This window comes from Desmodus rotundus, chromosome 13, assembly GCF_022682495.2.
Source record: "Desmodus rotundus isolate HL8 chromosome 13, HLdesRot8A.1, whole genome shotgun sequence".
NCBI lineage: Eukaryota > Metazoa > Chordata > Mammalia > Chiroptera > Phyllostomidae > Desmodus > Desmodus rotundus.
Window position 1 is genome coordinate 37,970,308 of NC_071399.1, and position 72,089 is coordinate 38,042,396.

The 72,089-nt window shown below is 38.3% G+C and overlaps 1 long non-coding RNA gene and 1 pseudogene across 1 annotated transcript; one reads left to right on the forward strand and one right to left on the reverse strand.

The window, feature by feature from the left end:
* Positions 1-17,037: 17,037 nt before the first annotated feature.
* On the forward strand, positions 17,038-19,507 carry LOC112321456 (AP-3 complex subunit sigma-1-like; annotated as a pseudogene).
* A 32,445-nt stretch (positions 19,508-51,952) lies between these two features.
* Positions 51,953-61,948, reverse strand: LOC128779831 (uncharacterized). The gene is made up of 3 exons (XR_008425906.2): positions 61,816-61,948; positions 56,368-56,500; positions 51,953-53,814 (listed from the first exon to the last, which is right to left on the reverse strand). It is a non-coding gene; the product is annotated as an uncharacterized lncRNA (long non-coding RNA).
* Positions 61,949-72,089: the final 10,141 nt, after the last annotated feature.

A 72,089-nucleotide genomic window follows, 5' to 3' on the forward strand; every position in this document is an offset into this window, starting at 1 on the left:
TGGCAGGAGAGTTCGTTGGAGAGACCCACAGGGTCCTAGAACGTACACAAACCCACCCACTTGGGAAGCAGCACCAGAAGGGCCCAATATGATTTTGGGTAGTGGAGGGAGTGACTGCAAACCGGTAGAGAGTGGAGCAAGCGCCATTGCTCCCTGTTGGCCCCTCCCCCACATATAGCGTCACAGTGGTCACAGTGCAGCTATGAGCATTAACCCACTCTGGTGAATAAATAAGGCTCTGCCCCTTTACATAACAGGCACACCAAGACAAAAAAATGGCCCAAATGAAAGAACAAATCAAAGCTCCAGAAAAAATACAACTAAGCAACAAAGAGATAGCCAACCTATCAGATACACAGTTCAAAACACTGATAATCAGGAAGCTCACAGAATTGGTTGCTTTTAGTCACAAATCAGATGAAAAAATGAAGGCTGTGCCAAGAGAAACAAAGCAAAATGTACACGGAACCAATAGTGATGGGAAGGAAACTGGGACTCAAATCAATGGTGTGGACGAGAAGGAAGAAAGAAACATCCAACCATAAAATAATGAAGAAACAAGAATTTGGAAAAATAAGGAGAGGCTTAGGAACCTCCAGGACATCTTGAAACATTCCAACATCAGAATTATAGGGGTACCAGAAGGAGAAGAGGAAGAACAAAAAAACTGAAAACTTATTTGAACAAATAATGAAGGAGAACTTCCCTCATCTGGCAAAGGCAATAGACTTCTAGGAAGTCCAGGAAGCTCAGAGGGTCCCAAAGAACCTGGACCCAAGGAGGAACACACCAAGGCACATCATAATTACATTGCTCAAGATTAAACAGAAAGAGAGAATCTTAGAAGCAGCAAGAGAAAGGGACACAGTTACCTACAAAGGAGTTCCCATAAGACTGTCAGCTGATTTCTCAAAAGAGACCTTACAGGCAAGAAGGGGCTGGAAAGAAGTATTCCAAGTCATGAAAGGCAAGGACCTACATCCAAGATTGCTTTATCCAGAAAAGCTATCATTTAGAATGGAAGGGCAAATAAAGTGCTTCTCAGATAAGGTCAAGTTAAGGAGTTCATTGTGGGGAACTGTTCCAAGCATGGGAAATGTGTCTCAGCCCCCACTTGGAAAACCAGTGGGGAGCGAGGTTGGCAGGCAGGACCCACTTCCATGGATAGGTTCTCCAGTGGGAAATCAGGCCTGCATTGTATCTTGACTGCTATGAGACTTGCTCTTGCTAAAACTCCCTCACCCTGAGGCAAGCAAATGTTTATTGAGTATCTTTATCTTCCTAAAATCTGGGCTAGACCTTCCAGGTATGGAGCATAGCCTATTTGACCACTTCTCCTTTTATATTGCAAATATCCTCCTTTGATGTATACAGCAATACATCCCCTTTGTCTGCAAAAGGTAACCACCCAAAACAAACCTTTGCATATAGTAAAGGAGGACCTTCTTTGATATAAGGGGCCTGGAAAAACAATAAAAGCCTGTCAAGGCAAGGGTCAGGTTGCTCTCCTCTTGAGGGAGTGGCCGCACCATCCCTTTTCCTCCACAGGATTTCTGTAGTCCGTGTGTATTTGAATATTGCAACCACAACGGATCCTGCTGGCCGGGACCCACGTCAGTTTATCATCACCAAGCCCTTATTATATGAAATGGTAAAGGGACTTATCTAAGAAAAAGAAGATAAAAATATGAACAGTAAAAATGACAGCAAACTCACAGTTATAAACAACCACACCTAAAACAAAAACAAAAGCAAACTAAGCAAACAACTAGAACAGGAACAGAACCACAGAAATGGAGATCACATGGAGGGTTATCAACAGGGCAGTGGGAGGGGGAGAGAGGGGGAAGGTACAGAGAATAAGTAGCATAAATGGTAGGTAGAAAATAGACAGGGGGAGGGTAAGAATAGTATAGGAAATGTAGAAGCCAAAGAACTTATATGTATGACCCATGGGCATGAACCATGGTGGGGGGGGGAATGTGGGAGGGAGGGGGTGTGCAGGATGGAGTGGAGTGAAGTGGGGAGAGAGGGACGACTGTAATAGCATAATCAATAAAATATTTTTTAAAAAAAGAAAATATTCTTGTTTAAGTAAACTAAGTGTTCTACAAGAAAACTGATGTTATGAAACACAATTTTTGAAATATCATATCCTTTAATTTACCTAAAACTTGAAGCTAATGTCAACCACTTGAGGACTCATCCTAGTCAGGTAGAAATCCTCTTGCTTTAGAATTATATATATAATACTTGTGAGCAGGTCTGGGACTTGGTATTACCCAGCAGTCTATCTTGACATTATATTAAACATATAAGCTTTCAAATTAAGGATATTTTTTAATTCCTATATCTGATTTGTACTTCTTTTCATACACATATTTTTTCTCTTCCTGATCAAAATGAATACTTGTAGTTATACTATGGCTGCCTTAAAACCCTACTTTTGTATTCAATGAACACTAGTATGATATCAATATTAAACTGAGTTTTGCACAAGGCTGACAAGTGGAGCAGATTAAAATTCTCAAAAAGTGAATGTTTATGTTTATGTTTGGTCTAAACAAAATAGCAACATAAGAGAACAGACCCTTCCATTGCTCAACAAGACTAGGTCCATTTCAAAGACTGTCTTGGTCAGGTTATATTATTATTATTATTATTATTAGTATTATTAAGAATAAGGAGACTTCTGCCTGGCTGATGTAGCTCAGTGGATTGAGCACAGGCCTGTGAACCAAACAGCCACCAGTTTGATTCCTAGTCAGGGCACATGCCTGGGTTACAGGCCAGATAAATTTCCCCCTACTTGGGAAAGTAGAGGTGCATGAGAAGCAACCACACATTGATATTTCTCTCCCTCTCCTTCTCCTTCCGTTCACCTCTCTCTAAAAATAAATAAATAAAATCTTTAAAAAAAGAAGAAGAAGGAGAAGGAGACTTCTGGCCAGGACGGAGGCATAGGTAGATATATTTTGCCTCCTCAGACAACTAAAAGAAGGGCAACAATAAATTTAAAAACAAAAATTAACCCAAACTGACAGAAAATTGAACTATATGTAAGTCTGACAACCAAGGAGTTAAAGAAGAAACATTTGTTTAGACTGGTGGGAGGGGCAGAGATGGGGAACCTGGGTGGAAAGGACATGCAGCAAGGCAGTGGCTATAGGACCAAGGGTCAAGATGGCAGCTGGCAGACCAGGTGGTCCCACATTTACATGTGGATAAACCAGGAGGAACAACTGGGGAGCAAGACAGACGATGCAACCCACGGTTCCAGTGCTGGGAATAAGCTTCAAAACCTCTGGTTGTAAACACCTGTGGGAATTGCAGTGGTGGGAGAAACTCCCAGCCTCACAGGAGAGTTCATTGGAGAGATCCACAGGGTCCTAGAATGTACTCAAGCCCACCCACCTGGGAATCAGCACCAGAAGGGCCCAATTTGCTTGTGGGTAGCAGACACATGACTGAAAGCTGACGAAGGGCTAGCAAATGGCCTTGTGCCCTCTCTGATCCCTAGCCCACATACAGCACCACAACTACAGCAACATGGGTTACCCCACCCTGGCGAATGCCTAAGGCTCCATCCCTTACAATGTAACAAGAGCACCAAGACAAAATATATATATAGCCCAAATGAAAGAACAGATCAAAACTCCAAAAATAGTACTATGTGATGAAGAGATAGCCAACCTATCAGTTCAAAACACTGGAATTCAGGATGCTCACAGAAGTGGTTGAGTATGGTCACAAAATAGAAATAAAAGTGAAGGCTATGCAAAATGAAATAAAGAAAAATATACATGGAACTAACAGTGAAGGGAAGGAAACCAGGACTCAAATCAACAACTTGGAGCAGAAGGAAGAAATAAGTATTCAACCAGAACAGAATGAAGAAACAAGAATTCAAAATCAAAAAAAAAATGAGAAGAGGCTTAGGAACTTCCGGGACAACTTTAAACATTCCAACATCAAAATCAGGGGTGCCAGAAGGAGAAGAGGAAGAGAAAGAAATTAAAAACTTATTTGAAAACATAGTGAAGGAGAACTTCCCTAATCTGGCTAATGAAAGAGACTTCCAGAAATCCAGGAAGCTCAGAGAATCCCAAAGAAGTTGGACCCAAGGAAGCATACACCAAGGCACATCATAATTCAATTACCCAAGATTAATGATAAGAAGAGAATCTTACAAGCAGCAAGAGAAAAGGAGTGCCCATAAGACTATCAGCTGATTTCTCAAAAGAAACCTTGAAGTCAAGAAGGGGCTGAAAAGAAGTATTCAAAGTCATGAAAGGCAAGCACCTCCATCCAAGATTAGTCTATCCAGCAAAGCTATCATTTAGAATGGAAGGACAGATAAAGTGTTTCCCAGATAAGGTCAAGTTCAGAGAGTTCATGATCAGCAAGGCCTTATTACATGAAATGTTAAAGGGACTTACCTAAGAGAAAGAAGATGATCAAAAATATGAACAGTAAAATGACAACAAACTCACAACTATCAACAACTGAACCTAAAAAAAAAAAAAAAACCCAAACAAAAACAAACTAAGCAAACAAGTACAACAGAAATAGAATCACAGAAATGAAGAACACATGGAGGGTTATCAATGGAGAGGAGTAGGGGGAGAATGGGGGAAAAGTTACAGGGAACAGGAAGCATAAATTATAGGTACAAAATAGACAGGGGAAGTTTAAGAATAGTGCAGGAAATGGAGAAGCCAAGGTACTTATATGTACAACCTATGGAGATGAACTAAGTTGGGGGAGATGCTGGTAGGAAGAGGGGTGCAGGTCAGAAGGGAATAAAGGGTAGGAAAAATGGGACAACTGTAATAGCATAATCAATACAGCGTATTTTTAAAAATTAAAAAAGAATAAGAATAGCTATGATCTTAGAGAACATTCTATTTTACAAATTACCACACACATATATTTAATGTTTATAAAGAATCTTATAAAATAAATGTTGCTGATCCTTTCATTTCACAGAAATAAAACTAGGAACAATAAGGATGATGTGACTTGTTCTAGAATATACAATCAGTAATTGACAAAAGTGAGATTTAAACCCAGATTTTTATCACTTCCTGTCTTAGGGTTTTTCTACCATACCCCTCTTTCTGTTTTTATGCAACTATGTGTAATTCTTCTGCAGGTAACAAAGTAATAGAATACACAAAGTCTTTTAAACTCTGAAACTTCAGTGAAGACTTCTAATTGCATCAAGTGTTTCCTGGCTGTAAAGCAGTTGCTGACCCTGTATTTCTCATCAGTCAGATCAGTTCTAGTTTAGCTACTTTCCACAGACAAAATCATCCTATCTCTTTCTTATCATCAAGATGCTCTGGGCAGGAGAGCAGCAGGAAGAAGAAGAGGTAAGTGTTTTGGTGTCTGGTCCATAAACTTTGATTCCATCATTTAAATTGCTTCCCACACATTTCATCTCTAAGCACTTAATATTACACATTCCTTCCTAGAAAAAAACACTAGTTAGTGATTTGCTTACATGATCATAAATATGAAACAGGAAGTCCAAACTGAACAATTAGTTGCCTACTTAACAAGTCATCATCTTTTCAACTAAAGAGCAATGGCCAACATGACATATAATAAGAATTTCTCTTTAGCCTATCATTTCATAAGGAAAAGGGAAGAAACCAGATATTTCCTGTCATTCTATGGGTGTATCTCTAAGACAGACAAGTAAGGACGTAAGAAGAGAGTGAGAACCCACTCCCAAATTCTTCATCTCGTCTGCTCCCTCAAGATTTTCTGCAAGTTGGGAATTTCCTAGCAGTCTTCAATCAGCATTAGCAGAGGAATAAAAGAATGATCCTTGCTGGATGGGATGCCTTTAAACCAAAGATCTTCTGAAACCAGCATACAGTGGGCAGAAAAGACCAAGAAAATGTCTCTCATATAATCTTGGGTTCTCCCATGGCCCATAAATGATTCATCCTCTTCATATCCCAGACCCGTCACTTTCTCATCTGTATAAGGAGACTTTCAGACAACTAAAGAATAGAAATGAACAAATCAACAAATGACTTCTTCAGCAATAGTTTAAGATAATCATCACACCTAGTTTAAAATAGACTGCCTGCATGTGGATAACCACAAATTATATGTCCATGATGCACTCATTACAGACAAAAATGCTCGTGAGCTTTTCATACACCTCAAAACAGATGTTTTAGAAAATGTCCCCCACAGTACTAAAGAGATGTTGGCCACTGGCTCCTTTGGAAAGTGTTGGGTATATTATTCCATGGTCAATTGTTTTGTCTCTATTTGAACTAATGTTATTTCTTTGTTGTATATTAGCACTTAAATTTATTCATATACTTCTCCTGAGAAATTTGTCAGGCTGTTGAACAAAGAGACCATTAGATACTTAATGACACTTTTATCTCAGATTCGGTAACTCAGTTACAAACATCTGCATTATTTTGACACTCACTTTATATCTTCCCAAAAATCACAATGAGAAAAAAAATATTGACTTGGAAATTATCAACTGCACTAATCCTGCAACACTGTAATTGGTCAATAAACAATTGTTGAGTAAAAATAAAATGGATTTATCAGGCAGAATTCAGATCCTAGGAATGATGAAGAAGAGACATAGACTAACCTATCACTAAATCCAAGAGGTATTGTGAACCTCTACTTCACAAAGGAAAGAAGAAATGCCAGCCACAGACTGAGATGAGAGAGGTGGTTCTGCAAGAACACTCAGCAGAGAAACAATGCTGTCCTTCCCCTCAAAATTTTGCATCTAATTTTCTCGCTCAGTGATGCAGGTCTTTTTTGGAAAGTATTTACAAAATATTGTCTCAATCAGAGGTCTCCTTCAGTTATTTTTTTCTTAACAGAAAGGTTACCCAATGGGGACACCTATATTTTCTTTTTTGTTGGAAGACTGGGAAAGTACGCACCATTTATTGAAAAGAAAAAAATCTCATTTGAGTGAAGGTTGAGGAGTCAGGCTCGGTGTTCTCACCACCTCACTATGAAGTATCCTTGTTATTCTTTCCCTTTTTTCTTTTGGGTTCACAATTCTGTGATATTATGAGAAACAACAAAAGACATTTATATAATTCAGCTAAGTGCTAAGATAACAGACGTACTGAGGAGAACAGAATTAATGTTTTTGGCTTTCAAGCTTCAACAGAAGAAAGCCTTTGTTAACTTTCAGTGAGGATTCTTCTGTAAGTCATTGTTCTACTCATAAGCATTCTTCTCCAAAAAAATAAATTGACTAGCACTATTTGGATTCTGGATTCTTACCAAAACCAGGGCTAAAATCATGCTTTAAGAGTACTTTCAAGTACAATTTATTGGGCCTGTAGAGCATTTCCTCTGGAACTGAAGGAAGAGCTGGGACTTTAGCCCAGGCTGGGGTCTCAGTACTATAACTGTCTTCACAAAGGGGAAGGGGAAAGGAAAATCTGAATAAGGTGGCCTCATAAAGTAAGAAATTGTTCAAATATATCTAATTCACAAGGAAGAGATTAATGCAACACTTATATTTTTCACTAATTCTTCCTCATGACCTGAAAAACTGCCTGGTGCATAACAGGTATCAGATCCAAAGTGTAGTGATTCAGACAATACCAGTGATTGCATGTGTGCAGAACACAAAATTTGTAAAAATCATCTTTGAGTTGCATTCCCTCAATGAAGACTGTAATAAGAGAAGTTGCTGTTGGGGACTATTGGTTCAAATATCACCACCACAACCCCATGATTCTGGGTTGCATGATTACATAACACAACATGGTTTGGGTTTCTGTAAACTACTGAAGGGTGAACCTTGAAGACTCCTAATCCCTTCAATTAGAAGCACTCTTGCTGGTGGACTGCCAATGCTACAGTACTTCATGTACCACTTGCTTGTTCTCTCTCATCAAGCCAATCATCAGAGTCAAAGTAAATGGCCAGAACTTGGTGCATCAGGGAAAGTAGGACAGAGTCAACAACAAGAAAGGCACTTGAAATCTACAGGCCAGAGAGATAACTTCCTTTCACCTTGAAGAGACCCAAAGAACATTCTAAATGACTGTTATAGGCAGCTGGAGTTGATTTACCAAGGAGAGAACCAGGCATGATTCTACGACTTTGCCCACTTTGTACATTGGGTCCTTCCTTTATGAACTTCAGTATCCTCCTAAGACACACAGATCCTGGCTGTCCCCCACGATGGTGATAGTGTTTTAATTAAAGAGAAGGACTGGGGTATAATGCCAAAACAGCATTCTATGTGGATGAGATGCAGCTAAAATGTTATTTCTTGCTAAACAGTTCAAGTAGTTAAAGAGTAGGACAAAAACAAAGATTTGTCAAGTACCCATTTTATGTACTTTTTTGGCTATCAGGTTGTGGGTAGTAGGTGGTGAACAATAATACAAATGTGGGAGGTCTCAAAGAATGCCCTCCAACTTCAAGAGACCAATGGGGTCTGCTGTTGGAAACTTGGTAATATAGTCTAGGGATGTGGAAGAGCTCACAGGAAAATAGATCTGCTATGACTAATGTACACTGCAAATGAAGTGTGCCTTCTTGGTATGTATTAACTTTTACTAGAAAAAATATCCCATTTGGGGGTATGAATTTCAATCCACAAACTCAAATGTGCAAGAAATGGCACATATCTACCTTCTATAAATAAATTTAATTACAAATGTGAGACTACCTTCTTCCACACTTTCAGGAAACATTCATTCCTAAGGTCCCCCCAGCCAATCCAGGGCTATGCATGATTTTGTGCCTTATACAGGGATCCAGCTGAGCTATTCCCTTTGTTTCTGCATGATTCTCCAACAGACTTCTGCAGCTCCTGTGTCTGACTAGGGCAGAGACATGTTTGAAGAAGCTGATTGAGGTCTCTCTGCCAGGATGCACTGGGCAGCCATTTCTTTTAGGGAATTAACCACATCCTCTAGGTGCTACTTTGGGAAATCATGAAAGTGCCTGCTGTTTTTCTCACTCTTCTCATCCACCAGCTTTGGAAACTTCTTTTTTTCTGGGGAAAACTCTTCTGTGTTTATATATCTCCCAAGACACTCTGCTAATTTCTGTAAGGCATTCCCTTATTCCCTCCCCTTGAGACTTCAGCTTCTGGAAACAAAAATCAGGAAGTCCTGCAGACAGCTTCCGCTTTTCACACTGCAACAAAATCTTCCTGGGGCTGTAAACACAAAGGTAGGCAAACTCTATGTTAGGGTGTGTGGAAGGGAAGGAAAACTTCAGAAGGGAAATAAGTAAACTAATGTTCTGCTGTACATATAAAAGGGATAGACCAGAGAAAAAGTCCAGATTAGCAATACTTCGGAGATGCTTAGGATGTCATATTTCCTGATGAGTGGCCTTTAACTTGGACACAGGTGTCACAAGAGGTATACAATGCAACATCCCCGATTTGTCCTAATATGAGGTCAACAGAATTCTACATGACTGAATATCCAATTATCTGAATAGGCCATAGGAACTGGCCATGTTTTAATCACAAACCTCACCTAGCAGGCCTTGCCAGCATTCTGCCTCCTTTAGGGGCTAACTGTGTGACCCTAAGCTAATATTTTCAACCATATGGATGGTTTTTACTAACTGTGGTTGAACTAAAACACCATATTTTTCCAGATGAGCATCTTCTGAAGGAAGCTATATTAATTTCCTAGGGCTGCTCTAACAAATTGCCTGAGTGGCTTTATAAGGCAGAAAGTTATTCTTCACAGTTTTGGAGGCTGAAAGTCTGAAATCAAGCTCTCAGTGTGACCATGCTCTGAAGTTTCCAGAAAAGAATCCTTCCCTGCCTTGTCCAGCTTCTGGTAGTTTCCAGAAATCTGTATTGTTCATTGGCTTGTAGCTGCAGCATTTCCAATCTCTGCCTTCAATGTACTTGGCATTCTCCTTGTGGGTCCATGTCTGTGTGTCCAAATTTCCCTCTTCTTATAAGGACAGCAGTCAAATTGGATTTACTGCTCATCCTAATCATATACAACCTCATATTAACTTGATTACATCTGCAAAGACTCTATTTCAGCATAGCATCACTTTCACAGGTTCCAGGTAGACATGAGTTTGGGGAAAACACTATTCAGCCAGTACAGAGGTCAGAAACTCAAAGTAACAGGAAAGTTTCCTCCTTTTGTTATGAACTATGTTGTCCCACTTGCTGTAGCTGCCTAGGACTGCAACAGTGTACATGCACTGTCACTGAATGTCAAATGTCCTTGTACTGTCTCTATATCTCAAAAGCAGTCTTGAGATTAAGTAATTCTCTACTGTTTATGGAGTTACATTTTGGGAGGCATTAATACAAGGTTTAGTATTTCCAGACTGGTATTGACAAATCAGTAATCCTCCTTCCCAGCCATGCCTAATAGATGGGAAAATTAAAAGCTCCCCAAGAAGTGTGTGTTGACAGCCACAACTCTGTCCTCCAATGGTTGGGAGATGGGATAAGGTTTGGATTCAGAAGTTCAAATTTTCAGTTATACAATGAATAAGTTCTGGAGATCTAAAGTACTACATGGTGATTATAGCTAATAAAACTGTGTTGTATATTTGAAATTTGCTAAGAGAGTAAATCTTGTATTCTTACCACCAAAAAAGAAATGGTAACTATGTGAGATGATGGATGTGTTAATTAACTTGATTGTGGTAATCCTTCCATAACATTATATGTATATCAAATCATCACATTATATATCTTAAAAACAATTATATTGCACAACCCAAATATATACAATTCTTATTCAACAATTATACCTCAATAAAGCTGAAAAAAATAAGTAAAATTTTTAAAATTTAAATAGAAGCTTACATCCATTTATTTCACAGAATGGCCTTTAGTAATTCCTGGAACTGAGACCACAAAGCCAGTCATCACAGGCCATCTCCAGCCACTCCCTAGCTGCCCACATCCCAGATCTCCTCTAAAGGTCCAATTCAAGAAAGGAACCCTAACCGCTGCTCATCACACTGCAAATCTGGTCCATTATACAAACTGACATGAACTCATTTTCAAGAGAATAGATGCAGGAGAATAGAGTCTCTGGGTCTGCAGCCTGTCAATGCAAATCCTGTTGGGTTCTGATTGATAGAAGCTCCTCCAACTGACAGTGGATGACATCCCCCATGGTCAGGCATTTGGAATGAATAAGCAAGGAAGGGGCCAAGATCAGGTCTACATTGGAAGCTACCCCTGTTTTGCAATTTGCAACTATAGGACACTAGTGTCAAGGGTAGGTGGATCATGCTCTGACAAAAAATCCAGAATGTTGTCAGAGAACCAAGATGGTGGCATAGGTAGACACACTGTGCCTCCTCAGACAACCAGAACTGACAGAAAATCAAACGTCAAGGAAGTCCGACACCAAGTAGATAAAAAAGAAACATACATCCACACAGGTAGGAGGGGCGGAGACGGGCACCAGGGTAGAGAGGACTCGCGTGGTCGTGGTGCGACGGAGACTGGCAGAGTGTGGGATGAACGGGGCAGGCAGTCTGACCACTAGCAGACCCTGCAGCCCCACATTCACACACAGATAAACCGGACAAACAGCGGGGAGCAAAGCGGACCTCATAACCCAGTGCTCCAGCGCGGGGAAATAAAGCCTCAAACTTCTGATTGAAAACGCCCGTGGGGGTTGGGGTGGCAGCAGGAGAGACTCCCAGCCTCACAGGAGAGGTCATTGGAGAGACCCACAGGGGCCTAGAGCATGCACAAGCCCGCCCACTCGGGAACCAGCACTAGAGGGGCCCAATTTGGTTCTGGGTGGCAGAGGGAGTGGCTAGAATCCTGTGGAGAGTGGAGCTGGTGCCATTGCTCCTTCTCGGCCCCTCCCCCACGTACAGCGTCACAGCACAGCGACCAGCGTCACTCCACCCTGGGGAACACCTAGGGCTCTGCCCCTTTAAGTAACAGAGGCCCAGGACAAAAAAAAAAAAAAAAATGGCCCAAACGACAGAACACTTCAAAGCTCCGGGAAAAATACAACTAAGTGAGGAAGAGATAGCCAACCTATTGGATGCACAGTTCAAAACACTGGGTATTAAGATGCTCACAGAATTGGTTGAATTTCTTCAAAAAGTAGATGAAAAAATGAAGGCTATGCCAAGAGAAACAAAGGAAAATGTACAGGGAACCAACAGTGAAGGAAAGGAAATCTGGACTCAAATCAATGGTTTGGGCCAGAAGGAAGAAAGAAACATCCAACCAGAAAAGAATGAAAAAACAAGAATTCGGAAAAATAAGAAGAAGCTTAGGAACCTCCAGGACATCTTGAAACGTTCCAACATCTGAATTATAGGGGTGCCAGAAGGAGAAGAGGAAAAACAAAAAATTGAAAACTTATTTGAACAAATAATGAAGGAGAACTTCCCTCATCTGGCAAAGGAAATAGACTTCCGGGAAGTCCAGGAAGCTCAGAGAGTCCCAAAGAAGCTGGACCCAAGGAGAAACACACCAAGGCACATCATCATTATATTACCCAAGATTAAAGAGAAGGATAGAATCTTAGAAGCAGCAAGAGAAAAGGACACTGTTACCTACAAAGGGGTTCCCATAAGACTGTCAGCTGATGTCTCAAAAGAGACCTTACAGGCAAGAAGGGGCTGGAAAGAAGTATTCCAAGTCATGAAAGGCAAGGGCCCACATCCAAGATTACTGTATCCTGCAAAGCTATCATTTAGCATGGAAGGGCAAATAAAGTGCTTCTCAGATAAGGTCAAGTTAAAGGAGTTCATCATCACCAAGCCCTTATTATATGAAATGTTAAAGGGACTTATCTAAGAAAAAAAAGATAAAAAATATGAACAGTAAAAATGACAGCAAACTCACAGTTATAAACAACCACACCTAAAACCAAAACAAAAGCAAACTAAGCAAACAACTAGAACAGAAACAGAACCACAGAAATGGAGATCACATGGAGGGTTATCAATAGGGGAGTGGGAGGGGGAGAGAGGGGGGAAAGGTACAGAGAATAAATAGCATAAATGATAGGTGGAAAATAGACAGGGGGAGGGTAAGAATAGTGTAGAAAATGTAGAAGCCAAAGAACTTATAAATATGACCCATGAACATGAACTATAGGGGGGGAATGTGGGAGGGATGGGGTGAGCAGGATGGAGTTGAGTGAAGGGGCAGAAATGGGACAACTGTAATAGCATAATCAATAAATATATCAAAAAAAATCCAGAATGTCTCCTTTGCCCTTGAACAATTTGCATCCAGCCCCCAATTAGGAATGAGAGTCAAAGTTACAAGACAGCAGAGGAGCAGAGGCTGCCTGATGGCACTGTCTCTGAGGACCCAGGACAACCATAAGGCATTGAGAAAACTCTGCCTCCCTTACCTGTCACTATGGACACTGAGACTCAAACAAGAGGTAAGGTATGAACTGGGAGTACACAGAAAGGCCTCAAGACTGCAAGGGAAAACTAAAGTCCTGATCCCTGTTAGGGTGGCCTTTGGAAGCACAAAGTTATTTAAAAAGCTAGGAAAAAGGTAAGGACCGAATTCATGATATAAAGTAATTATAGGAGTTAACATTATTGGGGACAACAAACTAAGCCAGAGAAGATGTCCTATCTCATTGTAGCATTGACCTAGAATGAGGAACTGGTAGGAGATACAGGATCATACATCTATGGAGAAACCAAGAGCAAGATTTAAAAACTTCTCTTAGTTTTATAGTAGTGTCATTTCTGAAACTTAGAGGTTATTATGATCAACTAATCAGTAGTAAGAGAAATGATGTATTGATTTTGCCATCTATACATATTTATCAAAATATGTATGTTGGCTTACTCTATCTACTATCATTATTAAGATGTGACAAGAAATAGTGACCCTGATTTCTGTGAAACAACCATTCTTCATATTTAATTAGTACACTGAAGTGAGGAAAAGGAACAATGATATGATTGTTTTTCATTGCAAAATACTTGTCTACTCTACTTCTGGATTCTTGGTGATGAGTTTCTTCCTGGCCTAGCACCACCCAGCAAATCATAATTCTGTTAAGACTTGATTCTTTTTTCTAGCTTTGGGATTTCTCTCTTCTCTGGAATTTAGTCTTCTGGGATCCCAAATGTAGCACTAGCTGGTTCGATAATATCACAGTTATGCATAAAAATTGATAGAAATCTATTCAGTAGGTATTAAATCATGTTACAACTTAACCTTTTCCTATATTCTGGGCAGGTACTTCTGTCATAAAGCTGAACTCAAGAACCTCAGCACAGGTGAGATGTGATTTTTGGTAAACCAGGAAAATGGAAAGATATAATAAAAAGTTCTCCCTCTATTCAACCAAAAATATTGACAAGGTGATAGTTTTCTACAAATGTTTCCCAAAAGCATGACTTTCTTTAATTTCTCTCTAAATGTCCAAAAGGAAAACATGATGTGTATGAATATTATATGTTTCTGTTAAAAATTTACAATCTAACATTGCAGGAAATGTAAACTACATAGATTCACCAAGTAATTTATCAATATATTGACAAATATTTATTGTGCATTTTGTGCCTTAAGTATACTAGGCCTGTCTATGGAACAAACATAATAAAAATTATATAGCACCATGTCTTAACCCTTGAGGAGTAAGTTTCTTTTTAATATGCATGAAAAGACAATATAAAATCAATGGAAGAAATCACAAAGGAAAAGACAGATTAATTTGGTGCATAAAAATACAAACTTTCTATTTATCTAAAAACAATCTTATCAGATGATAAACAACAAAGTAAAAAATATATATAGAATTATGTTTCACCTAGGATAAGCTCTGTGATATATGATGAGGTTATGTAATATGATAAGACACTTAGATCCCTATAGATAAATGGTCCACAGACATCATAGTCACAAATGAGGACATGCAATGGCTTGTAAATATTTGAGAGAAAAATTATCTCAGTAATTAATCAACAAAGTGAAAATTAAAACAAAAAACAGTTTAATTTACCAATTTAGTCAAGACATTTTTAATGATAAGTGAGAAAATATAATCTTTCTTATATAAGTCTTATAAGTGAGGAAAAGAAACAAATTGTACAGGAACAAAATGAGAGGAAAAATCTAGAGCATTAAGTAATGGAAAAGAGAATCTCTAAGGAAAGTAATTTTTAAGTTAATAGAATTAGAGGACTGGAGATATTTGGAAGAGGGCAGATGGTAGCCTGGAATCTGTGCCATCTCATGAGAAATTAGGAAAAAATTTTGGCAGTGGGGAGGTGGAAAGGTCATAGGGGACATGAAAAAGCTTTTATGCTATATTAAACAAGATATTCAACTACATTCTTACAGTTGATATGTTGTAAGTTTCAAATGGCTCTCTTTTATTTTGACCATCATTATAGGCTAAAATTATCATGCCAAAATTATAGTAAAGCAATTCTGCTGATGGCCAGTACTAGGAGGTCTGGGAGTCCAGCTCTCTTGTAATGTGACTTAACCTGGTAGATTTTAGACTATCAGAAGGAACAGATGGACTGCACAGTCTTCAAATATCTTCCCTATGGAATTTCTAAAAAATACTGTCTAACACCTGTATTAAGGTAGTCAGTCTGTGTTGAGCATTAGGCACAAACCAATCATGCCAGGGGTAAAACTGACAGCTCTTCTGAAAACTGTGGAACCTAGCCAGGATTCATGCTTGATGGGAAAACCACTACTTCTTCCTGGGAAGATGAGAAAGCTTATCTTCAGGCAGTCTCCCTAAAAGTATTATTATAAATCATAAAAATAATGAGCGTACCAGAACCGGAAGTTCTACTTTTCTCTTGTGCTCACAAAATTCAGCCTACAAAACTTTAAAAGTGGATGTAAATATAATTCACCATGCCCAAAGAAAAATGTCAACAAGGTAGCCATACAACACCTTCCTTAGAACAATGAGAAGCACCCTCCTAAATAAGCTATAAAGTGAACAGTCCAGTGTATGAGACTCTTGTTGGATTACTTTTTGTGAGCCAATTAAAAGTTGGAAAACAAGTATTTAGAATAGTAACTTTGGTTGTAAAATATGGATCTGTGGCCTTAGGGTCATTATTTATCTTTTTCTGGACACTCTCATTTCAAGATAATAAAGCCTAACGCCGTGAAAGGTTGTCTGTCTTTTAAAGGAGGAAAATGTTAAGCAACCCACTCAAAGAGTAGTATGTGCTCTTTAAGAAACTAATTTTAAAGACACCAGAAAGCATCGTTTTTTAAAACACACATTAAAAACATTTTATATCTCCATCTGGCAGGATTCCTTAGCCTGCTTGAAATAGCTATGGGTTTATATTCATGCAGTTCATGCAGTTTAGCCCAACGCCAAAACCTACAAAGTCAAAGCTTGAAGAAAAACCAATAAAAGCCACATATATCTATCATTGATTCCAGCTTATTGTTTGCCAAATGAATGAAGTGGGTCATAGTGAATTAAGATAGAATCAACATGTCTCAAGTCTACATATTCCTCATAAAAAGCTCTGACCCAAGAAAATCAGACTTGTAGTTTTTTAAATAATCAACTAGCATACTATTAAAGTGAAATGTCCAATAACAAATGAGTCTGTAATTTGACAATATAAAAAGTGTACTAACTTCTATACTAGGATAAACTACACTTTGGGTAAAAGTTTATTGAGAATGAAATACCAACATTGAGTAATACTCCAAAAGCTGTATATACAAAACATCGAGTCCCCCTGAGCACATTATTAATTCATCAGGAGATGACCAGGATCTCAGACTTTGCACATTCAAAACAGAGTTCCTTACCTCTTTATCTTTATTTGCAAGTATGCTCCTCCTCCATTTTTCATATCTCAGGAAATAGTGCCATCATCCCACAGTTGCTCAGGCCAAAACCTACTATCTTAATCTCACACCTTACATCCAAACCCACAGTGAATCCCATTGGCTCCCCTTTAAGACTTTTTCTTTTCACTTCTATTATCGTGGATCAAGATACCAACTCCTGTCAGCCTTTTAACTAGACTTCCTGTCCCCACTTTTGTTCACCTTCAGTCGAAATGATGCACAGTGCTGAGAGCAATTATTTAAAGCTCAGGTAAGATTATGTCACTCTTCAAATGTCTCTGGGCCCTCTGTATGTCTTCCTTGGAGAAGTGTCACTAGCCATCAGAGAGATGCAAATTAAAACCACAATGAGGTACCATCTCACACCAGTCAGAGTGGCCAACATAAACAAATCAACAAACAAATGTTGGAGAGGATGCAGAGAAAAGGGAACCCTAGTGCACTGTTGGTGGGAATGCAGACTGGTGCAGCCACTGTGGAAAACAGTATGAAATTTCCTCATAAAAATAAAAATGGAACTACCCTTTGACCCAGCATTCTGCTGCTGGGATTATACCCTAAGAACACTGAAACACCAGTCCAAAAGAACCTATGCACTCCAATGTTCATAGCAGCACAATTTACAATAGCAAAGTACTGGAAGCAACCTAAGTGCCCATCAGCAAATGAGTGGATCCAAAAACTATGGTATATTTACACAATGCAATTCTACACAGCAGAGAGAAAGAAGGAGCATGTACCCTTTGCAACAGCATGGATGGAACTGGAGAGCATTATGCTAAGTGAAAGAAGCTAGGCAGTGAGGGATAAATACCATATGATCTCACCTTTAACTGGAACATAATCAACAGAAGAAAAAAGCAAACAAAATATAACCAGAGACATTGAAGTTAAGAACAATCTAACAGAAGCCAGGGGGGAGTGGGGAGGGGACAGTGAGGAGAGGGGATTACAGGAACTACTTACTATAAAGGACACATGGACAAAATCAAGGGGGAGGGTAGAGAGGGAAGATGGAGATGGGTTTGGCTGGGGTGGGGTGGAGGGATGGGGAGAAAAGGCATACAACTGTAATTGAATAACAATAAAAATTTTTAAGAAAAGATTATGTCACTTTTTAGCTCACCAAATCCTCTGTAGCTTTCTATTACTCCACAATAAAATCCAAATTCTTGTCCGTAACCTAAAACAACATGCATGATACACCCACTACCAATCCGTGTAACCTCATATCCAACTATTTTCTTACTGTAGTCTAACTACAGTGTTCTTCTCTGAGATGTTCACCCAATTTATTCCTCACTTCATCTGTCTCCACTCAAATGTTCCTTAAAAAGGCCTTTTCCGGCAATCTTCTCTAAAATATTCGCCAGTAATCTTTACTCTCTCACTCTCTATGCCTTAACTCTGCTTTAGATATAATCACAGCCCTTATCACTATTATACATATATTTTATAGTTATCATTCTCTCCTTCTAAGATTTTCATAAGTCGATGATCTGGGCTGTATCCATAGCTGAATCTCCAACATTCTGAGTTGTACTCTAAATACAGTGTCTATGCAATGAATATTCATGCTTTCATGCAGACAGTTACAAAAAGTGGGTGAGATAACTGCAAGCCTTACTGTTATCAACTAAAATTCATTCCACATATAAGAATGTACCTTGATGTAAAACCATTTGAAAATAGGTATGAAAAGACTAAAATGTTTATTATATCAACTTCATTGATTTTGTGTGTACTGTAATTGATATGTACAATGTCAATTGCATTATACTTTACTTTTTAATATCCATAGCTATATTTTTACTCTTATAATACACTGTATATACTGGCTCATTTGAATCAGAAAAATAAATACTTATTTTCATACTGACATATTAATCATCCCTAGATTTGGTATTTCAAGTTCTTAGAATTTATATTAAGAGAATTATTCAAAGCTTAAACAAAAATATAGACACAATTAAAAGTGTTTGAACTGGCATGTGTGAGAAGGGCAGGTGGGGAAGGATCACTGGTGAGACCCTGAGGCCTGGCTCAGTTGCCTGTTCCTGCCCTGGCCTTCAGTGCCCACCTGGTCCACACAGCTCAGTCATGGAGCCTCATCAAGGAGATCCTCATCTTCAGTAACCATGGGAAACCATGGCTCTCCAAGTTCTACCTGTATAGTGAGGATACACTAGAGCAAATCATCATGATGACATTCCATTTGGTATCTGAGAGGTGAAAATGTTTGTAATTTCCTAGAAAGAGGATTATTAATTGGAGGACCTGACAACAAACTGATTTATAGACATTATGCAATGCTGTCTTTTGTTTTTTGTATGGATTCTTTAGAAAGTAACCTTGTCATTTTAGAAATAATTCAAGTATTTGTGGCAATATTGAACAAGTGTTTAGAAATTGTCTGAACTGGATTTTATTTTCTATATAGACAAGGACATAATATTCTTTCCAAAATGGTGATGGGGAGAATGGTACTGGAGATCAACAAAATGAGATTGTTACACAAACTGATGCACAAAATAAACTGGAGAATTCTGAGGCTTAGCAGGAGCTCCAGCCACTGCTGTATCAGCTGTACAGAGTATGACTCTTCCTGAGATCCCAAGAAATATTAACATTGGTGACATCACTGCCAAACTGGCCTCTCTTAAATTAAAAAAAAAAAATTAAAAGGCCACTCACAGGTTAAAACAGGCAGAAAAGTCATCTAGATTTACCATGCAGTTGTTTGCAGAAAGCCCAGGAACAAGGTCTTAACATTTGCTCTTGGATTTAAGTCAAGGTACTGTAGAGAAGTTGTGTAAAATCAGTGTAGGGAGTCAATGTCATTTTCCTTGCTCAGTGATTTTGATGAAATTGAATAATTCCAGTGTAATTTTTTTCTTTTTTTTCTAAACTGCATTCCTACACCTTCCTAAGGCATGGCTGTATACATTGGTTACAACAGTATTTCACAAAGCATTTGAAATATTTATTTAAATTATGTACAACCCAAAGTGCTGGTGTTGCATATGGATCAAAAGTATAGTATTCTTTAATTCTTTCTGTCACTTATCATAATTGTTATTTAAAAGAACTGATTATGAATTGTTTTACCTTTTAGTTTAAATGAACTCCAAAGTAAATGGACTTCTAAAGCAAAATAAGTAAGTAAATAAATAAATAAATAAAATAAAAAATAAAAATTTAAAAAGTGTATGAACAATTAAAAAATATATATTTAAAAATACTCTAAAGGTTTTTCATCTGAATCCTCAACCAGCTAAAATGTTCCAACAGGGTATCAGCTATTTCAGCTGGTCAAGGCAGTCCCCAAACTGCCAGATCAATCCCTAATTATTCAGCTCAACCCAAATCAGAATGCTTTTCAATGGAAAAATCTCTGTCTTTCTCATTTTATAATATACATATACATGTATTTAACAGGAAGTTGAGAAAATGTTAGAGAATGTGAGTGCATGAGAAAGTGAGGAAAGTTCTAAACGGCTTTTTTTTTTATATCAAGTAGGAAAAAAAATACAAAAGATGTTAGTGCCTATTCAAGATGAAATTTTAGAAACAGTTACTAATTGTAATAACCCAGTTCTGACTAAAGACTATAATAAAAATATATCTGGGTGGAAGATATATAGATAGTTTAATGGAACAGAAGTGAGAATCCAGAGTCAAAGGCAAACACAGGCAGAGATAACACAGATGGATAAGCAGATCAAGACACCCACTACATTTGAAAGCCTTTCATAATTTTTTATACAATCCCATGATACTTTTCAAGATAAAAATATATGTAAATGTTGCATATGTCAACATAAAATTTACTAGTTGTTGAACATTTCCCCAAAGTTCTCCCAATATTATATGTATTCTTCCAATCTCTGAAAGTTGATTTAGCTCTAGCTTTGCCCCAGAAATAAATATCCAGTTGAGAATAGGGCTTCACAACATGGCTCCCTCAAAAGTACTTCTAAGAGTTGTGACTTAAAACACCAGAGATATAATAAAGTGCTTCCTAGGGAAGCTGTTCTAGGATCCAATCAACATCGCATCAAATCATCATCTACCAGGCCAATTTAGGCCCAGAGGGACTAAAATACTGGCCTTCCCTAGTCCATAATTTGCCCTTCAATCAAAGGTAAACATTCACATTAGAAAATTAGAGGCTATTTCTCCTCCAAGTAAGTAAACCTTAGCCACCAGTTTCTATACTTCTTAAGTCCCTAAACCACTTTTTCAGCAATCAGCCAGCATAGGAGACACTTCCAAACTGCAGAAAGAATTCCAGTTCTACACCTGCCATGTAAGGTAGAAAAGGCCTCAAGCTGATTTCTGTTTGATTTATTTACCGTTACAAAAGCAGAGGAGAAATCCTTAACAAAATACTAGCAAACCAAATTCAACAGCACATTAAAAAGATATAAGGCTGGTTCAACCTATGCAAATCAATAAATATATATACATATATACATATATGTGTGTGTGTATATATACACATGCTAAAGATTCCACCAAAAAATAAAACCTGCTAGAACTAATAAACAAATTTGGTAAAGTAGCAAGACACAAAGTTAACATATTTTAAAAAGTCAGTCACATTTCTACACCCTAACAATGAATTATCTAAAAAGGAAATTAAGAAAATAATTTCATTTTTTAATAGCACCAAAAAGAATAAAACACTTAGGAATAAATTTAACCAAGGAAATAAAAGATCTACACACTGAAAACTATAGACCACTGAAGAAATTGAAGAAGACACAAATAAATAAAAAGATATTTCATGGTCATGGTTTCAAGGAAGTAATGTTGTTAAAATGTCATACTACTCAAATTTATCTATAGATTCAGTATAATACTCTGCAGCAGAAAGAAGGAGCTCCTGCTCTTTGCAACAGCATGGATGGAAGAGGAGAGCATTATGCTAAGTGAAATAAGCCAGGCAGTGAAAGACAAATACCACATGAACTCACCCATAAGTGGGACCTAATCAATAAAACAAGCAAGTAAGCAAAATATAACAGAGACATTGAAATTAAGGACAAACTAACAGTAACCGGAGGGGAGGGGGAGGGGATAATGGGGGTAAACAGGCAAAGGGTTGTCAGGAACATGTATAAAGGACACATGGACAAAAGCAAGTGAGGGTAGGATCAAGGGTGGGAAGTGGGGGGCAAGAGGGAGTGGTGGGGGAAAAATGGAGACAACTGTACCTGAACAACAATAAGAATATGTGGGGGGAAAATTTTTTTTAATTGTTTTCCAATAAAAACACTCTAACACAGAAAAGAAACAAATTCTAATTTTCTGACTCCCCCATAGGCATAATATTCTTTTGTTGAGTTGTTCTTTCAAGATAGTTATTCTTGAATGGATTAGCCAAAGAGCATATATGCATGACTCATGGACATGGACAATGTGTGAGGAGGGCCTGAGGGAGTAGGGGGAGGCTGGGTGGAAATGAGAAAAAGGGGGAAAACTGGGACAACTGTAACAGTATAAACAATAAAATATTTAAAAAATTAAAATAAAAAAGTAAAATTCAAATAGCAATTTTCAAAAAAAATTGAAAAAACAATATTAAAATTCATGTGGAAAAACAAAAAATCCCAAATAGCCAAAGCAACTATGAACAAAAAGAATATAGCTGGAATTCTCAGAATGGCAGTGAGATAGGTGGGAGCAGAGTCCCCTTCCCCCTGCACATGGGTGAAACACCTAGTCAATCTATTCAGGAACAAAGCGAACAGCTAACAGTACCCCAGTGTTTATGAAGATAGGAAACCAAAAAGTATAGAGGACACTGGAAAAAAAGATGGTAAGGGGATTGCTTCAAGACAAAAAGGTCTCTGGGACCAACCAGCATGGGGACCAGGGCAACTGCAGCCCCAGGCCCATGCTCACTAGGGCTGAAGAACTCTAGGGAGAGAACCAAGTTAATGGCTCCCTCCCCTGCCAAACAAGGCTTGAGCAGCACAGAGAGAGAGCTGGTTGCTTGAAGTGTCAGGGAGGAGAATAAGGACAAAGAGATAAACACACGGACACTGTGGATGCCAGCTGGGGAGAGATGAGAGTTGGGCCTTGTGGGGCCCTGACCTGGACAGTACCCAGTCTAGCTGGACAGTTGGGCTGTATGAGAGGACAGGCCTTTCCTTGTATGGAGTGGCAGGATTGAGCAGGAGGATTTTCTCAAAAAGAAAAAGACACTCAGGGTCAGTTTGGGGAATTCTCCTGCAGCAGCAGCTCTAGTCTCCTCTCTACCTGGCTGCCCAGTGCTCCATCAAGGGTTTGGGGGGGCATCCAGCCCATATCAGAAGCACTGGGGGAGAGTGCGCACCTCAGAGGGGTGGCCTGAGACCACAGGAACCAGGGAGAGTGCACACCATGGAAGCCCCTCCTCCTCCGCCAGGTGCACACATAACCCAGTGGAGGGTGAGTGCCTGAACTTGTGGGTACAGGGGCTCCTAGAGAGCTGGGCTAGAGGCTGCAGCAGTGTTGATCAGGAATGCAGAAGAACTGGGATAGATAGGCCCTCTGAGTTGGCTGCAGCCAAAAAGACCAGCAAAACTAGCTTGGCCAGTTTGAAGCCAGGGGGCTTCATTTTTTCTTTCTTTTTTTTTTTAAGTAATTCTTTATTTTTGTATTATTTTTCCTTTCTTTTAATACCTTCTTCCTCTCCTTCTTTCTTGTTATACTCCTTCTTTCTCCCCTTTTATATCTCTTCTTCCTTTGATCTTTTTTTTTTACTCCCCACAAGTGAAACAATAAAACCTGGACCTGTGAAAAGACCAGAGTTGGACCCAAAGAGGGGGAATCCCAGCAGCTGAGACAGTGAAACAAATTTCACCTTGCAACTCCAGAGAACTTGCAAGTTATCATATAATTGTATTATTATTTTTTAATTAGCCTTAAATCACTCATTTTATTAGTATTTTTGTATCTCTTCTTTCTGTTTAGTCTTCTTCCCTTGACTGGTTAATTTGTATTGTTTGACTTGTTTCCCTTTGTTCTCTCCTTCATAGTGTATTGTTAATTAACTGTCTTTCACTTCACTTGTGTTCAATTAGCACACTACTCAAGGACCTCTACTCCCTATTCTAGTTATCCAGATCACATAGATTCTGTCATATGATTGTTGCTCCATTCCCATTGTAAATAAATAGTAGCTGTTCCATACATTTGTAAATACTACACAGAACCCCTCCCAGATCTCAGCCCACTTTACTGTTTCCTGAACTTTATTACTGGTGTGGTTAACTCTATTCTCTCACACATTACACATATTTTGTACCACTTACTCTCACTTTACTTCATATTCTGACGTACCACAAGCTCACAGCTTTCTAGGTTCAACTCACAATCCTTCCCCCCAACAACAAGAGTCTTATCTTCTTTCCACCCTTTCTAATAAGTGGCTAGGTGGATGAAGTATCACGGTTACCAATATACATATCTGAAGGATCACCTATCTCTTTTCTAAGGGCTTGTACTTAAATATCATACAATACAGCCCTGCTCACTTAAACCATTTTGCCTTCCCCCTACAACCTATCATAAAAAACAGTAGGTAGAAGCTGGAACACCAGGATACCCCCTGGAAGAGAAAACCCACCAACAAAGAAACCACCAACAGCTAAGAACAGAAGAGATAAAGGAGGGAGTGGAAGTCACACTAACTCAACCAAGAACCTATATGGAAATACAACTAAATAGTGGAGAAATTACTGAGAACAAACCACTGAACAAGAGCAACAGAAAAGCCTCAAAACCTTGTACAGAAGAACCAGCTCCAACACAACCTGCCCATGCCTGCACAACTGAAAACAAGAGGTGGGGGACAGACTGACCCTCATGTAACCAGCTGCTGGGAAGGACCCACCATGGAAAAACCCAACAACAACCAAAAACCAAAGACATACACACAGCCAACATAAGCCACAGTCCAAAATCAGTAAGCTCAGGATATCAAGGAGACTGTACCATTAAATCTCTCAGGTATTCTATCACAAAAGTTTACACCATAAACCCAGGGAGTCAAAACAGAGCAACTTAAGAAGCAGAGGCTAACAGGAACAGTCTCACAAACAATGGGAAGACACAGAATCAATCCCCAAGTGAAAGGAAAGAAGGAAGTATCAGAAAAAATGCTAAATGAAAAAGAGGCAAGTGAACTATCAGATATTCAGTTCAAAGAATTGGTTATAAGGAAGCCTAATGACCTCACACAGAATTACCAAAAACTACAGGGAAACTACAATGAACTCATTGCAAACTATATCAACATGAAAAAGGAAATAGAAACTATCAACAAGGGCCAAGAGGAAAGGAACAATACAATTTCTGAACTGAAGAACACAGTAGAAGGAATCAAAAGCACGTTTGATAAATGAGAGGATCATATCAGTGAACTAGAGAACAAGGTAGAAAAAAACACCCAGAATAAGTAAGAAAATGGAAAGAGGCTCAGAAAGAATGAAAAGGGGTTAAGGGAAAAGTAGAACAACATGAAACGTAATGATACCCATGTAATAGGAATACCAGGAGGAGAACAGGAAGAACAAGGAATAGAAAACCTGTTTGAAAAAGTCATGATGGGAAAATTTCCTAATTTTATGAGAGAAAAAGTCACACAAATCCAGGAAACACAGAGAGTCCCAATAAAGAGGAACCAAAAGAGGGACACTTGAACACACATCATCATTAAAATGGTGAAATTCCAGGCTTCAAGCCAAGATGGAGGCGTAGGTACACAAACTGTGCCACCTTGCAAAACCAAAAGAAGAACAAATACAATTTAAAAACAAAAAACAACCAGAAATGACAGAAAATCGAACTGCACAGAAGTCTGACAACCAAGGAGATAAAGAAGAAACAATCATCCAGACCAGTAGGGGAGGCGAAGATGGGCAGCTGGGCTGGAGAGGACTCGCAGCAAGGTGGTGGCTGGTGGACCCAGCGAGATGGTGGATTGTGGAATGGGGCAGGACAGACAGCAGCTAGCAGACCCCACAAAGTAGAAGCTGGCGGACTCTGCAGCCCCACATTCATGCATAGATATACCAGGAGGAATGGCGGAGGATCAAACCAGACTACACAACCCAGGGCTCCAGCACGGGGAAATAAAACCTCAAACCTCTGATTGAAAACACCCATGGGGGATGAGGCGGCACCAGGAGACACTCCCAGCCTTAAAGGAGAGTTCGTTGGAGAGACCCACAGGAGCCTAGAGTGTGTACAAGCCCACCCAATTGGGAATCAGCACCAGAGGGGACGAATTTGATTGTGGGTAATGGAGGGAGTGACTGAAATTCGGCAGAGTAGAGCAAGCACCAATGCACCTTCTCAGCCCCTCCCCCCACGTACAGCTTCACAGCACAGCGAGCAGCATTACCACCCACAGGTTAACACCTAAGGCATAGCACCTTTACGAAACAGGCACACCAAGATAAAAAAAATGGCACAAATGAAAGAACACTTCAAAGCTACAGAAAAAATAAAACTAAGTGAGGAAGAGATAGCAAACCTATCAGATGCACAGTTCAAAACACTGATAATTAAGATGCCCACAGAATTGGTTGAATTTGTTCAAAAACTATATGAAAAAATGAAGCCTATGCTAAGAGAAACAAAGGAAAATGTACACGGAACCAATAGTGAGGCAAAGGAAACTGGGACTCAAATCAATGGTGTGGACCAGGATGAAGAAAGAAACATACAACCATAAAATAATGAAGAAACAAGAATTCAAAAAAATGAGGAGAAGCTTAGGAACCTCCAGGACATCTTGAAACGTTCCAACATCCGAATTATAGGTGTGCCAGAAGGAGAAGAGGAAGAACAAAAAATTGAAAACTTATTTGAACAAATAATGAAGGAGAACTTCCCTCATCTGGCAAAGGAAATAGACTTCCAGGAAGCCCAGGAAGCTCAGAGAGTCCCAAAGAAGCTGGACCCAAGGAGGAACACACCAAGGCACATCATAATCCAGTTACCCAAGATTAAAGAGAAGGAGAGAATCTTAGAAGCAGCAAGACAAAAGAAGACTGTTACCTACAAAGGAGTTCCCATGAGACTGTCAGCTGATTTCTCCAAAGAGACCTTACAGGCAAGAAGGGGCTGGAAAGAAGTATTCCAAGTCATAAAAGGCAAGGACCTACATCCAAGATTGCTCTATCCAGCAAAGCTATCATTTAGAATGGAAAAACAGAAAAAGTGCTCCTCAGATAAGGTCAAGTAAAAGGAGTTCATCATCACCAAACCCTTATTATATGAAATGTTAAAGGGATTTACCTAAGAAAAAGAAGATCAAAAATATGAACAGTAAACATGACATAAAATTCACAGTTATTAACAACCATACCTAAAACAAAAACAAAAGCAAACAGGCAAACAAATAGAACAGGAACAGAACCACAGAAATGGAGCTCACATGGAGGGTTATCAACAGGGGAGTGTGAGGGGGAGAGAGGGGGGAAAGGCATAGAGAATAAGTAGCATAAATTGTAGGTAGAAAATATACAGGGGGAGGGTAAAAATAGTGTAGGAAATGTAGAAGCCAAAGAATTTATATGTATGATGCATGAACATGAGTATAGTGGGGGAATGTGGGAGGAAAGGGGTGTGCAGGATGGAGTGGAGTGAAGGGGGGGAAATGGAACAACTGTAATAGCATAACCAATAAATATATTTTAAAAAACGGCAAAATTCCAAGATAAAGACAAAATCTTAAAGGCAGCAAGGGAGAAACAGGAAGTCACATACAAGGGAGCACCTATAAGGTTAGCAGCTCACTTCTCAATGGAAAAGCTTCAAGCCAGAAGACAATGGCAAGAAATATTCCAAGAAATGACAACCAGAGGCTTGCAGCCAAGACTACCTTACCAGCAAGGTTCTCAATCAAGATAGAAGGCCAAATAAGGAGTTTCACAGACAAAAAGAAGTCTAAAAGAATGCACCTCCACCAAAACAGCTCTGCAAGAGATGCTAAATGGACTACTTTAAGGAAAGAAAGGAAAAAGAGAGAGAAAAAGAGAGGAACACAGGTACAAAAAAAATGACAATTAATAAGTACCTATCAATAATAACTTTAAATATAAATGGATTAAATGCTCTAGTGAAAAGACATGGAATAGAAAAATGGATAAGAAGGCAATACCCAAACACATGCTGCCTACCAGAGACCCACCTCAGGACAAAAACCCTATATAGACTGAAAGTGAAGGACTGGAAAGAAATTTTCCAAGCAAACAGACACGAAGAAAAAGCAGGGGTAGCAATACTCATATCAAACAAAATAGACTTCAAGAAAAGGGCCATAAAGAGGGACCCAGAAGGTCACTTCATAACACTCAAATGAAGAATCCACCAAGAGGATGTAAATATTTGAAATATTATTCACCCAACATAGGAACACCCAAATACATAAAGAAAACCTTGTAGGACTTCAATAAACATATTGACAGCAACACAATTATAGTAGGGGATTTTAACACCCTACTGTCAAAGATGGACAGATCTTCCAAACAAAATATCAGCAAAGATATTGTGGGATTGAACAATGCCCTAGATGAATTGGACTTAACTGATATATATAGAGCCTTTTATCCCAAAGACGCAAAATACACATTCTTTTTAAATGTACTTAGAAAAGATAAACAAAATCAACAAGCTCTTAAGCAGCATCATCAAGAAAAAAAGAGAGAGGACCAAATAAACACAATCAGAAATGAAAGAGGAGAGACTACAACTGATACCACCAAAATACAAAGCATTGTAAGACATTACTACAAAGAACTATATGCCAAGAAATGTGAAAACCTAGATGAAATTGACAAATCTCTAGAAAATATACCCTTCCAAAACTCAATGAAGGAGAAGCAAAAAGCTTGAACAACCAATAAAACCTGATGAAATTGAAACACTAATCAAAAAGTTTGTGACACACAAAAGCCCTGCACCAGAAGGTTTCACAGGAGAATACTACAGAGCATTTAAGGGAGAGCTAAGCCCCTTCCTCCACACATTATTTCAAAAACTTCAAGAATATGAAAAACTCTGAAACTCATTTTATGAAGCCAACATTATCCTAATTCCAAAACCAAATAAAGACATAACAAGGAAAGAAAACTTCAGGCCAATTTCACTGATGAACATAGATGCTAAAATCCTCAAAAAAAATATTGTCAAACTGTGTCCAGAAAGGCATTAAAAAAGATTATACATCATGCTCAAGTGGGATTCATCCCAGGGATGCAAGGATGGTACAATATTCGCAAATCAATAAATTAATACACCACATAAACAAAAGCAAAGACAAAAACCACACGATCATATCAATAGATGTGGAAAAAGCATTTGATAAGGTACAGCAACTATTTATGATAAAAACACTGAACAAAGTGGCAATAGAGGGAGTATTCCTCAACATAATAAAAGCCCTACAGCCAACATCATACTCAATGGACAAAAACATAGAGCTTTCCCATTAAGATCAGGAACAAGACAAGGATGTCTCTTCACAAGGTCTCTCTCACCACTCCTATTCATCATAGTATTGGAAGTCCTAGCCACAGTAATCAGACAAGAAAAAGCAATAAAAGGCATCCAAATTGGAAAGGAGGAAATGAAACTGTCACTGTTTGCAGATGACATGATAGTGTACACAGAAAATCCCATAGACTCCACGAAAAAACTACTCGACCTAATAAATGAATTTGGCAAAACAGCTGGATACAAAGTCAATACTCAGATATCAAAGGCATTCCTGTATACCAACAACGAAACTGCAGAAACAGAAATCAGGAAAATATCCCATTTGATATAGCAACAAGAAAAATAAAGTACCTAGGAATAAACCTAACCAAGGAGAGAAAGACCTGTACTCAGAAAACTACACAACACTGAAGAAAGAAATTAAGGAAGACACAAACAAATGGAAGCATGTACCATGCTCATGGATTGGAATAATTAACATCATCAAAATGGCCATATTACCCCAAACAATTTATAGATTCAATGCAATCCCTATTAGAGTACCCATGACATATTTCACAGATATAGAATTTCAGAAATACATATGGAACAATAAATGACCCCGAATAGCTGCAGCAATTTTGAGAAAGAAGAACAAAGCAGGAGGGATCACAATACCTGATATCAAACTGTATTACAAGGCCACTGTAATCAAAACAGCCTGGTACTGGCATAAAAAAAGGCACATAGACCAATGGAACAAAACAGAGAGCCCAGAAATAAACTCAAGTCTATACAGTCAATTAATATTTGACAAATGAGGCAGGACCATAAAATGAAGCAAAAATAGCCTCTTGAAAAGTTGGTGTTGGGAGATCTAGACAGGTACGTGAAAAAAATGAAACTCGATCACCAACTTATGCCATAAACAAAAATAAATTCAAGGTGGCTAAAAGACTTAAATATAAGTTGTAACACCATAAGAGTCCTTGGGGAAAACCTTGGCAGGAAAATCTCAGACATTCCACGCAGCAACATCCTCACAGACACATCCCCTAAAGCAAGGGACATAAAGGAAAGAATAAAGAAATGGGACCTCATCAAAATAAAAACCTTCTGCATGGCTAAAGAAAACAGCACTAAATTACAAAGAGAGCCACCAGTATGGGAAGACATATTTGTCAATGATAACTCAGACAAGGGCCTGACCTCCAAAATATATAAAGAACTCCCATGACTACACTGCAGGAAGACAAACAACCCAATTAAAAAATGGGTAAAGGGCTTGAACAAACACTTCTCCAAGGAAGAAATACAGAGGGCCCAGAAACATATGAAAAGATGCTCAGCATCACTAGCCATCAGAGAGATGCAAATTAAAACCACAATGAGGTACCATCTCACACCAGTCAGAGTGGCCAACATAAACAAATCCACAAACAAATGTTGGAGAGGATGCGGAGAAAAGGGAACCCTCGTGCACTGTTGGTGGGAATGCAGACTGGTGAGGCCACTGTGGGAAACAATATGGAATTTCCTCAGAAAACTAAAAATGGAACTGCCCTTTAACCCAGCAATTCCGCTGCTGGGATTACACCCTAAGAACCCTGAAACACCAATCCAAAAAAAACTGTGCACCCCAGTGTTCAAAGCAGCATAATTTACAATAGCAAACTACTGGAAGCAACCTAAGTGCCCATCAGCAAATGAGTGGATCCAAAAACTATGGTATATTTACACAATGGAATTCTATGCAGCAGAGAAAAAGAAGGAGCTTATACCCTTTGCAACAGCATGGATGGAACTGGAGAGCATTATGCTAAGTGAAATAAGCCAGGCGGTGAGGGACAAATACCATATGATCTCACCTTTAACTGAAAGATAATCAATAGAAGAAAAAAGCAAACCACATATAACCAGAGACATTGAAGTTAAGAACAACCTAACAATAGCCAGGTGGGAGTGGGCTGGGGACTGTGGGAAGAGGGGATTATAGGAACTACTATAAAGGACACGTGGACAAAATCAAGGGAGAGGGTGGAGGTGGGGGAGGGAGGGGGTTCAGCTGGGGTGGGGTGAAGGGACGGGGAGAAAAGGCATACAACTGTAATTGAAAAACAATAAAAATTGTTTTAAAAAAGAAAATAATTTTCTCTTAAAAAAAATACTGTATAATCCAGCAATCCGACTTCTGTTTTTTTTTTTATTTTTCTCCTTTCCTTTTTTTAAATTTTTATTGTTATTCAATTACAGTTGCCTGCATTTTCCCCCGTCCCTCCAACACACCCAAGCCAAATCCACCTCCCAACCCATCTCCATTCTCCCTTTTGATTTTGTCCATGTGTCCTTTATAGTAGTTCCTGTAAACAACTGTCAGCACTGTCCCCTCCCAAGTCCCCTCTGGCTATTGTTAGATTGTTCTTAACTTCAATGTCTCTGGTTATATGTGGTTTCCTTTTGTCTTCTGTTAATTCTGTTCCAGTTAAAGGTGAAATCATATGGTATTTGTTCCTCACTTCCTGGCTTATTTCACTTAACATAATGCTCTCCAGTTCCATCCATGCTGTTGCAAAGGGTATAAGCTCCTTCTTTCTCTCTGCTGGGTAGAATTCCATTGTGTAGATATACCATAGTTTTGTGATACACTCATTTGCTGATGGGCACTTAGGTTGCTTCCAGTACTTTGCTATTGTAAATTGTGCTGCTATGAACATTGGGGTGCATAGGTTCTTTTGGATTGGTTTTCAGGGTTCTTAGGGTATAATCCCAGCAGCTAAATTACTGGGTCCAAGGGTAGTTCCATTTCCAGTTTTCTGAGGAAACTCCATAGCATTTTCCACAGTGGCCTTACCAGTCTGTATTCTCACCAACAGTGCACTAGGGTTTCCTTTTCTCCACATCCTCTCCAACATTTGTTTGTGGATTTGTTTATGTTGGCCACTCTGACTGGTGTGAGATGGTACCTCATTGTGGTTTTAATTTGCATCTTTCTAATTGTTAGTGATGCTGAACATCTTTTCATATGTTTCTGGGCCCTCTGTATGTCTTCCTTGGAGAAGTGTCTGTTCAAGTCCTTTGCCGATTTTTCATTAGGTTGTTTGTCTTCCTGGAGTTGAGTGTTTTGAGTTTTGTTTTGTTTTGTTTTTTTACTTTTTACTGTTTTTCAATTACAGTTGTATGCCTTTTCTCCCCATCCCTCCACCCCGCTCAGCTGAACTTACCTCCCTCCCTCACCTCCACCCTCTCCCTTGATATTTTCTGTGTGTCCTTTATAGTACTTCCTGTAATCCCCTCTCCTCACTGCCCCCCCCTACTCCCCCCTGGCTATTGTTAGATTGTTCTTAACTTCATTGTCTCTGGTTATATTTTGGTTCATTTTTTCTTCTGTTGATTATATTCCAGTTAAAGTCGAGATCATATGGTATTTGTCCTTCACTGCCTGGCTTATTTCACTTATCATAATGATCTCCAGTTCTATCAATGGTGCTGCAAAGGGTATAAGCACCTTCTTCCTCTCTGCTGTGTAGAATTCCATATTGTAAATATACCATAGTTTTGGATCCAGTCATTTACTGAGTGGGCACTTAGGATGCTTCCAGTACTTGGCTATTGTAAATTTTCTGCTCTGAACATTGGGGTGCATAGGTTCTTTTGGATTGGTGTTTCAGGGTAATTAGGGTATAATTCCAGCAACGGAATTGCTGGGTCAAAGGGCAGTTCCATTTCCAGTTTTCTGAGGAAATTCCATACTGTTTTCCATAGTGGCCTCAATAGACTGCATCCCACCAACAGTGCACTAGGGATTTCTTTTCTCTGCATCCTCTCCAACATTTCTTTTTTGATTTATTTATGTTGACCACTCTAACCTGTGTGAGATGGTACCTCATTGTGATTTTAATTTGCATCTCTCTGATGGCTAGTGATGCTGAGCATCTTTTCATATCTCCCTGAGCCCTCTATATATCTTCCTTGGGGAAGTGTCTGTTAAAATCCTTTGCCCATTTTTTTAATTGGGTTGTTGGTCTTCCTGGAGTGCAGTCCTGTGAGTTCTTTATGTGTTTTGGAGATCAGGCCCTTGTCTGAGGTATCATTGGCAAATATGTTTTCCCATACTGTTGGTTTTCTTTGTATTATAATGCTGTTTTTTTAGTCATGAGGAAGCTTTTTATTTTGATAAGGTCCCATTTGTTTATTCTTTCCTTTATGTCCCATGCTTTAGGGGATATGTCTGTGAGGATGTTGCTACGTGGAATGTCTGAGATTTTCCTGCCAATATTCTCCTGTAGGACTTTTATGGTGTTACAACTTATATTTAAGTCTTTCATCCACCTGAATTTATTTTTGTGTATGGTGTATGTTGGTGATTGAGTTTCATTTTTTTTGCACTTGGCTGTCCAGATCTCCCAACACCAACTTTTCAAGAGGCTATTTTTGCTCCATTTTATGCTCCTGCCTCCTTTGTCAAATATTAATTGACCATAAAGACTTGGGTTTATTTCTGGGCTCTCTGTTGTGTTCCATTGGTCTATGTGCCTTTTTTTATGCCACTACCAGGCTGTTTTGATTACAGTGGCCTTGTAATACAGTTGCATATCAGGTATTGTGATCCCTCCTGCTTTGTTCTTCTGTCTCAAAATTGCTGCAGCTATTCGGGGTCATTTATGGTTTCATATGAATTTCTGAAATGTTTGTTCTATATCTGTGAAATATGTCATGGGTACTCTAATAGGGATTGCATTGAATCTATAAATCGCCTTGGGTAGTATGGCCATTTTAATGATGTTAATTCTTCCAATCCATGAGCATGGTACATGCTTCCATTTGTTTGTGTCTTCCTTAATTTCTTTCTTCAGTGTTGTGTAGTTTTCTGAGTACAGGATTTTTACCTCCATGGTTAGGTTTATTCCTAGCTACTTTATTTTTCTTGTTGCTATCTCAAATGGGATTTTTTTCCTGATTTCTGTTTCCACTGTTCCATTGTTGGTGTACAGGAATGTCTTTGATTTCTGAGTATTGACTCTGTATCTGGCTGTTTTGCCAAATTCATTTATTAGGTCGAGCAGTTTTTTGGTGGAGTCTATGGGATTTTCCATGTATACTATCATGTCATCTGCAAACAGTGACAGTTTCATTTCCTCCTTTCCAATTTGGATGCCTTTTATTGCTTTTTCTTGTGTGATTGCTGTGGCTAGGACTTCCAATACTATGATGAATAGGACTAGTGAGAGAGGGCATCCTTGTCTTGTTCCTGATCTTAGTGGGAAAGCTCTATGTTTTTGTCCATTGATTATGATGATGGCTGTAGATCTCTCATATATAGCCTTTATTATGTTCAGAAATGATCCCTCTATTGCCACTTTGCTCAGTGTTTTTATCATAAATAGTTGCTGTACCTTATCAAATGCTTTTTCCACATCTATTGATATGATCGTGTGGTTTTTGTCTTTGCTTTTGTTTATGTGGTGTATTATGTTTATTGATTTGCGAATATTGTACCATCCTTGCATCCCTGGGATGAATCCCACTTGAGCATGATGTGTGATCTCTTTAATGCCTTTCTGGATGCAGTTTGCCAATATTTTTTTTTGAGGATTTTAGCATCTATGTTCATCAGTGAAATTGGCCTGAAGTTTTCTTTCCTTGTTATGTCTTTATTTGGTTTTGGAATTAGGATAATGTTGGCTTCATAAAATGAGTTTCAGAGTTTTCTATATTCTTGAATTTTTTGAAATAATGTGTGGAGGAAGGGGCTTAGCTCTCTTTTAAATGCTCTGTAGTATTCTCCTGTGAAACCATCTGGTGCAGGGCTTTTGTTTTTCTTAAGCTTTTTGAGTTTGGTTTCAATTACATCAGGTGTTATTGGTTTGTTCAGTCTTTGGCTTCTTCTTCATTGAGTTTGGAAGTTTATATTTTTCTAGAAATTTGTCCATTTCATCTAGGTTTTCACATTTCTTGGCATATAATTCTTTGTAGTAATTTCTTACAATCCTTTGTATTTTGGTGGTATCAGTTGTAGTCTCTCCTCTTTCATTTTTGATTGTGTTTATTTTGGTCCCCTCACTTTTTTCACTTGATGAGCCTGCTTAAGGGCTTGATGATTATGTTTATCTTTTCAAAGAACCAGCTTCTAGATTCGTTGATCCTTACAATTGTGCTTTTAGTCTCTATGCCATTTAATTCTGTTCTGATCTTGGTTATTTCCTTCCTTGTACTAGCTCTGGATTGTCTTTGTTGTTGTTCCTCAAGTTCTTGTAGGTGTAGGGTTAGGTTGTTTATTTGAAATGTTTCTATTCTTTTTACTTAGGCCTGTATCACTATGAACTTCCCTCTCAGGACTGTCTTTGCTGTGTCTCATGGGTATGTGATTGTTGTGAGTTCATTTTCATTTGTTTCCAGAAACTTTTCAATTTCTTCCCTAATCTCATTCTTGACCCATTCATTGTTTAATAGCATGCTATTCAATCTCCATGTTTTTTAGTGTTTTGGGGTTTGTTCCTTGATATTTGTTTCTAGTTTCAGTCCCTTGTGATCAGAGAAAATGCTTGATAGGATTTCAATTTTCATGAACTTGTTGAGGCCTGCTTTGTGTCCTATTATGCGGTCTATCTTTGACAATGTTCCATGTGCATTTGAAAAGAATGTGTATTTTGCTCCTTTGGGATGAAAGGCTGTCTATATATATCAGTTAAGTGCATTTCATCTAGGGCTTTGTTCAATGCCACAATATCTTTGTTCATATTTTGTTTGGAAGATCTATCCTTCTTTGACAGTGGGGTGTTAAAATTCCCTACTATAATTGTGTTGCTGTCAATATCTTTCTTGAAGTCCTCCAAGATTTTCTTTATGTATTTGGGTGTTCCTATGTTGGGAGCATATATGTTTACAATGTTTGTGTCTTATTGGTGGATTCTCCCTTTGAGTATTATGAAGGGACCTTCTGGGTCTCTCTTTATGGCCCTTTTCTTGAGGTCTATTTTGTCTGATATGAGTATTGCTACCCCTGCTTTTTTTTTCCTGTCCATTTGCTTGGAAGATTTGTCTCCAGCCCTTCACTTTCAGTCTGTGTAGGTCTTTTGTCCTCTGGTAGTTCTCTGGTAGGCAGCATATGTGTGGGTCTTGCTTTATTTTCCATTCAACTATTCTATGTCTTTTGACTGGAGCATTTAATCCATTTACATAAAGGTTATTATTGGTAAGTACTTACTTATTGTCAATTGTTTGTACCTGTGTTCTTCTCTCTCTCTTTTCCTTCCTTTCCTTAAAGCAGTCCATTCACCATCTCTTGCAGAGCTGGTTTGGTGGAGGTATATTCTTTTAGACTTCTTTTTTTCTAGGAAACTCCTTATATGGCCTTCTATCTTGATTGAGAGCCATGCTGGGTAAAGTAGTCTTGATTGAAGGCCTCTGGTTCTCATTACTTGGAGTATTTCTTGCCATTTTCTTCTGGCTTGGAGTGTTTCCATTGAGAAGTCAGTTGCTAACCTTATTGGGGCTCCCTTGTATGTTACTTCCTGTTTCTCCCTTGCTGCCTTTAAGATTCTCTCTTTGTCTTCTTATTTTGCCATTTTAATTATGATGTGTCTTGAAGGGGGCTTCTTTGGGTCCCTCTTGATTGGGACACTCTTTGTTTCCTGGATTTTTTGTGAGTTTTCTCTCATCAAATTAGGGAAATTTTCCATCATTACTTTTTCAAACAGGTTTTCTATCCCTTGGTCTTCCTCTTCTCCTTCTGGTATCCTTATTATATGGATATCATTACGTTTCATATTGTCCTGCTTTTCCCTTAACCCCTCTTCATTGTTTCTGAGCCTCTTTTCATTTTCTTACTTATTCTGGGTGTTTTTTTCTACCTTGTTCTCTAGTTCACTGATATGATCCTCTCTTTTATCAAACCTCCTTTTGATTCCTTCTACTGTGTTCTTCAGTTCAGAAATTGTATTGTTCGTTTCCTCTTGGCCCTTGTTGATAGTTTCTATTTCCTTTTTCATGTTGATATAGTTTGCAATGAGTTCATTGTAGTTTCCCCGTAGTTTTTGGTAATTCTGTGTGAGGTCATTAAGCTTCCTTATATATATCCAATTATATAAGGAACCAAGCTTCTTTATATAACCAGTCATTTGAACTCAATATTTGATACTTGACTTGCCTCTTTTTCATTTAGCATTGTTTCTGACACTTCCCCTTTTCCTTTCATTTGGGGATTGTTTCTTTGTCTTCCCATTGTTTGTGAGAGTCTTCCTGTTAGCCTCTGCTTCTTAAGTTGCTCTGTTTTGACTCCCTAGGGTTTATGGTGTAAAATTATGTGATAGAATACCTGTGAGATTTAGTGATACAGTCTCCCTGATCTCCTGATCTTACTGATCTTGCAGTCGGTTTATGTTGGTTCTGTGTATGTCTTTGGTTTTTGAATCTTTTGGGGTCTTTCTTTGGTTGGTCTTTCCCACTAGTTGGTTATCTGAGGGTCAGTCCATCCCCCACCTTTTGTTTTCAGTTGTGCAGGCATGGGCAGGTTGTGTTGGAGCTGGTTCTTCCATATGTACAAGGTTGTGAGGCTTTTCTCTTGCTCTTGTTCAGTTTTTTGTTCTTAGTAATTTCTTCACTATTTATTTGTATTTTCAGATAGGTCCTGGGTTGACTTAGTGTGACTTCCACTCCCTCCTTCACCTTCTTCTGTTCTTATCTGTTGGTGTTTCCTTTGTTGGTGGGTTTCCTCTTTCAGGAGGTATCCCGGTATTCCCAGCTTCTACCTGCACTTTTTTATGGAGGCCTCCTCCGGGCTATGGGTGTGCACGCATAGCATTCCTTTAATCGCACTCCCCCCCCAGTGCTGTGGTGTCTGTTCTTTCCAAGATGAGGTGTGGACACTCTCCAGTCGATGTGCACAGTCCCCCGTGGGTGAGCACACTCCCCGGTCCTCTTCTTATTCAAAGGAAATGAGATCACTGCCTCAAAGAGATATCTACCCACCCATTCACTGTGCATTATTCATAGTATCCAAGATATGGACACAGCCTAAGTGTCTATCAACAGATGAATGAATAAAGAGAATGTGCTATATATAGTTAATGAATACTACTCATTCTTAAAAATAAGGAAATCCTGCCATTTGCAACAGCATGGATGAACCTAAAGGGCATTATGCTAAGTGAAATAATCCAGACACATAAAGATAAATAATACATGATTCCATTTATATGTGGAATCTAAAAAAGTCAAACTCATAAAAGCAGAGAGCAGATTGGTGGTTGTCAGAGAAGAAGGGGAGAAGGAAATGGGGTGCTATTGGTCAAAGTGTACAAAGTTTTCCATTATGAAACATGTATAAGTTCTGGAGAGCTAATGCATAGAATGGTGACTATAATTAATAATATTATACTCGGGGGGCATCCAAAGAAAAAAACAGGAATTATCTTCTGGAGGGTGGGCTGTTTTTAGTACAGGCTTCCCCCACTAGGTTAGTTTTTTAGGAATCCATCTGTATCAGTGTACCAGTTGGCATTGTTGTGAAAGGCTGTGTTCTGCTTCAGTGAATTTTTTTTGGAAGACTCAAAACACTAGTTCATTTCATGATGGGTGATTTATGAGTGCACCTGCTCACATGACATTGAGTGTTTAGGAGGTTTTTTTAAATATTTTATTGTTCATGCTATTACAGCTGCCTCACTTTTTCTCCCTTTGCCTCCTTCTACCCAGCCCACCTCCCCACCTCCCATCACCATTCTCCAACAGTTTCAACCAAAAACAGCAGGACCTCTATGCCCCACCCTCTTTATCCACACGATCTTTCCCCAAGCAAATTTTTTTTTTGTTGCTCTAGATAAAAAAAGGTCTCAAAGGGAAACATTTTGCCAATGTGAAAGAGGTAAAACAAACAAATGGCAGAAGCACTAAAAGGCATCAAAATCGACAAATTCAAAAACTGTTTTGAGCAGTGGAAAAAAGAAGTCTTGGTAGGTATACTGCTTCAAATGGAGAATACTTTGAAGGTGACTGAAGTTTAAACATGTAAGAATAAATACACAATTTTTTATAAATAAATTCCAGTTTTTGGGGGGTCCCCCCTCATATTGTATACTGCAAATTTGCTAAGGGACTAGACCTTAACTGTTCTCACCACACACAAAAAAAGTAATTATGTGAAGTGATAGATATGTTAACTAATTTGATTACAGTAATCATTTCACAATGTATACCTATATCAAAAACATGTGTACACCTTAAATATATATAATTTTTGTCAACTATATCTCATTAAAGCCGGGGGGTAGAAATAAAAAGAAATATGAAGACCAAAAAGGGAAAAAAGAACAGATGACAAAAATGTTTTCTTCATTCCAGCTGCTACAGTCCCTCATTTCACTCTCCAAACTTCACTTGGATATTCTTGTTATGTACATAGTGCTTTAGAGCATAAACTCTAATCATCTCTGGTTGGTGTTAAGTTAAGAGCTAGGGCACAGATCTGACAGAGCCACCCCTAGGGGCCTTCACCACATAACTGTTCACTGGCAGGATGAGTGTCAGAATAATCTAACTCAGTGCAAGAATAGCCCTTGAAGACTTGAAGAGATGGAATAGATATACTAATTAGAGCCCTGCCAACTACCTTATCATTTGTGCATAAAAACAATGAAGACTTTTCATTGTTATGATTATCATTTAATATGTGTTGCATATATTTTGTTTCCTTTACAAATAAAAACTTTTCATTTAATACAACTTAACAAACATAGATTTTTTTCCAGTAAAGAGATCTTATTATCTTCAATACAACCACTCATTCTACATGAAAAGAGATTACATTAGTAGTACTATGGATTAGATAGACATGCCATACAATGCTGTTATTTATACTTACATGATAGACCAAAAGTAAGATACAAGAGTATATACTTCCCTGCTAATATGGCATGGTTCTTTCCTCATGTAAGTAATTCATCAATTTAAAACCTGAAATAGAGAGAGTGATAGTGAAGGAGTATTTCAGACTTCCTGTCAGGGGAACTAAGCCAGCTCAAGCCTCAATGACTAAGTGGCATGTGATATTCTGGTTATCAAGTCAGCTCTAGCAAGAATATGAGTTCTGGATCAAAATAATCTATAGCCTCCATAAAACAGAGCAAAAGTGGGGACCTTTCACGTCCTAAGGAAGGTAAGAGGCTCCTTTTTAAGTCTCTATCTCTCTTTACCTAGACATAAAGCAGAACACACAGGACAATTTGACATAAGCATTTCAGTGTTTCTGTATTATAATAATGGAGATGACAAAATGTTAAAAGCACCATTTTTATTTTTTATTCAGTAGAGCGAATAACAGAAATTAAACTTTACTCCTGCACTGACCCAGTCCTCAATCTCTACTCCTGATACAGGTTCAATAACAGGGTAGGGTTTGGATTTACAGTAATGATACCTGCTTTGCACATTATTTAGAATAATTTTTAAGTGAAGCATTTCATGAGTTTTTACAACAAACCTGAAAATATCTGCAAACAGCCATCCCACAACATTATGTAACCAACCATAGGACACAAGCCACATCTATCCTATCAGATACTGAATTTCAAATTTTCAGGATGAGATAGCAAATCAATATTCACCTTATAACCTTTTCCCAGATTCCTCCCTAGGCAAGGAATGGGGCGTTTGAATTTGGTGAAAGATCCTGAATCAGCACTGAAGACGTCACCAGAAACTGACGTTTTGTGATTGGATTAAACAACATCACCTGCTGTGAGCTAAAAAGGCTTATCTGATAAAGTACAGGATTCTGATATTGAAAGATGATTAAGGAAATCAGCAGCATGTTAAATATTAAGCATTTCTTGGAACATGAACACTGTGCTAGAGGTTACTACATCATAGGAATGGAATCTTTAAAAGAACTCAAGGTCTTTGGTTCTAAGACTCTGCTTAAGCATGAAAATGTCAAAGTATCTAAACATGTTCCAGAACTGATGCTAGAAGGAAACAGGATTGCTATGGTGTGCTTTACTTCTCAGATCCCCAGGTATTTTCCACTTCACCTCTAACACCATTGCCCTCAAATATGTTCAGTTTTGGGGGAAAAGGAATACAGTTAAATCTGTCTTCTTGGTAACCATCAAATTAAGACTCCCTTTTGCCTTTCTATATTGTTCCTATTTGAAAATTTTTCTCTCCCTCTTCCATAATATTATCAGATCTTTCTGACTCTCCATAATGCTAGAACAAATAATAGTATACTTACTTATTCTTTAAATATTTTTGAGTACCTACTATATGCCAGGTTCTATTTTATGCCCTGGAGAGTTTAATTAGTAACTATCAGGCCCTTTCATCCCTTGTCAAACTGTTAGAATAATGACTTCGCCAATATTCTATTTTTCCTGCTTGAAGTCTACATTGTATGCCTACATAACACTGGGGATGTCTTTTTTTCCCTGCCACAGATAACTACACAACTCATATCTCTCTAGCCTGCAAGGATTACAATACCTACAGCACCTGATTGGCCTTTCTCAAACAATGGTGGTCTAACTTACTAGTTTTCATTTCAAAAATTTCCTTTCTCAGTAACAACCAGCAGAGCCATTCCCAATATTCTGTGTGCAACATCCAACTTGCTGCCCACCCTCTCAGATATGCCCATTCCAACTTTTAACCATCGTGATCTTGATATAATTCATGATTAAATAACATGTCTTATTTTAAGGTAAAATTAAAGCTCATAAATTTTATCATTTATAATTGACCCTAATAACATTAATGGCACTACTATTTACCTGTGCCTCGGTATATACAAAAAAATGCTTGCTTGTCACCTTTGTATTATTCAAACACATTCTTTTTCTTCTTTCTCTTCCTCCTTTTTTTCTTCCTCCTCCTCCTCCTCCTTCTTCTCCTCTTACTTCTCCTTAAAGAACATCCTGAAAGTCCAAATTCTCTAAAAAAGTTTTCTCATACCTTTACAATTATTTTAAAATCCAGCATTAATATAACATCAGCATACCCCAAAATAATTATATTTTGAAAATATGTTTTGTGTGTTTATACCTGAAAGAAATTCCCATGTTTCTGATAGTAACTTAAGTGTTTATGTTCATTAATCCACTCTATATCAGTGTAGAAAATTTTTATAAAATTACTTTATAAATGTTAATTGTTATTCATTACTTTAAGTATGAAAGGTAAGAAATAGGATATGAAGGTAGAAAACAAGGCCTGTCTGCTTGCCTCTTATACCACTTCTATGGAAGTTGAGGACTTGGAAGATAAAAGACACTCTTCAAAAGAAAAAAACTAGCAAAGGAAGAATTCTTGTCTTGGGTTTCAGTTGGTGTAGGGTTTAGGAAGAAGGGAGTTAGAGGGATTTTTTTTGAGAGGTAAAAGTCTTTTATTTGTTTATCAGACAGAACACAGAATGCATAAAACTTGGTTTAAGTCATGGATTGCCTACTAGAACTTGGCACCTTTGAAAAATCACCACATCTCTGCAATTCAACTCTTTTCATGTGTAAAATTAAAGGGTTATGCTAGAATGTTCTCTGATCCCCCCCCCAGAATATGTTATTTATGGTTTGTGCAAACTGTACAACTTACCTATGTAATGACATAGGCAGAAGGGTATGTAGAGATAATCCCCTCAACCTCCAGTTTGTATATACTGCTATTCCAGGAGTTGGAAGATCTTCTAAGGGCTTCAGAATACTCCCCTGGTGATAAGAAGTAACGAAAAAGCAGTACTAAAAATGAGTTTTGTTGTGCACAACCTAAGAACCATATAAGGTAGTACTGGAAGCTCCACTTAATGAGCAATGAGTTACATCGTGTTAACTCCTGTGTAACATTAACAAGTAACAATGCAGAGAAACAATGAAATACTCTGAATCATGGATATTTTCAAAATGGAACACTATGACCATTTAGATTAATACACATATAAATGGATATTGGAGAAATTAAAGGTCATTTCAAGTTTTCATCTAACTATTACAGAGTCAGAAAGTCAAGATAAAGGAGGGGATGGGCAGGTGTTATGAATAACAGCCCTTGCTTTAAACTGCAGTTGGGATTTGGAGGCAAAGGCAGAAAATAAAGTACTGTGTGGAGGATGTATCAGTTGAGGAGCTATAAAGGAACCCAGTCTCATCTAAGTGGTATTCTTCATTTAAACTTGGAAAACACCTACAATGTATTGGGCACAAACCCTTCACTCCCAGTTAAAAGAATGCACAAATTATTGATCCATACATTCTGTAGGCATGCAGTCAAATTGGTGAGAAAATGAAGTAATGGTCAACCCACAATTAAGAAAATTATTAAATAATAAATTCTTAGAGATTCATACATTCAGATAAATCCAGAGAGAAAGAAAAAGATTACCATAACCTAGGATTATTGGATTTCCTAAAGAACGATGGGGTAAGCCAAAGCATCAGTATTAGAATTCTGACTCTGGCCCTGTACCTGGCTTCTTTAGTGCCCTGGGTTGCCTATGTGATGAGAGGCAACTTCTACATGGTAAATGGAAGTGCACAAATGTACAAGTTGGGTAAATGAACACTTTAAGTGCATATGGAAAAATAATGTAATACTTGGTAATGGAGATATTGGTAACTACGGGAGAAAAGGATAGCGATTTTGCCAGGAAAAATTCCAATTTAGGATGGGTTTAGTCTAGCAATAACATCAGGCTCTCCCTACAGTTAAAAGACAGACTCAATTATGAATGTGCTGTGTGGGCATTAAGTGAAATTGCCATCCTCGGGACAAACTGCACTCAATCAGCACAGAAAGAATTGCTACTGTGCATCAAGTGCTTACAGCTCAATTCACTAACCCAGTAAAAGCTCCATAAGGAACAGCATCTAAAACACAGGCAGATTCCATTAACAGTTGAATCAGACACATAAAAGTGGATTAACCTTTAGAGTTATTTGCACGGGGTACAGTCTAAAATAAAAAGAATAGCAGCATTTGTTTTTGAACCATGCTCCAACTAACCCCTTCCAGGCCCATTCCCGTGCATGGAATGTCTCCTAACTGGTCCCCTCATTCATTCTGTCCACATTCCCAACCTTCATTCTCACTGTTGCTAGATAAATCTCTCTAAAACATGGCTATAATTACACTTCTACCCTGCTCAATGGCATTCCATGATTCTCAGCCCTGCCCTACCTATAGTGTCTAAATCCATTCCTCCACATTTCCTGTCTTATTTCCCACTATAATCTTAGTTTTAAACTCTTCAAACTGGATTATCTCAAGTACCCAGCACATATGTCCAAGTACTCATCTTTACTATGTCCTCCTCTCTCCTCAAGTTGTATGTTCTCCCCTTTATCTTCCCTGACCCCATTATGAAGGTTTTAGAAATATATTTACAAGTTTTTTATATTCCTCTTTTGAGAGATGGAACATAGTTTCTCTCTTTTGAATGTGGAATGCACTTAGTGGCTCACTTCTAACCAACAGAATAAAGCAGAAGTGATGATAATGACCCTCTAAACAAGGTTAAAAAGATTTCTCTCTCTCTCTCTTCTCTCTCTCTCTCTCTCTCTCTCTCTCTCTCTCTCAATGCCTCTCTGTCAGATTGCTGGCTCTGGTTAAAGAAAGCCAGGTGCCCTCAGGCAGTCCTATGGGTAGGACCATGAAAAACTGAAGCTTCAGCCATGACAATGAGCTGAGCCCTTGGAAGCAGACCCTCCAGACCCTATCAAGCCTTCAGACTGACTGCAACTCTGGCCAACAGTTCAACTGCAAACCTTACAAAAACCCTGAACAGAACCCCTTCTGAAGCTGCTCCTAATTCCTGACCTACAGAAACTGTTGAAAAAGAATGTTTGCGGTTTTAAGCCACTAAACTTTTGGAGTGATTTGTTATTCAGCAATAGATAACTAACAATAATAATAGCTAATAGTAACTGATAACTAATATATAAGTATGAGATAACTGACCCAGTTTCAAATGTCTAAATTTTAAATACATTTTTTGAATATATCCTAAATTAAAAGCCTCTTCCTACACACATCTCTCCTGGCCTTCCTGGATAGAAATAGTACCTAAAATCAGATAAGGCCAGATCTGTACCTATTTTATAGAATCTCATATCTCTACTATAGTGACAAGTACTACTTGCACATTTTCCTCCCTTATTACATGTTAAGTTTCTTTAGGATCTGGTTCCAAATTTTTTCTATTATCACAGGAATTGGGTACATTAAAATATGATGTGGTCAATATTTGTTGAGAATGAGCAGTCTGATTCTAAACTAAAGTTTCTTTCCTTGCAGGGTGTGGGCTGGGTGAAGGAGGGCAAAAGGAGAAAAATGGGACAACTGTGATAGAATAAATATAAATTTTTTAAACAAAGAAAATCTATCTGTGTTTATTGAGATTTTTAGTATGGAGTTATGTACAACTGAAAAAGCAAGACACAATATAAGAAGTACCTAATTACTTCATAACTTTTCCAAAGGAGAAAATTGCTCAGAGAAAAGTAATTAGTATGATTTAATTTATCAAGCAGATTAGGTGAGTGGAATTAAAACATCACAATTTTTATGTTAGTCCTTGTCCAAAACTAATGCAGAATGAAATTAGAGTCATCAAGAATCTACACATGACTATATTCCTGCCCAAATAACAAAGTCCTCACCAATTTTTCTTCCAAGTGAAGACAGTAACTTTTCTCTTTTACATTGTTTGTGAGCTGACATCATCCACTGGACCACTTCCACCTTCCTTCCTTTGGTCTCCAATTTGTTTTGTACAATATTAACTAAGAATCAACAGCAACATATGAAAAGTGAATAACCATTTTTTATTGTTTGTACCTAAAATCTAGGCTTCCCATTTTCTCTGATTCATGGAAAATGTGAAAACTGATTATGAACTAAGCTTGAAATGTTCATAGCAATTGGCTTTTAAAAATGAAAGCACAAAAATTATTTTGCTTTGCTGGAGCTTCCCAGATATAATTACATAAAAGGAAGGATTCTTCTCGTCAGCCCTCATCTTTGCCATTTGGTAAGAGGACATGCTATCAGAGTCCATCTTTCTGTGTCTTCTGACATATTTCTAAAGTGTCTGCTACCAGCCAATGTTCAGCAGTCATCAAGGAAGTTCTGAGTTGGGCAGTGATATCCTAAGTAGGTAAATCATACCTTTCTCTTATGCAACCAGATTTGATCCTTGATCTAAAGCAACTACAATAAACCTATCGAGACATTTTGTACAGGGATAATTGTTTTTATAGTAAATCAGTATCCATGTGCAGGTTATTATATACTGTAAAACAACTAATATACTATTTATGTCTGGATTATTATGCACTGTTGTCATGTAAGACTTCAATTCAGCTGACTCCTCTTTCCTAAGCAACAGTAACAACAAAAAATCCTGAGTTCCTGAGTTCCAGTGGTTTCCAGCTTGCTCTCAAATGTTGATAGACTTTTTTTTCCTAAAATGTATAAAATTCTTTTACAATTTTGAACTGAAGGTAAAAAAATTAAAAGTGTCATATTCTTAGTTTCCAAACTGCATCCTTAGATTTTTGACCATTACTGTTTTCACTCTTTACTCCCAAAATGGGGGTAAAATTTTAGGAGACTGGAAATGCTTTGAGTAGCATTATTTGCATAGGCAAGTATTAGATTATAGAGCATCTCTGAATTATTTTCTACACTAGATAAAAGAAATGAAGCTTTAGGCAATAACTCAGAGGATTTAATCAATGTTAGCTATCAATATAGGTGTTTCAAGACAGTATAATTTTAATCCTTGTTATTAAAAGTTTTCAGCCTAGATTTTCTAGATAAATAACTATATTTCTCTTTGTCATATGGACAAATTTTGGAGGAGAAACTTTACTTTTTTCTCCATCAGACATACTGGCCATTCAAATCACCACTCTTAAAGCAACATAGTCTATCCAAACCAAACTAATGGACTCTAATGAGCTGTTGTTATTAATTTTCCCTATGGATAGTGAAAAGAAACTTTCTCATATTCAACCTCTTGGTTAATTTAATCAATCTCGCCTCAAGCCCTATGAATTTTAACTGGCCAATGAAAGTCATTGAAAGCACAGCCATAGATTAAAGCAATGTTTGTCATAATACAACTTCCCTGAAGTGGAAACATGAAGAACCAGGACAACAGAAAAATAGTCATAGAACTACTGTTCTGAGGGAAGTCAAGAGGAAGAAAAAAGTCACAGAGGAAGTACACAAGAACTCGGTGAGTTAATTCAGCATTCCTATGGGTGTCCGGAAAACACTATAGGAAAGTGAGTATGTGCACCTGATGTGTGAGTAACAGATACTGAACAGTGGTGATTCTAAAAATCTATTTTTTTATATATTTTTTTCAAAAGCAATTAAAAGTAAGCCATAAATATTTTCACTAAGAGAGAAAATTCAGTAACACACTGGTCTATTGATTGCTGCACATGCAGATAGCCACTATCAGAAGGAAACACATTTGCTGGCTGACCTGGGATCATGCCTGTGCTTCTGCATAACAATAGTGTCACTTTTGCCCTAAAAAACAATGCACCAGTTTGGAAAACAAACAATTTGTTCATCTTGATTTTTAGTGGATTGGTATTTAAAGGGAAAAATAATGACATAAGTACACATAAAATCTTAAAACCATCTCATCTGTCTCTCTCATTCTGATACTCCTCAGTCTTGGTAAGAGTAACCAGTAAGTATACTGTTTCTCAGCAACCTTGAATCTGGCCCTCTAACCCAGCTAAGACACACTGCCCCACACACACTTTTGGTGCTGCCTTTACATATTTGCCAAACTATTCCCATAGTTTAGTTCTTGTTTTGTTTCTTGTTTTGTTCTTGCCAAACTATTCTCATAGCTAGTTCTTGTTTGCCAATCAGTAAATCACTTTATCCAAGACCAAGATCAAGATTCACTTGCTCACTTTGTCTTGCTGATCCCACTTCATTTTACCTCATGGGAGGGAGATCCTAGACGTAAAGGTACATTATTTAAAGTTTATTACATCGGTTTGCTCAGAAATAGCTGTACATTACATTCAATATTAGTAACAAAATGCATTGTCCAAACCCTAGCATGCTTGGCTGTTGTGCAATAACTCCACTGCACTTCTAGGAGTTCACAAGGCCCTCACCCCTTTGATTAAAGGGCACAGTTCTAGATACTGCCAAGTTACAAAGAAAATCCCTTTGCCTCATTTTCCCCTGTATTTTTAATATATTTTATTTTACTATAAACTCCTTATAAATCTTTTTAAATCTTTCTACCACAATGGGGAGATCACATGAATAATCAAAGTGGCTCTTGTCTTAGAGACCTTAAAACTTAGAAGAATAGGAAGCAGAATTTAGAAGAATAAGAAAAACAGAAACCACATAGCTGTAGTACAGAATATTGTGCAGTAAGTGCCACAAAAGAGAAACAATGTGCTATTTAGGTTCAAAAGAAGGAAGAAATCACTTCCATGGGGGAGGGGTGTGGAAAAAAAAAGAATTAGTAGATAGTAGATTGTGTGGAAATGAGTTTTGAGATTATGAGGTTAGATAATGGCAGAGAGGTTGAGACAGAGGGATGTCTAGTGGAAACAGCATAAATAAAAGTGTATGGGTTGGACATTATAGAGTATAATTGAGATAAAACAGTAATTTAAACCAGCAGAATGACAGTTTTTACGGGTAAGACTTATCCTGTCTAAAAAGTGTATTCCTAGTATATATAAAGGGATCAGACTGACAAAGAAAAATATATGTGTTCACAGCATTTGTTTGTGTAAGTGCTTGAGTGTACCTACAATTTTATTGAAAATATACATGATTGTTAAGGGCCCATTTGAAAAATGCAGGGTTGAATAGTCTACTGCTGCTTACCTTTGCAAAATAGCTGCTTTCTGCTCAGATAAAACCAACCAGGACCTCCAAAGAGGTCTACTCTCCAGCTAAGATTCAAACTCCCTGTGTTAGAATCGGGAGACAAAATAGCCCCAGGTCCATGCTCCTGTAGATTTTCATGTTTATGTTCAGTCACTCTGATCAAGATCAGGCTTCCAAGCTCAGATCAGCCTGCATTTTTGTATCAAATGCTGGAGGGACATAGAGAACAGTAGAGGCAATTGACATACTGAAGCAGAGATACTGTAATGTCTTCTGGACTTGGTGACAGTCTCACTTTTCCTCACTCTACATCTCAGTCAGTTTGACTGATGCACAGAACTGTTCATCTCTCTTCTCCCTGGGGAGAGAAAGGAGTATAAAGTGCAATAATGTAGAGCAAAATGGGGTTTTATACACATCATCTTAATTTTCAGTGATGGAGAATGAGAAAAAGAATAAGAATTCTAAGTGACAGATAAAGGTTCAAGGTTAATCTGATTGGCAATATATGAAATGCCACTTACCTCAGGCCATTTCAAATTGCCCCTCATTCTTTCCACAGAGAATGAAATGATTCTTTCCAAAGACAGTGGCATCAATGGATAATGGCTGCTATTATATATTCATACACCACTTTACATTCTGTAGCTTACTTGGCAGGAACTCTAACAAGTATCTCTTTATAGATTCCTTGACAGAGAGGTGAGGAAGTCTGGATTGAGCAAGCTCTCACTGGCACTTTTTAGTGGACAGTATGTGTCGACAGTATGAGGGGAAGCAAACCTCATTCATGGCATGCAGATGATCTATGCCTCCACTGCCTGCCCTCTCAGTTAATGCAGAGAGATTCAGGATCCTAAGACAGTACTTCATACGTCATTCAAGGACCAATTTGTATAATCTATAGTTTTAACAAAGAGTTCTTCTCAGTACTGGGAAGATAATGAAAACAATCATTGTGTGCTTTAAAACAAATAATGTGAGACAGTTCTCTTTTCATATTAAGAATGATTTACTCCTCAAAAAGAAACTAAGAAGCAATTTTTATTTTCAAAAAAAGTCTTAAAAAAGGAAAAGTCACAAGTTTTTATGTGCAGTTGAGTTTTCAAGTTGTGCTGTAACCAACAAACACTCCTCTGGAGTACCATCCCAATGAAATTAGGGTAAGTCAATTCAATACTTGTTTGCTTTCTAATGTTTGTGAGGCACAATGCCGGCAAGTTTTATTTCCATATAAGACCATAAATGACCCTGAATAGCTGCAACAATTTTGAGAAAGAAGAACAAAGCAGGAAGGCTCACAATACCTGATATCAAACTGTACTACAAGGCCACCGTAATCAAAACAGCCTGGTACTGGCATAAAAACAGACACATAGACCAATGGACACAACAGAGAGCCCAGAAATAAACCCAACTCTTTACGGTCAATTAATATTTGACAAAGGAGGCAGGACCATAAAATGGAGCAAAAATAGCCTCTTCAACAAATGGTATTGGGAGATCTGGACAGCTGAATGCAAAAAAATGAAACTCGATCACCAACCTACGCCATACACAAAAATAAATTCAGTGTGGATAAAAGACTTAAACATAAGTTGTAACACCATAAAAGTCCTAGAGGAAAACATTGGCAGGAAAATCTCAGACATTCCACGCAGCAACATCCTCACAGACACATTCCCTGAAGCAAGGGACATAAAGGAAAGAATAATCAAATGGGACCTCATCAAAAAAAAAAAAGGTTCTGCATGGCTGAAGAAAACAACACTAAAATACAAAGAGAACCAACAGTATGGGAAAACATATTTGCCAATGATACCTCAGACAAGGGCCTGATCTCCAAAATATATAAAGTACTCACACAACTGCACTCCAGGAAGACAAACAACCCAATTAAAAAATGGGCAAAGGACTTGAACAGACACTTCTCCAAGGAAGACATACAGAGGGCCCAGAGACATATGAAAAGATGCTCAGCATCACTAGCCATCAGAGAGATGCAAATTAAAACCACAATGAGGTACCATCTCACACCAGTCAGAGTGGCCAACATAAACAAATCAACAAACAAATGCGGAGAAAAGGGAACCCTAGTTCCCTTTTGTTGGTGGGAATGCAGACTGGTGAGGCCATTGTGGAAAACAGTATGGAATTTCCTCATAAAAATGGAAATGGAACTGCCCTTTGACCCAGCAATTCTGCTGCTGGGATTATATCCTAAGGACCCTGAAACACCAGTCCAAAAGAACCTATGAACCAATGTTCATAGCAGCACAATTTACAATAGCAAAGTACTGGAAGCAACCTAAGTGCCCATCAGCAAATGAGTGGATCAAAAAACTATGGTACATTTACACAATGGAATTCTATGCAGCAGAGAGAAAGGAGTGTGTCCCCTTTGCAACATCATGGATGGAACTGGAGAGCATTATAGTAAGTGAAATAGGCCAGACAGTGGGGGACAAATATGATCTCACCTTTAACTGGAACATAATCAACAGAAGAAAAAAACAAACAAAATATAACCAGAGACATTGAAGTTAAGAACAATTTAACAATAGCCAGGGGTGAGTGGGGAAAGGACAGCTGGGAGAGGGGATTACAGTAACTTACTATAAAAAACACATGGACAAAATTAAGGGGGAGGGTGGAGGTGGGTTTGGCTGGGGTGGGGTGGAGCGATGGGGAGAAAAGGCATACAACTGTAATTGAATAACAATTAAAAAAAAGAATACAAAAAAAATAATTTTTTAAAGTTTTATTTCCATATAAGCCAGTTTATTCCACACAACAAAGATGTGGTCACAAACAGATTTACTCAATACAGCCAAAGGAAAGCTGAAAAGAATTTATGGATGGCTCAGTGCATGCCCATCCCACCTTAAAGAAACATAAAACTCAGGGATTATTTATGCAGAATCATTAACTTCACACTTTTAAACCATAATATCTCCTCTCTCTCTCTCTCTCTCTCTCTCTCTCTCTCTCTCTCTCTCTCTCTCTCTTTCTCTCTCTCTTCTCTCTCCTTCTCTCTCCCTTTCTGTCTCTTTCTCTCTCTCTTCAGTTTTTTTAGTGACAAGTGCAATTGCTGAATTGCTATTCATGATTAACTCTCTTCTTTCAATGTCAATGATTGCCTTGAGTGTGATGACAATGCTCAAGGTAACACACAATTCAGATAAACATTGATATGTTGACCTATCATAAGCTCAATGTAATTAAAAGTTGTGCCTATGCCTGAGCCAACTGTTTGAAACATGTTTTCTAGAAACCTAGTGTCTCTGAGCTTACCCAGAACATCTGTTCTAAAATTTCTTCACCAGCCCATAGTTCAGTGTAATTTTTATAAAGCATTAAAAATTTGCTTCAAATTAATGATAGAAAATAAGCTTAAGCTTATTTTTTGTTAACCTTTAATAACAACTTCTTGTTTAAAATTAGGAGGAAAAGATTTTTCTATTTACATACTGCTAGAGGATGTGAGGTGGGTTCAAATATTTTATGAATAAACTACTGTTTGTCCCATTTGTGGAGTCTGTGTTTTGACACGCAGTGACATTTCTTGAAGAACCCTTCCCTGGAGTTGTTCTGACCACAACTGTTTTCAGTATGATTGATTTTTTTATTGCTAATGGGACTGGTGCTCCCAAATATACAATGTAAAGAGAGAGAAAATAAGAGCAAAAGAAACATTTCCTCTGAAACTATTTTAGAATGGTCTTGCCTTCCTACCTCTAAATATCATTCCAGGATGTCAAGATACATTTTGGCTATTTGTGTCTCACAAAGTACTCAAGGGCATTGTTTGAGGACCAAGAGGCAAAATTCTTACTCCAGCGGTTAATTCATCCAGGTTCAGCAGTAAATCAACTTCAAAATCATTGGACTCACACAAGGAAAAATGCTAAGAACCAGGAATGTGGCTGGGTAACTAAATTAATTTTGAACAAACACACATTTAGGGGTTTGTAATTTATAATAGAAAAATATCTAAAACAACTATGTCACCCAAGGTGGTAAGGCCAAAAGCGAGTGGCAAATGTACGTATGTTCAGAGAGAAAAGCTTGCACAGGTAGTGACTATGGTGATCTGCTCCTCTATCAGGTCCAGGGGCAACTGAGAAAGTAGAATTATAGTTACTAAATTATTTTGTAATCTCTAATGCATAAGTTCAACTGCAACAATAATGTTATCTTTCTGGCTGTTCTTCAAACTAAAATACTGTTATTCATCTATAAAATGAAAATCATAATACCTACCTACTAGGGTAGCTGTGGGGATTAAATGAATATACAGTAAACCTTAGCACCATGCCTGGCATGCAGTAAACTCTCAACAAATGAATGCTGCTGTAATCACACTCACTACTATCATCTTTCACCATTTAGTATTTAGCCACGAACAGATTTTATTGGAAAAGATGTATATTTGACCATAATCTTTTTTTCCATTTGTCAGAAGAGTATGTATTGACTTGTTTCTATGTTCCGGGTGCAAGACAAGGCAGAGGGACTGAATTTCCAGGTGATGGGACAGAGTTGTGCAGGTGCAAGCTTAACTGTGGCCACTGGGACTCTGAGACTGAAGACCAGCCAAGGCAGTGTCAACTTCAACTTCAGAGGTCTTGCTGGCCCAACACCTAGAGAGAAATGGGTTATTTTAGTAAAAAGTAAATAAATAAAGCTTTCATTTTAGGAAGTCTAAGTAAGGTCCCTCTCAAAAGGATCCAGGTGTACTCCAAGTAAACATGAGCCAAGTAATCATGTAAACAGTCAATTTAGAAGAACCCATAAGCACCTGGAAGTCAGGAAAATAAAAATATAAATTCACGTAATGGAAAGAGAGCCTCAGGCAACACTAAGCCATTAGAACTGAAGGTGTTTCATTGCCAAAAAGCCCAAAAGATGAAAACACTGTCTTGCAGCCTTGTCCTGAGCTTAATCACGTTGATCCACACTCACCCCTTTTTACATTCATTCTACTCTGAGGCTGTCCTATGATGCATATTTGGCTCAAATTTATATATATATTTAAATATACATATACATATATATATATACACACACACACACATACATGCAGTCTTGCTAAGACCTTCAACTACATGTGGATGTTCTAAATGATAAGCAAGTGTTTGTTTTAGCTTTAGCTAACACATTAAGCCTTAAGAAAAAAAATTCATAACTAGTTTTCATGATCTTTAAAATTGACTGTTTTTCCTGCTTTTAAAACATTCTTTTGATCTCTTAAAAAAGCCAAATTTGAGTCACAACAAAAATTTGTTATATGCAATGCTATTATTCCCTTGTAATTATAACAATTTAGGGTAGTTTTTGCTACTATTATAATGACACTAGCCTTCCCAACCTCTCACTTTTACATTTAGAACATTGGTACAAATTTTAAATCTATGGAATCATCCATGGCTAATCACAACATTGCATTAAAAACCTCGCACTTTCCCTTTACATCAGTTTATAACAATTCTTTCCTTAATTATCATTTGAATGTATTCCATATATTTTTTAATTTTTAAATATTTTTCAATTACTGTTACATATAATGTTATATTAGTTTCAAGTGTACAATTCAGTGATTAGACATTTATATAACGTACGAAGTGGTTACCTTGATAATTCTAGTATCCATCTGACACCATACATAGCTATTGCAATATTATTGTCTATATTTCCTATGTACTTTACAGCTCTGTGATATATCCCATACATTTTTAAATTCTATCCTTTATCTGAATTTATTGATAATTTTTCCATTTAGGTTCTGCTTTTGTCAGTACTCAAAAAACTCCATATCAATACCAAAGCAGAGGCTATTTATTAAATGGAAATATTGCCAATAATGCAAATGAAGAATGAAATTTAATAGCTAATTGTAGGGCTTTTTCAGTGCCAGGCAGAAAGCAAAGCACTTTACATGTGTTATCTCATTGAACTTTAGGACAATTTTATGAGGAACTGATGTCATCAAACCCATTTACAGATGAGAAACTGAGGGTGGGAGACATTAAGTCATTGACAGAGGTCACAGCTAAGAAGAGACAAAATTTAGAACCCCATCTGACTAGATCCAAAATCTAGCCTCTTAAGCATTATACCATGTGCAGAAAATTTTATGTGCTCTTTTATGTGTGTGCTTTTGTACAAAATACTTTTCAGTGCTAAAGTAGCCAAAGGATATCCAAACAAAATGGAATAAAGGCTTTGGCACTGTTTAGCCTCTTTAAACTTTCATTTTTTTCCTTCTAATGTACCTCTTGCTATTGCTTTGTTTCTATTCAATCACAGTTAGAATGCCATAAAAGAGGTAATAACACAAATGATGCTGAAATAACACAGGCAACCAGAGCAAAAATCCATAGGGAAAACAGACCAATATGAAAGCAAAGTCTGAAGTCCCTCACCTTTTGGTGAGTCTGAAGCACCCTGGCTTCATGGCAATCAGCCATACACTGCATAACAAAAATTTCAATCTTTAAGCTATTATTATGGGCCTCATAGAACAATCTGTGTAAGGTCATATTTGCATAAGTCAAGTGTTCCACAGTCTGTAGACCATCTTTACCAAATGCAGGACTAAATCACTGGTGTGGATTATAATTAACCCTCCAGATTGCCCTAAATGCCAGCCAACATTTATTTAGAGAACAGTGGTTGGAATATGGAAGAAGTAAAGCATGGAACTGCAGTCAACCTCTCCAGCACTAAAAGCCACCAGAATTCACAAATCATTCAAGAAAGAAATACTCTTCCAAGCACCAATATCCTTTCACTTAATAAGTTAGTACAAACAAGGGGAAAAATCAGTGTGTGAATTGGTGATAGTGAGGAATTCAAAGGACTGTGCATGATATCACCAGACTGTCATCAATGCAACACAGATACCTTTTAGTGCCTTCCAAACTGAATTTCCAGAAGGCCTGGTTTCCTACTGCTTTAGGAATGAGAGAGAAAGGCTGTTAGGGGGTTACAAGCTTTCAGTCCTTTCCCTCAACCAGTGTGACTTCACTCTTATTCACTAGGCATGCTGGAGTTTCATGCATGATTTGATTGGAAAGAGTATCTGGTGCTTAATATGAAGATGGAACACCACTAATTCAGAGACACTTCTACCTTTTATCTACATGCAGACTGGAACCCAAGTATTCAAATACCTGGTCCAGTGTTCAACTTACCACACCTTCAATCTTCTTCATGCATTCCTTCTTCTGCTTCTTTCCACTCCACCCTGAGCTGTCCATTGTCATCTCCCCCAGTTTTGGTAAATGCATAAATGTGAGAGATACACAAATGGATCCGCCATCAAACCTTTAAAAAATGAGCAGACCTATGAACCATGTAAGGCATGTGGTCTTTGGAGCAGAGGTACCTGTGATGAACTGTGCCTGAATCCAAATTCTGCACATAAAAAGTCTGAGCATGCGCACGTTAATATGTCTAGCCCAATTCTTTCAGCTATTATATTGTATAGTGCTCTAAGCTTTACCAAGAGTGTGTGCATATTTGTCACCAAAATAAGAAATTTTTCATATTTCGTATTTTGAAGTTGACTCTTCTGCAGAGCAGTGAGAAATTATTTCTCATACTGGGAATGTTGAGTTTTATGATTAGTTGGGCTTTGCAGATGACCCAGTACAAGTCTTTCAGTCTATGTCATTTTCAGACTACAAGTAAGATAACAGACCAAAAAATGTTAAATAATGTCATCATGTCATTAGTATCTAAGCCAAGACTATAGACCACAACTACTAATTCCTAACACCCTTCTCACTACACATTCCAGTTGTGTGCAGTCACACCTAGACACTGCAATAGGTCTTGAGTTTCTTTAAGATTTTGATGATCAGAAACTTTGAAGATGGTAGCAAGGTAGATGGGAACTGAACCCACTTGCTCCCGCACCCAACGAGGACACCTAGATGATCTTCTGAAGAACAGGGTGAACAGCCAAAGGTATCCCAGCTTATATGAAATTTGGAAGCCAAAGATTACAGAAGACATTTAAAAACAGACAATAAGGAGATTTTGTAGGCCAATAGGAAAGTCCCAGGGCCCTGAGCTGGGGACCACAGTGGCTGTGGTCCCCAGGCCCTGCACCAGAGACCAAAGTAGCTGCCGTAGGAGCATCGGAGGAGTGGAGGAGTCAGGTCAGTGATTGTAACTTTGCAGCTCCCGCCCCTCTTAGAGCAGGTAAGCCAGTCCCATGCCAGGAGAGACCTGGATGCTTGAAGTCTCTGGGGAGATAAAGGTGCACAGCAGACAGTGTTCCCTGGCAGGGACTGTTGCCGCTGGCTGGGACAGTACCAGAGAAATTTGGGAGCCAGGTGACACCTAGAGATGGGAGAAGAATTGGGCCATGACAGACCCTGACCCACATAGTCTCCAGACTGGTCAGAGAGTTGGGCTGTGTGAAAAGCCAGGCACTTGTTGGGAAAGGCCAGCCTCAACCAAGGGGAATTTGCTCAAAAAAAAGGCTCACAGCCATTGTGCAAGGGCCTCTCACCCAGAGCTGCCAGCCAGCCAAGAGCGAGGAGGAGAGGCGTGATTTACTCCAAATCAGGGTGCTTCATGGACTGATCAAAGCAGGGCAGCAGGAGCTTAGAGGGGTAGCAGTCCCCAGAGAGACTTAATTTTATAGAGGAACTAAACTGCCCTGAAGGGACTTTGCACATGCCCAGCAAAGAGCAAAGAAGAGGGGTGTCAGTTGTTCCCACTCAGTGTACCTCACAGACTAATCAAAGCGTAGCACGATAAGGTGGATTAAAGGAGCCAGACTGGCACCTATAGACAGTGGAAGCCATGCAGTGCTCTGAGGGCTTGGGCTGGAGGTTGGGCATCTATGAGTACTGAAGACCAGACAGAGCCCCATTCCTCACAAAACCACAGGAAAGAAAAAAAAAAACAAGCCCAACCACCCTTTGCCTGCAGCATCAAGGAAGACCAGCAGAACCCACTTGGCAGGTTTAAGGTCAACAGGCTTTTTTTTTTTGCCCAAGTGTGAGACAACACTAAGACCTAGAGCTCTGAGGAGACAAAAGATAGATCCAGAGAGAGATCAGAAGGCTAAGGCCAACAACTGAAACAAATTTCATTTTGCTATCCTACAGAACTTGCATTTTATTTTTTAATTTTTATTATTATTCTTATTTTTTGTTATTTTTATTTATTTTTTTATTTCTCTTTTTTCCATTTAGTTTTCTTTGTTCTGTTGTTTGTTTAATTACATTGTTTGATTGACTTGTTTTCTTTGATCTTCCTTTCATATTTCATTTTAATTTTTCTTCTTTCACTTCACTCATATTCCAATAACACACTACTCCTCGTCTTTTACATTTTATTCTTTTTATTCAGATCACATATTTCTTGCCATATTATTGTTGTTCCAAATCCCACACAGCACCCTTCTCCTTGGTCTTGGTCCATTTCACCGATTCCTGAGCTTTAGTACTGTCTACCTGAGCTAGAAGACAATGTAGAAAGAAACACTCAGGTAGAGCGGCTGCACAAAGAAAGACTCAAAAAACATGATGATACCTTAAGGGAGACAACATGAAATGCAACAACATGAGAATCACAGAAATACCAGAAGGGGAAGAAAAAGAGTAAAGGATAGAAACCACGTTTGAAAAAATAATGACAGAAAACTTTCTGAACCTGGAAAGGAGAAAAACCATGCACATTCAGGAAGCACAGAGGGACCCAATCAAGATGAACCCAGACACATCATTATTAAAATGCCAAGTTTTAAAGTAAAAGACAGGATCTTAAAGACAGTAAAGGAGAAACAAGAAGTAGCATGCAAGGTAACTCTGATAAGGCCAGCAGCTGATTTCTCAACAGAAATACAACAAGCCAGAAGGGAATGGCAAGAAATATTCCAAGTAATGAAAAGCAAAGGCCTGCAACCAAAACTACTCTATCCAGCAAGGCTCTCAGTTAAAATGGAAGGTGAAATAAGGAGTTTCCCAGACAAAAGAAGGCTAAAAGAAAACACCTCCACCAAAATAGCACTGCAAAATATGCTAAAGGGACTGCTTTAAGAGGATGAAGAAAAAGAGTGAGAGAGAGAAGAACAGAGGTACAAAGGGGGGAAAAGAATAAGTACCTATCAATAATAACCTTAAATGTTAACAGATCAAATACTCCAATCAAAAGACATAGGGTAGATGAATGGATAAGAATACATGACGGACACATATGCTGCCTACAAAAGACCCACCTCAGAACAAAAAACATACACAGACTGAAAGTGAAGTGTTGGGAAAAAACATTCCAGACAAATAGATAGGAAAAAAAAAAACAGGGGTAGTAATACTCATATCAGACAAAAGCCATAAAAAGAGACACTGAAGGACACTTCATAATATTCAAGGGAAGAATCCATCAAGAACACATGAACATTGTAAAAACATATGCATCCAACATAGGAGCACCCAAATATATAAGGAAAATCCCAGAGGAACTCATGAAAGATATTGACAGCAACACACTTATACTAGGGGATTTTAACATGCCACTGTCAAAAATGGAGAGATCTTCCAAACAAAATATCAACAAGGATATTGTGGCATTGAACACTGACCTACTTCAAACGGACTTAAGAGATATATATTGAAACCTTTCATCCCAAAAAAGCAAAGTACATATTCTTCTCAAACACACATGGAACATTTTCAAAGATAGACCACATGATAGGACACAAAGCAAGCCTCAACAAATTCAAGAAAATTGAAATCATTTCAAGCATTTTCTCTAACCACAAGGGACTGAAACTACAAACCAACCTCAAGGAAAAAACTCAAAAACACTCAAACTCAGATTGAATAGCATGATATTAAACAATGAATAGGTTAAGAATGAGATCAAGGAAGAAATTAAAAAGTTTCTGGAAACAAATGGAAATGAACACACAAGAGTCCCAAATTAGTGACACAGTGAAGGTAGTCCTGAGTGGGAAGTTCATAGTGATAAAGAGCTACAAAAAAAAAAAAAAAAGACAAATATTTCAAGTAAACAACCTTACCCTACATCTACAAGAACTGGAGGATCAACAACAACCAAAGTCCACAGCGTGTAGAAGGAAGGAAATAACCAAGATTACATCACAATTAAATGACATAGAGACTAAAAGAATAATTCTAAGGATCAATAAATCCAGGATTTGGTTCTTTGAAAAGATAAACAAAATCAGCAAGCCTTAAAATGGACTCATCAAGAAAAAAAGAGAGAGCACTCAAATAACTAAAATCAGAAATGAAAGAGGAGAGATTACAACTGATACCACATAAATACAAGGGATTGTAAGAAATTACTATGAAAAACTATATGTCTGTGTGAAATGAACAAATTTCGGAGAACCAAGATGGCGGCGTAGGTAGACACACTGAGCCTCCTCGCACAACCAGAACTGACAGAAAATCGAACGGCAAGGAAGTCCGACACCAAGGAAATAAAAAATAAACATCCATCCAGACCCGTAGGAGGGGTGGAGAGGGGCAGCTGGGGCAGAGAGGAATCACGTTGCTGTGGCAGGACCAAGACTGGTGGAGTGTGGGACGAATGGGGCAGGCAGTCTGACCACTAGCAGACCCCGCGGCACCACATTCATGCACAGATAAACCGGACAAACAGCGGGGAGCAAAGAAGACCACGCAACCCAGGGCTCCAGCGCGGGGGAAATAAAGCCTCAAACTTCTGATTGAAAACGCCCGTGGGGGTTGGGGTGGCAGCAGAAGAGACTCCCAGCCTCACAGGAGAGGTCATTGGAGAGACCCACAGGGGCCTAGGGCATGCACAAGTCCGCCCACTCAGGAACCAGCACCAGAGGGGCCCAGTTTGATTGTGGGTAGCAGAGTGAAAGACTGAAATCCAGTGGAGAGGGGAGCTGGTGCTATTGCTCCCTCTCAGCCCCTCCCCCACGTACAGCATCACAGCGCAGCTACCAGCTTTACCCTGCCCCCCCATGAACACCTAAGGCTCCGCCCCTTTAAGTAACAGAAGCACCAAGACAAAAAAAAAAAAAAAAAAATGGCCCAAATGACAGAACACTTCAAAGTTCCAGAAAAAATACAACTAAGCGAGGAAGATATAGCCAACCTATCAGATGCACAGTTCAAAACATTGGTTATCAAGACACTCACAGAATTGGTTGAATCTGTTCGAAAACCAGATGAAAAAATGAAGCCTATGCTAAGAGAAACAAAGGAAAGTGTACAGGGAACCAATAGTGATGCGAAGGAAACTGGGACTCAAATCAATGGTGTGGACCAGGAGGAAGAAAGAAACATCCAACCAGAAAAGAATGAAGAAACAAGAATTCGGAAAAAGGAGGAGAGGCTTAGGAACCTCCAGGACATCTTGAAACATTCCAACATCCAAATTATAGGGGTGCCAGAAGGAGAAGAGGAAGAACAAAAAATTGAAAACTTATTTGAACAAATAGTGAAGGAAAACATCCCCAGTCTGGCAAAGGAAATAGACTTCCAGGAAGTCCAGGAAGCTCAGAGAGTCCCAAAGAAGCTGGACCCAAGGAGGAACACACCAAGGCACATCATAATTACATTACCTAAGATTAAATAGAAGGAGAGAGTCTTACAAGCAGCAAGAGAAAAGGAGACAGTTACCTACAAAGGAGTTCCCATAAGACTGTCAGCTGATTTCTCCAAACAGACCTTACAGGCAAGAAGGGACTGGCAAGAAGTATTCCAAGTCATGAAAGGCAAGCACCTACACCCAAGATTACTGTATCCAGCAAAGCTATCATTTAGAATGGAAGGGAAGATAAAGTGCTTCTCAGATAAGGTCAAGTTAAAGAAGTTCATCATCACCAAGCCCTTATTATATGACATGTGAAAGGGAGTTACCTAAGAAAAAGATCAAATATAGGAACAGTAAAAATTACAGCAAACTCACAGTTATTAACAACCACACCTAAAACAAAAAGAAGAGCAAACTAGGCAAACAACTAGAACAGGAACAGAACCATAGAGATGGAGATCACATGGAGGGTTGTCAATAGGGGAGTGGGAGGGGGAGAGTGGTGGAAAGGTACAGAGAATAAGTAGCATAGATGATAGGTGGAAAATAGACAGGGGGAGGGTGAGAAGAGTGTAGGAAATGTAGAAGCCAAAAAACTTATAAGTATGACCCATGGACATGAACTATGGCGGGGGGGGATGTGTGAGGGAGGGGGGTGGGCAGGATGGAGTGGAGTGAGGGGGGGGGGAATGGACAACTATAATAGCATAATCAATAAATATATTAAAATAAAGAAATGAACAAATTTCTAGAAAAATAGTATCTTCCAAAACTCACTGAAGAAGCAGTAAGCCTAAACAGACCACTAATAGCTGGAGAAATTGAAGCAGTAACTAAAAAACAAAAGCCCTGGGCCAGACGGTTTCACAGGAGAATTTTACAAAACATTTAAGGAAGAGCTAATCCCTATTCTTCTCAGACTACTCCAAAAAATACAAGAAGAGGGAAGACTACCAAACTCTTTTTATGAGGCCAGCATAATCCTAATCCCAAAACCAGATAAAGACACAACAAAGAAAGAAAACTATAGGCCAATATCACTGATGAATATAGACACTAAAATCCTCAATAAGATACTGGCAAATCACATCAAGCAATAGATCAAAAAGATCGTATACCCTGATCAAGTGGGATTCATCCCAGGGATGCAAGGATGGTACAATATTTGCAAATCAATAAATGTAATGCATCACATAAACAAAAGCAAAGACAAAAATCACAAAATCATATCAATAGATGCAGAAAAAGCACTTGATATAGTACAGCACCCATTTATGATAAAAAAAAAAACACTCAGCAAAGTGGGATAAGAGGATGCAGACCTCAACATCATAAGGGCCATATACAAGAAACCTGCAGCCAACATCATACTCAACAGGCAGAAACTAAAAGCTTTCCCACTAAGATCAGGAACAAGTCAAGGGTGTTCACTTTCGCTACTTGTACTAAACAAAGTATTGGAAGTCTTAGCCACAGCAATCAGGGAGGAAAAAGAAGTAAAAGGCATCCAAACTGTAGAGGAATTAAAACTATCACTGTTTCCAAATGGCATGATAGTGTGTATACAAAACCTTATAGACTCCACCAAAAAACTACTTGACCTCATAAGTGAGTATGGCAAAACAGCAGGATACAAAGTCAATATTCAGAAATAGAAGGCATTTTTATACACCAACAATGAAAGATCAGAAACAGAAATCAGGAAAAAAGTCCCATTTTCTATAGCAACAAGAAAAATAAAGTACCTAGGAATAAACTTAACCGAGTACATAAAAGACCTGTACTTGGAAAACTAAACTACACTGAAGACAGAATTTAGGAAGACATAAACAAGTGGAAGCATATATTGTGTTCATGGATTGGAAAAATTAACATCACCCATATGTCCATATTACCCAAAGCAATTTATAGATTCAAGGCAATCACTATTAAAATACCAATGACATATTTCACAGATATAGAAAAAACATTTCAAAAATGTATATGGAACCATAAATGACCTTGAGTAGCTGCAGCAATTTTGACAAAGAAGAAGAAGTAAGAGGGATCAGAATACCTGATATCAAACTATATTACAAGGCCACTGTAATCAAAACAGACTGGTACTGGCATAAGAACAGAGACATGGATCAATAGAACAGAGTGGAAAGCTTAGAAATAAACCCGACTCTCTATGGCCAATTAATATTTTACCATGGGGGAAGAAGCATAAAATGGAGCAAAAATAGTCCCTTCAACAAACGGTGTTGGGAGATCTGGACAACCACATGCAAATAAAGGAAACTCGATCACCAACTTAAACCATACACAAAAATAAATTCAAGGTGGATAAAAGACTTAAATATAAGTCATAACACCATAGAAGTCCTAGAAGAGAGCATAGGCAGGAAATTCTCAGATATTCCACAGAGCATATTTGCACAGATATAGTCCCTAGAGCAAGGGACATAAAGGAAAGAATAAATAAATGGGATCTCATCAAAATAAATAGCTTCTTCAAGCTAAAGTAAACAGCAGTAAAATAAAAAGGGAACCAAACATATGGGAAAATATATTTGCAAGTGATACCTCAGACAAGGGTTTCATCTCCAAAATATATAAAGAACTCACACAACTGCACTCCAAGAAGACATAAAACCCAATTAAAAAGGGGCCATAAGACCTGAACAGACACTTCTCCTAGGAGGACATACAGTTGACCCAAAAGGATGCTCAGCATCACTAGCCATCAAAGAGATGCAAATTAAAAGCACAATGAGATACCACTTCACACTGGTGAGAATGGCCATCATAAACAAACTAACAAACAGTAAGTGCTAGAGAGATTGTGGAGAAAAGGGAACCCTGGTGCACTGTTGGTGGGAATGCAGACTGGTGAGGCCATTGTGGAAAACAGTATGGAATTTCCTCAGAAAACTAAAAATGGAACTGCCTTTTGATCCAGCAATTCCACTGCTGGGATTATACACTACGAACCCTGAAACACAAATCCAAAAGAACCTATGCACCCCAATGTTCATAGCAGCACAATTTACAATAGCCAAGTGCTAGAAGCAACTTAAGTGCTCATCAGCAAATGAGTGGATCAAAAAACAGTGGTACATGTACACAATGGAATTCTAAGCAGCAGAAAGAAAGAACTTCTACCCTTTGTGACAGCTTGGATGGAACTGGAGAGTATTGTGCTAAGTGAAATAAGCCAGACGGTGAGGGACAAATACCATATGATCTCACCTATAAGTAGAACCTAATCAACAAAATGAAAAAGGGGGCAAAACATAACCAGAGACATTGAAAGAAAGAACAAACTGACAGTAACCAGAGGGGAGGGGAGAGATGGATAATAAGAGAAATAGGGGAAGGGCCATCAAAGAACATATATAAAGGCCACTTGGACAAAGCCAAAGGGGTAGGTTCGAGGGTGGGAGGGAAAGATGTGTAGGGTGGGGTGGCATGGTAGGGGGAAAATGGAGACAACTGTACTCGAACAACAATAAAAAAAAAGATTAAAAAAAAGATTTTGATGATCCCACTCATAGCAGAACATATGTGGATAATTAGTATAGCTGAAAGCAAAGCTCATTGTATGAGTACCTCTAGGGACCTGTGCTATACATTCTCATAAATCCTCATGTTTTCCTTCCTGTTATTTAGCATAATTTTGTGGTTCTTATTTTTTAATTTATTTAAATGCATTTATTTAATGCATTTTTTCTTTGTTTATTTAATGTTTTTCTATGCCATGAAAACATAAATTCCATGAGAGCCATTGTTAATGTTGCCATGTTTAATATTGTTATTTCCAGACACTAGGATAATGGTTAGAACATTGCAGAAGTTAAATGAATGAAGAAATGAGTGAATGAATAAATTTCACAATACCCTGAAAATATTTCTATGATTGTACTTATAGTATTTAAACTATGCATTCATGGTTGAATAAACTAGGAGCTTCTTGAGGATAGTATCTATGTCCTATTGTATTGGCAACTAGTGTATGCCTTATTAACTCAAAGAAGGCAGCCAACATATATTCATGTGACAAATAAATATATTCACTCAACAATAAAGTTTAATAATCCTAAATATACAATAAGTGCTCAAACATCCTTACCTTATTGCTTAATAGGTAGGTTGGTTGATTAGTTGGTTGGTTGATTGATAAAGCTCCATAAAAATAAGATATTTTCAGGGTGGCATTTCAAGGGAGCTACCTCACCATCATGAAACCTAGTATTTTTATAAGAACCCAAAGATATTTTTTTGAAATATGATTCCACTGAATTTTCTTCTTCTATCTTCCCTTTTATCCTTTACTATTTACAACAGAAATATGTCTACTTTGTGGAATAAGTTTTTACTTCTCTTCACGACAGTGTACAAAGGTAAACCATTAGGAAGCAGATTACAGAGACTTCCTCTACATATGTCACTTCAAGTTCATTGATTCACAACTTTGAAAACCAAAAAGGGGACAAAGTTCAAGGTAACTACTTATGACTGTGAGCATCACAGCATGTAATAAAACAGTCATAGAGCTACTGTTTATTGGATTTGAGAAGGTCATTCTGAGTATGGCTCAAGGCTAAGTACCTAAATGTATCATGGGTAATGCCTTGGATTTGTCTGCACCTTTTAAGAACATCTCTACAAATAAGATGACAGCTGTGGAAAACAGAACACACACAAATTCATACAGATCTTTTCCACTAGCATTTTGGCTTTACTTTTGAAATTTTACAATGTCTATTCAACAAAATGGAAACATAACAGAGACAGTTTCTTAACAGCTACTGAGAATTGAGAAAGCAACAGGAATTAGTCTTTCATTTCTACCATGTTCCAAGGAGAAGGAAAAGAACATGCTCTATTTGACAACTGGTGTTTATATGAATATATAAGTGCTTATATATTTCATCTGTTGTTAGCCCTGTGCTCAGGGAAAACAAGGGGTTGATGGATAATTGAGATCTGCCACTGATTTTAAACATTTCATTTCATGTAATCATTTTACTCTCCTCCTTCACTATATACCTTGCCAAAATGATATTTAAGCTGCTTTCTATCCCTGTTTCTGCTCTTCTGTTGGTGAAGTAGTTTAAAAAGCATGAATTTACCATGAGATAGGCACCATGACATGATAAAATAAAGGTCTGAAAAATATATAAACTGTCCCTCAAAGCTTGCATTGTCAAAGGCTATCTATATTGTGGATCTGTCACCTCCTGGATGAGCTCCTAAATGACAATATTCAGAATGTCAGAGATTCCATATATTTTTGGATCCCAGAAGGAATCTAAGCTTATAGTCACACATATAGGGACACATCCTGTGAATTAGCAGGGTGAGCTCTTTAGAGGCTTACTTCGAAGAGCTATGAAGAAACTGCCTCTTAGAGACATCACCAAAGGGAAGAGAAGGTAGGCAGAAAGAGCACAGCTGGAGGAATGCTTCAGTATTGAAGCATTTTCAGCACAAGTTCTCTTAATGACTTTGTCTCCTGACTCAGCACACACTGAACAGCTGACGGAGGCCTGCAGAGAGAGTATTGTGGGGCTGAGGACAGCAACCCAACAGAAAAGCTATTTCACTAAAACCACTGCTTAGAAAAATACTCCTCTCCCTCTTACCAAAAATGATGCTATGATGATGGTGACAATGATGACGACAAAGGGGAAGAATAAGACAGAAGTGAGAGAGAAGCAGTCATTCTCTACTTCACATTAAAATGTAATCATCTTAGGGAGTTTCCATCTCCCTAACTCCACCCTGAGGTTCCGATCTGCAAACATAGCGAAACCAAGAGGCTGCTTTGTTAAAGCTGAGAGGTCATGTTAGCATCTGGCAGTAATAGACATGCTTATAAGCACAACTAGAGAGTTTCCAAAGTATTCAATGTCTTAGGGTTGCATCATGGGACCAATGAAATTTGGGTGGTTCCTGTTCAAGTGCCCCTATTTTTTCTCACAACCCAAGGAGGCCTGAGGAATCTCAGGATATATATATATCCCTTTATAATACATTTTTAAAAGTTAAATAACAATTAGATATATGTGAGTTGGGATCTTTAACCCACATGTTCAAAGTTAGATTGCATTTTTAAAAAATTTATTAGCTGTCTGCTACATACAGAACACTATGCTAAGTGCTGTATGGGATTTAAAAGATTTTTTAAATATGGTACATTTTTATGTTGAATATGATATATTATTGGCTACATATCTGCATACAGTTATATATGAGAACCCACCCTCAAATTCTGCTTCTGGAACTGTAGACATTCAAGTCACTGTTACCAACCAAATAAATCACTTTAAAAGGCCTATAAGTTGCCAATGAAGTGGTTGTCAATAAGTCCATGTACTTTGCTCTCAAGAAAAAGAGAGTCTCCTTGAAGTCAGAAGCCACAGGTTTAGTATGATGTATAAATTAAGAGTCGTTGATGTTAAGTTTAGTGACCTGCATTCTCCTGGTAGCTAATATCATAAAAAGTGACAACTAACAACAAGGGAGACAAGATGAAGACACTAAACACTCTGAAAATTCCAAGTCCCTGACTGAAGTGATGGCTAAGGCACCTCCATGACACTTAGGACACATGCATTTCAAAACACATCCATGCAGTGTTTAACTAACATCTCTGAGTCATTACAAACAGGTATGTTGCATTGTATCTTCTGTAACCTAGGCAGCACATAGATAATCATATTTAAAATTCTCATAATTTCTTTAAAAATATGTTCAATTAATCACTTAAAGGCTGAAACCCAAGAATATTTTTCACAAAACTATCGTGTCACATGTGGAAATGAAGACCTTTATCTGGCCTGAGTTAAACAGCAAGTTAGTGATAAAACCCAAATGAGAATCGAGGTTCTCAGACCTGACTGACATAGGAAAGGGAATGACAGACCTTAAGAATTCAATGGAACTGAAGAAGATATTCATCTCCAACCTCTTGAGCAAAATAAGTAACTTGCTCAAGGTCATAATTCAACAGAGGAAAAATAAGACAAGACCTCAGATCTCAAGGATTCTTTTTTTTGCAAGATAAATTTTTAAAATATGTATTGATTATGCTATTACAGTTGTCCCATTTCCCCCCCTTCACTCCACTCCATCCTGTCCACCCCCTCCTGTGGGGGGAGGGGCCAAGAAGGAGCATTGGCGCTTGCTCCACTCTGCCAAATTTCAGTCACTCCCTCCATTACCCACAATCAAATTCGGCCCCTCTGGTGCTGATTCCCAATTGGGTGGGCTTGTACACACTCTAGGCCTCTGTGGGTCTCTCCAACAAACTCTCCTTTGAGGCTGGGAGTGTCTCCTGCTGCCGCCTCAACCCCCACAGGTGTTTTCAGTCAGAGGTTTGAGGCTTTATTTCCCCATGCTGGAGCCCTGGGTTGTACAGTCTGTTTTGATCCTCCACCATTCCTCCCGGTTTATCTATGCACAAATATGGGGCCACAGGGTCTGCCAGCCTCCACCTTGTAGGGTCTGCTAGCTGTTGCCTGGCCTGCCCCGTTCCACAATCCATCACCTCACTGGGTCCACCAGCCGCCACCTTGCCACAAGTCCTCTCTAGCCCAGCTGCCCGTCTCCGCCCCTCCTACTGGTCTGGATTAATGTTTCTTCTTTATCTCCTTGGTTGTTGGACTTCCATGCAGTTTGATTTTCTGTCAGTTCTGGTTGTTTTTTGCTTTTAAATTATTGTTGTCCTTCTTTTGGTTGTGCGAGGAGGCACAGTGTGTCTACCTATGCCTCCTTCTTGGCCGGAAGCCAGATCTCAAGGATTCTAATATTATATATAGTCTTTCCAACAAAATATATTCTTTTCTAAGATAGTTTAATAGAATTTACATCCCACAGGCTAAAAATAGTCATTCTCTATTTCACAACAGGTACATATACTATTTGAAGTAGCTACAACTCCTGCTTGTCATTACCTAAATAAAGTGAGAATAAGGAAACTGACTGGCAGCAATTCACTATGAGCAAATGTACAGCTTTCAATATGTGACTTAGTTATTTTAAGTTACTGCTGCCATTTATGTTTCAATTTGAGAGATTTAATGAGAAGAAATTATGTGCTATCCCTCAGCTGTAGGAACAAGAGCATTAAAGGAAATAGAGGAAAAGAATATACACATTTTCCTTCCCAAGGTTTCAAACATTTATTAAGAACCTACTATGTATGAGAACACTGCCTACACTTCAAGTATCCTAAGTTCTTAAACATAAATGGCGCAGTCTCAAAAGAATGACCTCAAATCTTCTAATGGTGCTTGTGAAATTTAATAATTGGGAGGTTAACACAAAATCTCATTTATTGCTGCTTTAAATGAAATAGATCACAGTTATAAAGAACCTGCAAATTAAAGTAACCCAGTAGTCTTAACTAGCAATTAAAATAACTTTTTTCCTATCAAAGGTGAAACCATATGCTGGAGCACATTTTTGTCACACACATGATAAATGAGCAGTTTTGCTCAGTAGGGAATAATTTCAGTTCCTATTGAAAGATCAGTTTTAATATGAAAATCCTGTTCTCTCAATGTCAGGATTCTGATACTGATTACCTGAGGACACCTGGGCTCAAAAGCCTTCCTTGTGAGAACAAAAGCACAAAGTAGATATTCACTTCATTCCTTCCTAAACCCTCAGAGTAGAAGGGGCTGGGAAGCGGCAGGGCGTGGCGGGGGGGGGGCGGGAATTTGGAGACCAATATTTTCTAGGTTGTGATCAGAACCTATATGTCAACAAAAGCCTAAGTAAACTGAGTTTCACCCTCTTCACTGGTATTTATGGGCACACCAAACACAATTACACAAGTGTGTAGGAAATGGGGAACAAGCTGGGAGAAAAATGTGCATGGTAACATCGAATCTAGATTGATGCGCATTTCACTTGGCTAGTGGATCCCTAAGAACATGTTGGAAGGGATAAGATGGGCTCTGCAAAATGTCAATAATCTTCTAGGAGGAAATAAAGTGGTGATCCATGAAGTTGGACACAATGATACATAATGTTAATATAATAGTAGTCAATACCTTGCAAGCTCAGCTTTTTGGAGCATTTCTTCCCAAATACCTGATTTGCCTCCATATCTTCACTTGCATACATGGAAAAGGGAGTAGAGGTAGTGAAGGTGGCATATCTAATGAGAAGACTAGAAGCAGTTATAACAGAAGACAGAAGAAAAGACAGGTAGAAAGAAATATGGTTAGATAAATAGATGACAGATATACAGATGAATGGTTGGATAGATAGACAGATAGATGTTAGATAGATTTATACACATATATTTATATCTACATGACAATGGGTATGGGATGGATCAGTGAGTGGTAGGAAAGAAGAAGCAAAGACACATTTCTTAGATACCTACCTGGTTCTGGTCACTGAACTTCAAACTTCATATGCACCATCATCATCATCTCATGTAATCCATCTGTGATGGCACTGCTATGTTACCTATTTTGACAAAAAAAAATTAATTACTAAAAATATTTATTAAAAACTGCTTATATAAAAAAAACTTTTAACAGAAGAACAATATCAGGGTTAGAGTTAAAACCCAGTTCAATGTAGCTACAAAAGCCTTGAGCTGTCCATTATCCACACCACTTTTAATTCAAAATCATGCTAAAATTGAGAAGATACTACATTAGAAAACAGAAGCAATTTGCTTTACACCCTCAAATGTACTCAATCATTAAACATATGCCTTCTACTGAACACTAGGATAAAAAGGCAAAACAGCTTAAGGGGCTCATCATAAGACCTTCACACTTGATGACAAGTAGATGAGAAGCACATTTCTACCCAATATTGTCTTTTACCACATCTCTCCTTCACATCCTTCATTCTTCACACCCCTACTTCCCAGCCACTTTTTTACCCCAGCTGTTCTCACCCTTCAATGTACATGGAAATTGTGTAGAATTTTGTGATAGTGCAGATTCTGGTTCAGAAGATCTGGACTCTGAGACTCAGGAATTCTAACAAGTTCCCAGCTGATTCTGGTGCTTATGGTCTGAGGACCACCCTTTTTTAGGTAACTAACCTCTGCTTTTTACCCCACTGTTAGAGAAAATCAATATGTTGCACATAAAATATTTAGCAACATCCTCTGGGCACTAAACACATATACTACACCTGATAATAAGAAATATAATGTAGATGTGGGAGATTTGGGCTAGATGTGTGTTTAAAAGGAGGGGGATCTCAAAGTTATAGAATCCTCCCAACTCTATCTCCAAACTACCCAGACACAGTTTTATATCAGTAAAACCAATAACTGTGCAATAAAGAATAGATGCCATCTTGTCCTGGCTGGGTTACTCAGTTGGTTGGAGTGTTA